At 43.0% G+C, this 72,089-nt stretch overlaps 2 long non-coding RNA genes across 4 annotated transcripts; both read right to left on the minus strand.

Annotated features, from left to right (window-relative positions):
• Positions 1-3,134: 3,134 nt before the first annotated feature.
• Positions 3,135-16,242, minus strand: LOC135329708 (uncharacterized). Its single transcript, XR_010391290.1, has 4 exons — positions 16,112-16,242; positions 7,823-7,953; positions 7,109-7,196; positions 3,135-6,634 (listed from the first exon to the last, which is right to left on the minus strand). It is a non-coding gene; the product is annotated as an uncharacterized LOC135329708 (long non-coding RNA).
• An 8,143-nt stretch (positions 16,243-24,385) lies between these two features.
• LOC135329709 (uncharacterized) lies at positions 24,386-33,751 on the minus strand. Of its 3 annotated transcripts, none has more exons than XR_010391293.1 (5): positions 32,973-33,751; positions 29,254-30,681; positions 28,392-28,542; positions 27,186-27,470; positions 24,386-26,920 (listed from the first exon to the last, which is right to left on the minus strand). It is a non-coding gene; the product is annotated as an uncharacterized LOC135329709 (long non-coding RNA). The 3 variants fall into 3 exon arrangements; XR_010391292.1 differs by having other exon boundaries at positions 27,182-27,470; XR_010391291.1 differs by having other exon boundaries at positions 24,386-27,470.
• Between the last annotated feature and the right edge of the window lie 38,338 nt (positions 33,752-72,089).

Raw genomic sequence — 72,089 nt, forward strand, 5'->3', positions numbered from 1 at the left:
CTCATAATCAGTATGGGTCATTTCTTGAGCTGATTGTGAAATTTAATTAAAATAGTTCAAAACCTTTTTTCTTTCATTTTACAGCTTTATTTTCTGCCTTTTTGGACTTCTGGGGTTTGTTTTTTTCCCCCTATTTTTTGGAAAATGATATATTTCTATCCTTTTCCATCAACTGTCATAATTTTTTATGACTCAGTAAAGCTGAAAGTGGGCTTCAACCCATATATTTTACGCCTTTGTTAGCAAAATAAAACTGGAAAAGCAACTTGCAAGAAATTGTGTAAAGGGCTGCTGTATGTATAGTACTAATTTTCTTTAATCCATAGCTGGGCACATTTTCAAGGCAGAGAAAAGGTGGTGGAGACTTAGTACTATTTACCTAATCCTCCAACATCACGTAAATCACAGAAGGAAAAGCCAGCACCCACAAAATGCCAAACCGAAAACGTTCACAGGTAAATCTGATGGTTCTACAAATCCAATGGGATTTTGCTGAGCAAGCTGAAATATGCGGGTTCAAGGTTGGCTGAGCAGCAGTATTATGTTCTAGTCTAGCCCAACTGTCATATATTTAATCTCCAGTAATTAAACTTCTAAATGAATCCATTTCACAAAAGCTACAGTGCATAGAGTGAATCAGTGGGTAAATTTTCATAACCTCCTGTCCGAGCCCAGATCTAGGTGGAGCTGCATTTTGTGCAATGGCCTGTGGAAGAGATAGAGATGTAACTGTCAAAATAAAGGCAAAACCAAAAGAAAAAAGAAAAAGAACTCCCTTGGCTCAGGGTTTTCAAGTTCTTTCCTGTTACTAAAAAAAAATATTTTCTAAGAACACAGTGCACATTGTTTTGCAACAACCTCTGATTCAAATGATTAGGAAATTGATTAAAAACTTCTGATTAGAGGTAAAAAATACTACTGATAACATCTGTGCACAAAACAAGAATTCACAACATCAGGAGCAGTCCGTCACCCAGGTTGCTTGGTGCATCAGTTTTAGTGAAACAAAATGAATTTTAACATGGCCAAATCAAACTTGAACATCCAGGAACAGGGGATGGATATCATGCACCTTCCAAATGGAGCCTGGGGCAAAGGCATGATATGATGCTATGGCAAAAAGGCTTGTGTGAGCCCCAAATACTGGCTTTCCTGGGTATGCAGCCTGGGAAGGCCAGTGCTGCAACATCGCTGATAACTGCAGTTTAACTTCCAATGGTGCAGAAGAGCAGGAGAGGCTTTACTGTACAGGAGGGCACAGTGACCTGAGTGCTAGGGAAATGCTTGCTTGGCCATGCTTGCAGAGTTTGTTTTTTAAAAGAAGATTAAGAAATGCCTTGCGTGTTGGGCATAAGCAACTTTGAGGAGAAAAAGCCAGGCGCTGAAAGGCTATTCAACCCGTGGGGGAAGGCAGAGCAAGAATGACTGCGTAGGGCCTGAAGCCAGACAAATTCAGATGAGAAATAAGGCATCACATTCTCAGAGTGAGGAGGATTAACCTTTGAAACAAACCCTGTGAAGTGATAGATCATCCATCTCTTGGTATCTTTAAATCCAGACTGGATGCCTTCCTGCAAGATGTGTGCAAGCCAAATACAGGTTATACAGGTTATTTGCTTCGCATGGGGATGGATGGGTGAAATTTAACAGCCTGAGATACCAGGGGGATAGTACGGATGATCTAACTGCCCCCTCGGGTCTTAAACTCTCTGAACGTGTGACTCAATGAAACACGATACAACACTGAAATGTCCTCAGGTCTCCGCATCACTGCTGGTTGCAGGTCATTTTGAATCCTCCCTTGCACAACAAGCAGCAGGTCCCTCCAAAATGCATGGGATTGCTGCAGGAGACACTGCTGTGCAGCGTGGAAACCCACGACTCCGTCTGGGCATAAAAGACTGGCTTAAATTGCTTCTCTGCGTGACAAAAACAGCTAAGGCAGCACACTGCTCATCCCTGTATGAGCCCAGAGGTCCAAACGTTACACTGCCACCAGGCTCAGGAACCCACAGAGAAGAACAGGAGTCATTAATATTTTTTACAGGGAGAAGTTTCTTCCCCCACCCCACACAGAGCATGCCCTGAACCCCCCAGACACCTCTGCCCGGCTGATCCCAGGGTGGTACGTCCCTACCAGGCCCCTGCAGACAGCTCTCTGCTGCATAGGCACTAACCACCTCTTCCAAGTCACCCAGTCAACTAACAGAGTAAGGTTAAAGCAAGACCAGCGGTCCCAGCCCACTGATACCTGTTTCTACATTACAAAACCGGGTGAAGGGACCCATAAGAAAATAATTATTAAGAAAAGAATTCATCCAAAACAAAACCAGTAAGACCTTCCAGTAAATTCAAGCAAAACTTAAATTTCCGTAGGAGAGCAATGAACGAGGCTTGCAAATACTATGTCTCATCCACGATACGTTTACAGAGCCCAGCCTGTGCACTCCCAAAAGGCCTGACCCACCTCAGGCGAGGCTGGCAGTGTACTCAGAAAGTCAGGCTCTGGCCTGAGCAGAAAGGATACTTTCATTGTGATGCAGAATGGCAAACTCGAAAATTCTCCCTCAAATGTCCAGAAAATCAGGTTCCTTTTGGTGTAGTGATCCAACCAACACATGGCAAGCAAGGCCACACAGTCCTATTCCCCTTTACTTTTTCTCCTTAGTTTTTATCTGTCCCATGTGCTGCTTTCTCCCCATTTAGAAACATATTTCTCATTTATCAGTATTTTCACATTTGACTCCTGGACACAGCTATCCATGCATTATCTGCCCTTTTATCTTACTGTTTGAACTGTGTTCTGCAGCTCTGTTTCAGCTTTACCATTCATTCATCAGCATGAAGTTAAACAATTACTAAACAACTCAGGGAGCTGGCAAGCAGTGAGAAAACAAGATCCATTTCTGCCCAGAGGGAAGAAAGATTTTATACAATAGCACGGCCTTTGTTTTGCATCATTTGCATGGGTGATGCGATTGATGTGAAGGTTATATCACATTATGTGCCAAACCACTTGAGCTTGTTTCAGATTGCAGTTCCCCTTGGGGTGTTTCCGCTTGATACGTAAGAAGATAACCAGATCTGCTCCCTGTCCACCCCTCGCCTGGACACTGCTTAGTCAGCTCCCCAAATCTTGGCATGCTGAAGCGAGAAAGCGGAGCTGCACTCCCCCTGGTTATTACCATTTTATCAGTGATCATTCCTCCTCGTGCTATGGAGCACATCACAGAACAACGAGCAAATTGCATGTTTTCCTGTGGTGAGCAGAAAGCGATTAAATGACTGCAAAACACGGTGCCCTGTACGTGTCAATATATTCTGCTTGCATCTGTGAAACAGTAGTACTTTGCTTTAGCTTTTTGTTTATGTCCACAAAAGTGTTGATTGTCTCACTGCAAAGAAATGGGCTTTGGGTGCATGACATGGATGCAATTCTGCTTCCCAAACATCAGGAGCATCAAGACTCAGGGACCTGACCTGTGCCACTTTTAGTTATTTTACCTTTAGAATTAACTCAATTCACTAGTAATTCCCAGCACTAGGAGATATAGTGCAGATGACAATGATCTTGGCTTTGCTTTTTAGACCTTGGTATCTTTTTCCTGAAGTTTTATTTTACCTTGCAATAGTAATAGTAATCTGTATTTCATGGTCTGACCTTCCAGTTTTCTTTCACCATGCTAAAGTGAAATATCTAACAAGTCTTTTTTTTTTTGCAGGGCTTGATACCTAGTGGACAGACTATTCCTACATACACCAGAGCAGTTAAAAGTTTGGGTTTCATTGTGGACTGAGTCATAACACCAGAAACAAAGTGTGAAAGAGGGCCAAGCTGCTAACAGCCGCTCCACTGGCATGTCCAAGAAGTCACAGCCGAGGAAACAGGATGTGCTACCCGGCCTGGGGACGTCGTCCAGACCTTGTGCTTCCAAGAAGATGTGAATGGGATCCATGGGGAGGAGCTTAGGATTTTGTTGATTTAACCCTCTCAAGCTGTTTAAAAATAACATTTCCTGTGCTTAAAACTTATCTCTGCTAAGCCAGCGTTTCTTGTTTTTCTATCACATTTTTTCTTATTGGGTTAATGAGCTGTCACAAAACAGCTGGAGGTCTATAACTACTCCAACATGAAGTTTTGGGTTTAAAGGGCTGTACTTTGGGGCCAACTGCCCAGGAAAGGTGCCAGATACAGGATTTCACTTGGAAGCATACCCAAGAGATCCAGAGCTGGTTACAGGATCAATATCCACCAAGAGGGTTGGGCCAAGTTTAAGAACAACTGGAGATGGCCAGCAGATCAGATGAGGAGCTGGTCACAGGATATTGATATAAAGTACGTGTCACGTGCCCTAGGGCAACAAAGTCTGTAAAGATTTTCTTCTATTGCCCTGATTCTGGAAATATAAGAGGTCTTCTAGAGAACACAAAGGAAAATGCCTTAAAATCTGAGGCCATCACTGTCAGGCTAAATTAAAATCCTCCCTAAACAGCCTGCAAGCTCTGGGAAATCCATTGTCTACTCTCTATGGGCTGGGCTAATGAATGGTCAAAATCAGAAGTGTCTTTTACATTTTAAAAATACATTTGCAAGCACTCATCTAAATGCAAGAGGCTCAAGTTCAAGTCCTTTTTCTGCTCATTACAGTCTTTTTTGCTCCCTCTTGCTGGAAGTCCTTAATTCGTATAAACAGTGAAGTATTCACCGGATTAGAGAGCCTGTCAGCATAATCTAGTAGTCAGGACGCTCAGCTGGGACATGGAAATCCTGGTTCAGATCTCCAAACCAAGCAGAACGAGGCCTCCTATATTTCAGAGAAGTGTTGCAACTTCTGGACGCCTGCCTCTCCATCTCCCCGCTTGCCACTCACTTTGTCTTCTTGAGCAGAAAGTCGGTCGTGAGGAATCTCCTCCGTTCATAATGGCGTTACTGAAAGTGGCACGTTTCCATTAATCAACGTTGCACAATGAAACTTTGCTATCGTGGAACATTTCTGACCAGCTCTAATCAAAATCAGCAGAAAGTAGGTGGTGACTTTGTCTCATTTCACACGTAAGTTTGAGACATCTTTGACTTAGTGTATCTGCTAAAAGCAGGTGTATCCAACGTTTGTTAGTAGTTAAGCAGTTTTGCATTTCTTATCAGAAAAGGCAACAGAATACACTTATTTTGTTTTCCTCCCTCATCCAAAATCTTTCTATTGTTTGTTTTGATTTTAGAAAAGAAACACAATAGAGGAAAGTTCATCAAACAAAAAGTTTGCCAATGTTTTTCATAGAAATATTTGCCACTGGAGGTCAACTCCACATTTCCAGCAGTAATTTAATAACCCAAGTCTATCATATTGAAAATCCCTCCAGACCCTTAACAAACTAGAGAGACGTTCATAGGTCATTTTTAAAACATCAGCATACACTTTGAAGATGACCCCAGAATCCCCTCTGTGCTCTAGATCCTTGTTGGACAAATTGTCCCCAAATCTATTTATTTATATTTTTGCAGCATTATGAGAAAGCATTGGTTTATCATGCTAAAAATGTCTAGTTGTTGTCACACAACTACTCTGATTTTCAGCAGAACATAGCAACCTGCTGATTCAGGAGAGAAAACAAAGGAAGATATCTATAAGGAAGCTATCTAGGAAAGATTTTTTTTTTTTACTCCAAATTGTTTAATATAAATATACAATTTAAAATCAATTAAAAAGCAAAACTGATACTCTCAGTGATTGAATTCAGTCACACTGCTCAGTCTGCCTGAAACCATGATATGTGCATTGCTTGAACATCTTTTGCATCTCTCAATATGCACATTTTTCCAGTGAATTTCCTTTTTTTTTTTAAAATGCAAAAAGCAGACTTCACCCAGGTTTTCTCAGAAATGAACATATTTAAACCAAGAGGAAAGCCTGCTCAGTGTGATGCAAGCCTGATTTGTCACTCTGCAGATTATACTGGCAAGCAGGCAGAAGCTGAGCAGCTGAGTGCATACAGAGTCCTCCCTGGAAATGCTCAAGACCAAGCAAGCGGGTTTGGGGCCAATCCATGCTCCATCTGCTCGTTGAGACGCAGTGCAGATGCTGGAGCTGGGTAGCATCGTGATGCCCTCTGCTGCCACCACCACCACGCGCATTGCTGCTGTGGGACACTGCCACTGGGCTCGGTGCTCAGGGTGGCTTAACACCTACGTCTACTTCAGCATCACCCAACCCACCTAATGTGGAGAACTGGAGCCTTTCAGGCCAAGCTGGAAGCACCGCGTTTATGGAGCACCAAGTGGAAGTGAGAGCACTGCGCATGGAGCAAATAAAGGCTTTCGCCAGCCAAAGGTCCATTCTGCCTCGCAGGGATCTGCTACAGGCTGGAAGACGTGGACAATCCGCCCAATGGACACATTTCTATGAAATGATAGAACCAAAAAATTCAAGCAAGCAGTTGAGTCCTATCTTTCTAAGCAGGACTCGGGATTGGCTTCACTACGAGGCTTTTAGCAAACAGCATCTGTGGCATGAGAACTCTTGTTTTGCTGCTGGATGGGCAGGCTGTCCCAGGGCTTGCACTGCAAAATCTCTGCTTCCATCCTTGGTTCTGCAACAGGGGGATCGGAGCTGCAGGGGGGCTCTCACTGAGTGACCTGGAAAGAGCACAAGTGAGGAAAACCCTGACCTAACCCATTTTGTTATACAATCAGAGTATCTGGGCAGGAACTGGCTGCTGTCCAGAAAGGAGAAGAGCTGTTTTCATTCTCCCTCATATCTGCAACATGAGTAAGAGTCCCAGCTCATTTTCTTGTCTGTTCCTAGAGCAACATAAACACACACCCCTCTATATAATATTCCTAGGTCAGAGGAGGCTAACATTTTACTCTTGCCTTAGGAAACACACCCTGTAATAAAGCTACTTGCATCGCTCCAGATACACTCAGCTTGTTTGGGACATGAGGGCTGCAGACTCCAGCTGCAATATCAGCAATAACTCAGGGAGCCTGGGAATCCTTCAGCCGCCTCTGGAAATCTGTCCTCCAGCCAGAAGGAAACCACTACCTTCAGATGCCCCCCGACCGGTGTGCAATGGTCAGTTCTTCCCACACGAAGATGACTATGCGTACCGTATCGTGTCCTCGCCAAAATCCAGACCGAGTTCCCTTCTCCGCTGAGGCTGCGTTTCTCAGCTGAATGAAGACCGAGCGGGTTGCTCTAGAGGAAGCAATGAAAGTGTTAGTGTCCCTGGACAGTCTCTGGAAACACGTGGGTGTTTCTGCATGCTTTGAGGGCCCAGCTCTGCAAAATACTTAGGCACACGTGTAACTAGAAATGACGTCCAATATAATAATACAGAAACAGACACTTCCAGTGCTCCAATTCCAGCAGGATCCAAACCATTTTCCATGAAGTTTCAAGAAATAGTTTTTGTTCAGGTGGTAGAAGAGCTTCATGTTTGACAAATATGTCCCGCTATGTAGCAACTGAATTGAGCTCACCTTTTCAGTCTAGCAGATCCTACCCTTCATACAAATACCAATAATACCGGCTGTTATCTTGCACTGCTGAATATTACCCACTCATTAATCGAAAAAAAAGAAAAAGAAATACAGCTATAAAAATATTGTGGGAATTTGAGCAAAAGCATCATTAATTATAGATACTTTCTTATACCATAGCTATTTCACAACAATTCCACTTTACATTCCTTGTTTTATTAAAAAATTAAATATGTAGATGATACACTATCAGGTTAAAAAGCCTTGAATGTGAATGAATATTAGTTTTCCAATTCTTAAAGGAATTTAATTGTGGAAACTTCCACCTACTGTCCAGTTTACCATGTTTTAGAGAGAGCTGAAAAGCAGAGATGTCCATGAGATCATCTTCATGGAGCTTTTTCCAATACAGAAGAAAACCTGAGCTATTGGGTTGCTGAGGAACTTGATCCCAGGACACAGCTCCAGAAGATCTGCAAGAAAAAAAACACCCTCTTCTCATCTCTGCGTAAAGTGGCTTTTTCTGACTGGGATTCACACGTCATTAAAACAGATGCATCATTAAAACAGACACTTCATTAAAATCCAAAACACATTTAAAGCTGTGAGTATGGGATAACTTGTTAGAACTTAACAGAGAAGAAATCAATTACAATCTCATTAAAGAAATATTTTTACACCCAAGAGTATCCAATACGTACTGCAGTGTAAACAGTACTTTGTGTTATATAAAGACACGGTGTTGCTCAGCATGTAAACCAGTCGATTGCAATAATGACTCACTGTTTTAGCTGCAAAGCTAGACATGTATGTTTTCCAAATTTGCCAAATAGGCAAGACCTCAACTAGCCTTGGTCTGTAGTCAGAAGGAAAACAGGCTTAAACCAAGCGTCAAAGTAAACAGGGAAGCTGAGCTATTGTTTTTTTCAAGTATCCTGATACTTGCTTGGAGCACCAATATGTGTTAAAATGAAAGTGCATGAAAAATAATGTTAATGATTAATCCATAGTATGAATTCATCTACTGTCTAAAAAGGTGCTGGAAATCTTAAAAAGTGTCAAACCGTACCTTTGCTCACATGTATTTTCCTCCTCCTATTTTCAAAGACAGAATATGTCCACACACATGACAGATTCAATCAGACAAGTTTTAAAGTGAAACCACAAAAGATCCCCTATTTTGTACTGACAGCCATCAAACAGAGGAACTATACAGAAGACACTTATGTTCTGCATTAATGTAACCTTTGTGTCAAGTGATTTCCATGCAAATGAATGGGGATTAAGTCCATACAATATTTGGAGGAACTTCACTTCCAGCCAAGACTGTAATCACTATTTGCAAAATTATTGAACTAGGTAAACTGAAACTTTCCCTGCTAAATTTTCATTTTCTGCACGTAGAGGATCATTCACATTATGTAGCTATAACACTTAATTCATTTAGCTGTATCACATCTGATAAACATACTTTCTCATAAGAGGGGTCATCGTTAAAGAAACAATAACATTAAAGCCCAGACCCGTGAAATCTAGGGCCAGTGTGAGGCAGATGGTGGGAGAAGGGCAGTGGGAAGAGGATCATTCCTGTACAACAGCCCAGCCTTGTGCCAGATTAGCGACTGCATTACCATGGCCTGATGTAAACAAAAAAGATATTTCCTGTCTTGGATTACATGGCAGGGGATGGGGGATTTGACTTGTAAATGAGGGGAGGATAAAAGGGTAAAGCCCCTAAGTACACATAACAGCGAGCCCGTGAGGAAAGTGCCCGAGCTAGAAATGCCTGTAGCAACCCATGCTTCCAGTCGGTTGCTTTAAAAAGACTGAGACATTTGCACATTTGTCAGGAAATACACACCAGGATTGCACTATGAAACAGAAATACCTTGCCTGCCAAAACAGAAATATCTTGTCTTCTGAAAGAGAAATATCTTGCCTTCCAGCCCTTCTCAGGAATAAATACCTTGGGCCTCAGATGACATAGATGGGTGTTAGCTGAGGATGGATCTGCACCCCTCCACCAGCTGTGCTGGTTCATGGGGGGATCTGCTCTGGGTAAGCGCAGCACGGGGACATGGCCAGCGATGGGGCAAATAAAAGCAGAATTAGAGAGCAGTGAGGGAAAAGGAACAGGAGGAGTTTGGCTCCATTGGTCCCCTGCCTGGAGAGGCCAAGGCATGGTGCGGTGGCAGGATCGAGCACCTCGGGACCCGGTGGGAAGAGAGAGATTTTTAGGCCAGCACCGATGCACGAAAAGCCCTCATGGAACAGCAGGACCCTGAGTTTTTTCCTCATTTCTTCCCAGTTCAATGAACTGAATTACACTCCAGCCTTTCTCCAGCAGACCATGGGGCCAAGAGAGGTTTGCATCAGAAGACCGAGACTTATTTGTTAGTCTGGTAGCCTACTGCCCCCAGTGCAGGGGCACTGGTGCAATCTGCAGGTTAATACTTGCGGGACATCTTAACGTGCTTTCACAAGGGCCATTACAACCACGGGAATGATGTGTGCCGTACAAAACATCCCAGCAGAAGGTCCATTGGACAATGTCTGGGCTTTCAGGTTGGAGATGGGCTCCTAGAGAGTGGCTAAGGAAGAAGAGGGTGATCAAGACCTCTCCCGCAGCATTTCCGTATCACTCGGCCAAAGGACATAGGAGTGCCAGACAACCTGTTTAGACCACAGCTGCGTTAGGAAATTAAGGATCATCAGTGCAAACGGCACTGAAATGCACTGGCCTAAACTATTCAGTGAGGATCTTCATTACTGGAATCCTGTCTGAAGTCTGCTCTTCGCCTTCTGGCTGTCAGATTCCACTTAAAAACCGTGTTTCATTCTCACTTTGTAGATAGAGCATCTGTCTTGCTTGTTATACTGGGGGGTGGGAGGGAGATGTGTAATTAAGTGCAAATAGGGTTCTCATGATGCAATACAGACTCATATAATACTTCCCAGGTGCCACTGTCTCAAACTACTTGGCAGGAGTTTCCTAGTTGCTAGGCTAGGATTTAAGAATAGCAGTAAACTTGTGTGGTCCTGCAGAAGTGCTCTTTACGTGCGGTGCTCTAATACTGCATTTGGGAACAGCTGTGCAAGTCCACACTTATGGCTGGGTTGGTATTTTGAAGGGAAGTTTGTTTTGGTTTTGTGTGTGTGTGTTTTTTTTTTCTCCTCCCCCTCTTCCCTGAAGAGGGCCTTAACTTTAAAACCAAATTCCCCAAGTTTATCACAGGGTGATAGTGCTGTCAAGCCACTGGAAGCGGCTGGTTTGCGTTGCGTTCAAGAAACAGCATAGGACACACACACACACACACACACACACACACACACACACACACAAAGAAAAGAAAAAAAAAAGCCCTTAAGCAACCTCTAGAGAAAACAAAGTTTGGAAGAGTACAGTAAGTTGCATCAAAATTTAGGATGGCCGTTTAAAAGGAATTGAGCAGTTTGCCCGTTGCAGCTGTATTAGGGGACAGGGAAACAACTTCCACCACCAATGCTGCGAGATGAAGGATGTAGCTCTTGAGCCTCCAAAGAGACCAAGAATGGGCAACATTGCCATCTCCACCTCTCACAGCCCTAACATATCCTCTCTGCCATGACCATATTGGGTAGAACAGGCTTGTTTTCCCAGCAATTTCTCAGCTGAAAAGTTTCAGCTGCTTATCACAATCTTTGCCTTTTGGCTGGACTCCAAAAGCATTTTAGCTTTTGGCAAGGGGAATTGGGATAGGTGCTATTTTATTTATTTTTTAATAAATAAAAGTACAAGACTGTCATTTCCCTCCAAAATAATTGCTCGTCCCAGACTAAGTTCTTGATTCCACTGCTGCTGCCTTGGGCTTGGCAGCTGGCTTGATAAATTGATAACATGCTGCACAATCTGACAAGGAGCTTTATCAATCAAAACAAGCCCTGCTGTTCAGCTCAACAGGAAAACTCAATCACTTTCCCCAGTGTAATCAGTCTACTCATAATGCTTTCAGCCTAAGATAACGTTAGACTAAAGATCTGGATCCACTCTCACTGCTCCAGGGCTATTTATAACTTTGTACCTTGAGGGTTTGCTAATCAGCAGCGTTCTTCTACACCCTTTGATATCATTAAAATAACCTCAGTGTAAGTTACTACTTTCTGATGATATCTCTGAGGGAGTGGAGAACAGATGAAATAATTTGCAATATCACAATTCGAGCAGCTCTCCGAGAGCAGTGATTGAAAGATTGCAATAATTTTGCCCATGCAAGCAAAGCTAGAGCAGCCTTGCTTGTTCAGAATGGATATGGAATATGCAAAAGGCATTTAGTCTCAACTGGGTCCAGAGGGGAGGGATAACAGGTGGTTAGCATAGTCCTTTTCTCCTGATTACAAACTTCACATTATCAGGTAATCACCTTTCAATTCCATTACTTTTATTTTGTTCCCCTTCTCAAACCCCCCCCCCTTTTTTTTTTTTTTTTTTTTTTGCTTTGTCTTGTTTAATAAATGGAGTCTTCTACAGTCAAAATGCCCTCAGCATATTAGGGGCAAAGTAACATCGAAACCAGAACATGAAAACAAGGACTTTGTGTGGACTCCGGGAAAGCAGCTGGGAGCTCAGTACTCCTGCCTGGAAATAGTGCTTCCCCCACTTTGCAAAACCTCTGGTTCTCAGTTACTCGCAAAGAAATGCTGGAATAAGTCCTTTGGAAGGCAAAAAATCGAATAGTGCTGAAATCTCATCTCAGATAGTTTCTAATAACTCTGTGGGTGAGGGTTATTTAAGCCATAATTGCTTGCATTTTTTTCCCCAAGTTGCTTGGTTTGTTGCTCCACAATGTGAGTTAAATACCTGTCAATAACTTAGCAGCTGATTCTACAGAGTATAAAACAGGAGATGGGAAAAGAGTTGACTACATGTTAAAAACACACTTGAAACCAGACCGGTTCTGATGCATTCCGATAGCAGCTCTTATTCAAGAAATGAGCCCTTGTGGAAAAACATGCGGTTTCCAATAGCCACTTTGATATTTGCCATTAATTCCCTGCTCTTGGCTGCATGGTCTCTTAGCAACTTCCTGCCCTTTGCTCCTTTCTATTCTTGATCCTGCACGAGCAACTTCCTTTTGTTGCCGGTCCCTCGCTCCCCTTCAGGACTGCTTTAGAGAAAGCTAATAAAATCCTTGTGCAGATAGAAAGCACCAGATACAAATGGCCATGCAAGCATATTTATGTTTATAGCACGAAGCAAGAGAACAGGCTGTCCTGGGTTCTGGTTTCCAACTGCAGCATAAATCCGTCAGTGAATGCGTTACAATCCCAAAGAAGCAAACAGACATGTAGGAGCAGACACTGCGGGACATCCTCCAGAGCTGCAGCTCAGAGGGCTCCCTATCTCCTAATTCTCCAGAAGTGTGAAAGATGGAGGCTTTCACCCCAAATTAAAACAGCTGTCATTTCATTTCTTTGGGGGCAGAGGGGGACTGGTTAAGCGTGTGATAGGCTGGGACTGCAAAAAAGGAAGCAGCAAGCCGATATCAGATAAGGGGAAGCATTAAGTACCTGGTGACATGCTGGAGGTCTTCCACAGCTGGGAAGCGATGTAAGAGCCAGGGCCACGTGCCGAGTCTCGCTGTCCCCAGTCAGCCGCGTGGCCAGCACAACTAGGAATCTGGCCTCAGGACTCTCCATCCATAAAGCGATCGTCGATTAACTAATACCAGCCCTGCTTGCTCAGTCAGGGACGAACATCTAATTAGCATACACAGAACAAGCCTTCCTTTAACAGGCTTAAGCACATTGCATCTACTGAGCTCCTACTGCCCTATCTCAGGATGATAACAATTTCACTTTGGCAAATACCACGGTCTCCTAAGGCAAAACTGATAAAGGTGGCTTCTCAAGACACATGAAAGACATCTTAGTGTTTTGTTTTTTTTTTTTTTAAACTACATTTTGCATGCAGGGCCATGCTAAGTACAAACCAGATGTTGAGATAAGAAGATCACTTAGGCTGATTCAGCAGTCTATCCCTGTTCTGGTGAAAAGGGATGATATCAGCATGTGCCAGAAAGCTCGGCTGAACTGGAGCTTTAGTGAGAGATGTTCACATCTTAATAGGCTTTGAGATAAATGGCCTTTTTTGTCTTCCATATGGTTTTGCTTTTTGTATAGTAAATGAATCATAACATCGGATGAAGGAGAGGAGCTGTCCGACTGCACTTACAGTGAGAGAGGAGAAGCTGGAAGTGGAGATGAAAGAAAAGCAAAACTTGGAGGGGAGATGGAGAATATGGACCATGTCTGGAGAAGCCATTGCACTGATGGAGAGTGACAAGATAAAAGAGATGCAAGAAGTAACAAGCAGCACAGGAGACTGAACAGAGCCTGACCAGCTGTTTGGGCAAAAGACAGGTGATCTGGGTGAAAAGGGACCATCTCCCTCAAGTTCTTCATTCTCTTCACCTGCATTTGCACAAGCACTCTCACCTTGAGGACAGGGAGAATTTGCTGGTTTGGGGTCTCCAAGGGATGGTGTGAGGGGAGCCTATCCCATTGCCACTCACATCAGCAGGGGTTTTGCTGGGGATGTCAATGGTACCATGATCTCGCTGATGCTCTTTAAAAAGAGGTGGAGCAAAGCATGGCCATACCCTAGCATTATGCTTACACTGCTGACACCGTGTGCACACAGCAAGTCAGGAGCTCCAAACACAGTCTTTCACCCTAGCAATGTCTTATACTTTTTTTAAACATATATTAACTGTCAAGGTTAAACAGAATTAAACATTTAAAATATGTATATTAAAAGGCAAAGCAAATACACTCAATGAGAGGGCAGATGCATGCTTCAAGAAGTCTTCAGTTTTACAAACTAATTTAGCCCAGGTCTATTAAGAGCTTTTCCTAGTGAAAGAGTGAGAGTATTTTCTCTGCTCTAATCATATCAGACTGCATTCTAGGTTAATGGAGATGAATATTACTGCCAGATTTTGTTCTTTCCCTGCATGTAATCTAATGCCAGATGGTTCTGTAGGGGTATTAAAGCCCCCCTGTGCATGACCTCCCTGAGGTTTTCTAGCATTAGAACTTTAAAATAATTCAAGGAAGGCTTTACCAAAGCCTGATCATAAACCTCCTAATGAGGAACTGAAGTCACAAAGAAAATCCTCTTGTTAATTCCTGTTTTGTGTTTTCCCCCCTTTATGACAAATAGGCAAGAATTCCCAGTAACAAAGATGCTGTTAAACAGTTTCAGTGGAAAAATATAAAAATTGAGCATTCGGGTTAACAGTTCAGGTTCCCAGCAAGGTCTGCAGATGCTATGACTGATCAAATATCTTCAGCTCCTACTACAGGGCCCAGTAGTGTCACCATCCCTTGTGGCAAGGAGAATTCACTCTGTCAGTAAGTGACTGGCTTATTCACATATTATCTAGTGTCAGAAAAAAAAAAATACTAGCTTGTGTCAGAAAAGTGGCTAAAATAGAACCTTCACTATGCAAAAATAGAGATCTACATAAATAACATTTTTCACCAACTTTAGTTCAGCAACAAAATTCTCAGAGATAAGTTTGCATTTATTTTTAAGCTAATGCATGAAAAAATAGTTATATGAGTGCATGAAACCAGTAAACTAAGGGAGGTTTTAGATATTATTAACAGAATAAAATCTTCAGGGGAGACTCATACATATAATAAAGATCATAGACATAATATTAAACAAATACCAAGCCCCTTTCTGAGGGGTCAGACACCCCAAGATAAACAATATGGGATTTTAGATCTCCTATGCAACTCTAATGTTTTTGCTTTGGATCTTGGCATTATGACTCAGCTTTTGATTATAGGATTGCTTTTTTTTTTTTTTTTCCTTAAGGATTTTCTGTCCCCTTTTTTGCACAGAGTGGAGGGTACTTTTTAATGATCCTATGTTTGGTTTTCTCCTTATTGCTTACTGCATGGCACCATGCCTTATTTGCTGACTGCTACTCAAGCACAGAGGACAAAATCATTAATAGCCCCATGGGATTTCTGTACTTTTCATTAACAGGTCTGCTAAATGCAATATAAATATTCCTGCAGTTAAATCAATGTTGTGAGAAGAGGGAGACTGAGGAAATAGTCAGATTACAGTCAAGTTTTACTAATTTGGGGGTGTCCCAACTGGCCAGAAACCTTGTTTTTCACAGGTCTTAGCACTGTATGTGCAAAACCCAACTCCCATTAATTCCTATTGCAACTAGGAGAACTCAATACCTCCAAAAATCAGCCCTTAGCCAGAAACATATAGTAGATAGGCTTCTTGAAAGAGTTTGGTTTGGGGAACAGAGGCGACTGAACAGAATCCGGCACCACACAAATGAATGAGACCTTAAGCATGAGACCATTCTGCCTTGCTGTGAAGTCCCAGCTCATGTCTCCTCTTTTAGGAAGCAGGGGCTGACAGACAACAGCCTTCTCCCACAGTTCAGTGTGGGAGTGGAGCCTTCCAGGGTGGCAGGAGCCCCATAGGAAGGAAAGAACAAAAACAACCAAACCAGCCCCCACCACAACCTCAAAAAACAGCAGTCGCTGCTCATGTCACCGAGGATCATAGCATTATGCACTGCATAAATTCCTCAGACCAGAGACATCCCATCATACCTGGCATCACACCTGCATGCACAGTGTCTGCACAGGGATGCTGATGGTCTCCGGATAGGTCGGGGGAGGCAGGGACACTCCAGCAGTCGGAGGGGGACTCCGAGCCGGGAGCACTGGGCTCCAGCCAGGCACTGGAGAAGGACACACACATCCTGGTAGGCAACAAGCCAGCTCGCTACACTTGCAAGCACAAGCCTGTCCCTCATACCTCTGTCCTGCCTCAAAACCCTACCTTCACACCAAACCCACCCCTTGCCCAGCCCTGCATTTTTTTACCCTAATTCCACCCCCCACCTATCCCCACCTCATTTCCATGAGGTTCAGGTTCAGCTGTGCTTCCCCTCCCTACCTCCCCCTTCTCTCCCACTTACGCTCACCTTGTTTGTCCCCACAGGTTCCTCACCAGCCCCGTGAAGCAGCCCGTTAGATCCAAGAGTTGCCCCCGACGTCCCTACGCCAGCCCCGTGCTCCCATCGCTGCCCTCCCACTCCTGGTTCCCCCCCCCCCCCGCCCCACTGCCTGCCCCTCGGTCGGAATCGCCAGCACCCTGTAGCCAGTCAAGCCCACCCAGAGCCATCACCCAGCCTGCAGAAGGTGTGTACAAACAAATTAGAGGTTATATGGTTGAACCCTGGCAAAGACCCAGGGCCAAAGCCTCTTCTCAAACCGGGAGACGTCAGGACTGAGAAAGGAGCACGACCAAACTCAGCAACAGATGGTGGCTTTGGCATCCCATCACCACTTATGTGTCATTTTTCTTCTTAGCGCCCTGACCATGCCCAAGTTGGAGCAGAGCGGGTTGCTCAGGAATAGCCCAAAAGAGGCAAAACCGAGTACCCGAAGAAACCATGTGCAGAGCTTTCGTCCTGCAGCCACTGAAATCCTGCCCAGTGCATGGTGTTTTACAGCCACATGCAAGTTATTTGTTATCTCAGGCCAAAAAAAGAGCTGATGGTTTCTGTCTGCTCCTCAGATGCCACATTAAAAATGAACAAAGGAGTAACGCAGACGGGGGCTGACGGAGCAGGGAGGACAAGCCGCTGCAGGGGCAGGTTTGGGGCTCCAGCCCGGCGTCTTGGCCGCAGAGCGCCAGAGCTGCTCCTTCTCCGGGGATGAGGAATATTTCTGGCATGTTGGCCTGGCACCTTTCCTGCGTGGAGCAGTGGGAAGGGGGGGTGGCGGGGACGGGTAGGCTTTTCTTTACAGCGCTTTCGAGACAAAGCGGTTTTACTAAAAAAGGAACTTGGAGCACTGCAGCGCTCGGGCTGCTTGCAGAGGCTGCACTGGGTGAATCTGCACCGCCACTGCGGTCCTCAAAACGCGGAAAGAGGAGGAAGCAGGGGGGAAATGCAAGCAGGCACGCGGCTCTGCGGAGCAGCCCCAGGCGGGTCCAGGTCGAGCACCGAGCCCCAGCGCGCAGCGGGGACGGGGGAACGCGAGGCTGGTCCCAGGGTCCAGCTCCCCGTCCCGCTGCGGAGCAGCGGCCAAATCACCCCCCTTCCCCCTCCAGCTGCCTATTGCCACTGTGAATTTGTGGGGTATGAACCATCTCTTGCTACGCAATCCACCAGCATGACGGGACCCCGAGCTTGCCGGGGACCCCCCGCCGCTTGGGTACAATCTCACAAATAAAGTTCTTTCTTCATGGAAAATATTAGCAAATTAGAACATTGCCCTTTATAGTGATGCTTCAAACTGTATTTCCAGTTTGCCATAAAGTGTACTTTCTTTTTCTCTTAGTCCCTCTGTGCAATTTGACAATTTTTTTTATTAATGTGTAGGTTTACTTTATGTCACTGAGCGCTGGCAAAGGTGGAGAGGCTTTAAATTGCGGTAATCTGAATTCTAGAAATAACAAGCTACAAAGGTCTGTGATTAAATGCGGTGTGCGCGATATCTGGAAAAATGAGTACGCTGTGTTCTTTTAAAGATCATTTGGATAATAGTGACATAACCTGAGTATGCGGTCACGGTCCAGTTCAATCAGTAAATATGCCCCTGGAACAGAACCGTCTAACTTAGGAAAAGAAACAGAAGGAAAGTCACCACCAGTAGGAGAAATTAATGCATTCCACTTAGACAGAGATTAATTATTATGAATCAGGCCAAAAATACATTTGCTCCGAGTGGGAGTACACTCTCTTCTATTCATCAAGTTGCTTTCAAATAATCGTTAAACTTCTTAAGACAGAAGACAATTTTGTTCATTCAAAATAAACACTGCTAAAAGTTACAAAATGAGGACTATCTTTTTCAATGTCTGCAGCATTTTGACCAAGAACAGTTGCTTGAGACCAGGAGAGACAGAATGTCCACTAGAATAAATGTGTGGAGGACTCTGCTATTTCCAGCATAATTTTTCATACTAGAGTTTTCCTGCCAATGTTGATCTTTCCATATCATTATTATTCTAAGTTCACTGAATTAAATTTATATTTACTAGTAATTTTGTCCTGTAAAAGGCCTCAGCTGTAGTCTGAATGGCATCTCAAACGGTCATAAAACAGATTGAGAGGCCAAAAGTCAAATTAGTTGCATATTTTAGGGAAAAAAATAAGCTTGGTGATTTCAGGAAGGGCCTGACTAGCTGTCTTTGATAAGGTCTCCCTTTGCACAGCGGTTCTCCTGTTAAAAACGCAGCAGAAGGAAGAGGACTTCTTTGTTTTGGTGGGATAAGCACTTACTGAGAGAGACTGATTTACTAGCAGCCGGCTGGCTTGCCTGCATCACCAGTCATTTATGCTCGTTCTTCTGTTTGCCTCTGCTTAGTCCCTGGTAGATGCATCCCGGTGGCAGCGCTCTGGAAGAGCATTCCTTGGGGACAAGGAATGTACAAGACCAAGAACTGAGACAAAATAAAATGCCTTTCTCATGCATGAGGAAAGAAAAGGATGCAAAACCCAAAGGACAGCAGGAATCAACTATGTTACCAACCAGTGAATATATATATATATATTTTTTTATTAAATTCATGTATATGGAAAGTTTCTTCCTTGAAATGTTCCCCAAACCATCGCTCTGTATTCATGGTTTGACGGTCCTGATGGAATAGGAATGAGCAACTTCTTTCCACCTGCTTTGCAGGGCTGGGGTGAGATGCAAAGCAAGCAAATAGCATCTCTGTACGTAACCAGCAGATCTCCAGACATTGTCCAGCTTGATTTTAGCTGCCTTAATCTGCCAGAGTAAGAGCTGCATTTCTAGTTACAAAATTTACAGCAGTCTTCATTTCCCCCTGTTATTTAAGACTCTTACAATTTAAGTCACAGTATTCACCCTATCCAAGCAGTGCTTCCAATGAAGGTTTTTCCATTATAAAATAATGTTCCTCCAAAACATACTCTCTTTGACACCAGTAAATCAGTCCAACTGAGATGAACTAGACCAGAATTTTCCTTTTTTTAAAAAAGCTTATAAAATTTGGTGATTTTTCAAAAAAAAAAAAAAAAAACTTTCTTCTTCTTCTTTTTTTTTTTTTTTTTTTTTTTTAGTGGCACAGCCCAGCACTTTCTGTTCCTGGCAGGAGCTCAGAAGTGCTCTGAGAAATGCACCTCTCATGGCATTTCTGACCCAAACAAAATCAAGAAATGTTGGAAGTCTTGCAGGAGATGGATTTTTGTGAGATTTCCAATTTAAACAGGTAGAGATAAACTCAGATAAATGCCTAAGTCGGATCTCCAGCATGTGCAAGATTCATGTACAACTAGAAATGTCTGTCTGTATTTTTATGGCCCTATCCTTTCCTTGAGATATGCCCACAGACACTTGATTAATGGTGGAGGGAGTAAATGAATGAATGGGGAAAATAGGCATAGTAGAAAGAAGATTTCCTTATTAACCCTGACACATGCTGGCTTTCCAAAGGAAAGATTATTTTAATTGGCCAGCTAATGCCTCAGCATGGGTTAGAAATGACAGGGAGAGGATCTGCAAAAGCCTAGGAATTCTGATGTTTTCCCCAGGCAGCAACAATAATAAAAAATAACATGATACTTGCCTCTGTTACTTAGACATTTAGAATGTGTTGCTTCAAAGCAGCTCTTAAGTTCTTCTACCATATTCTCTATGACAAAAAAAGAAAAAGACATCTTTATTTTCAAACAGCTTTCTCGAGTCATACCACAGTTTATTTTATGACTTTAATATACTGTGTATTTCTTTTACTCCGTTTCTTCATTACCGACTCAACATTAGCAAGTGTTGCTAAGTAACGTGCTACAAGGCCCTAAAATTTTGCTGCATGTCTGTGCTATAACTGTGCGTTGATACTTCGCGAAGGCAGTAACTATCAGCAACAAGCACTATATTACTTTAAGGGAAACCGTGGCATATTCCCCTTATATGCAAGCATATTTATGGAGAAAGAGAGAGTGCACGCGTGTGCATGCTCCTGCACACATGCACGGATGTACCTGACTGCAAAGGTCAATAATCAAGGTTTATCAATATCAAGGTTTAATTCTCTGCCTAGTGTTTTCCCTACTTTGTTTGGTTGAAGGCCCTAGTATTTACATGTTTCATTATATAATTCAGGTTTCCTTCCTCTCAGAGAACGGACTGCTTTGCCATGTTCAATAAAGCAATGAAACATTAAATAAATCTTTGCTAGTGCAACAACGACATGTTACTAAACTAATGTTTTATCTTACCTCTCACTGTGCGCTCTGGTTTCTTTAAATGTATCTTCGTAGCAAGCAAGCTAACCATAAATTAGTCACGATGATATTACAGCTGAATTTAATTTTAAAGTCTCTCAGCAAGTTGTTAAGGGTTTCTTGCCTAGGTCACTCCTGAGGAAATTTGAAAACTCTGTTATGATTTATGAATATTGCTATGTTGCTAGAATATAAAGGGCTATGGGGAATACAAGCACATAAACCTCTGTTTAATTCCGTTCCAATAAAAATTTCATTCCTTATAGCAAAATAAACATTTAAATCAATGTTTAATGATTCTGTTGTTTTATTATGTAACTTATTATTTGCCTTGAAACATCCAAGCCAAGTAAAATCTGGGACCCTGCTCATTTCTGTTGAAGCATAATTAGTTAGCAGTCAGACCTATTCTGCAGAGGTTGCTTCCTGTAACGGCTTTCGTACTGCAAATTAAGAGAAGAAAGGCGCAGGAACAAAAGGCCTGGCTTCTCCTTTCCCCTCCATGTACAAACACGTTAGTCCTATTTTTAGCCCATTTTTCAGTGCAAATGTTTTTTGTTCAGAAATTTACTCAGCTGTCTGAGGGTTATTTAGTTTCCTAAAATTATTGAACCTTCAGTACCCACTTTCAGAGGTGCTGTCCCCTTGTGACCTGTTGCGTGAGTCACACAGCATCGTTTTGGCTTTGAGCAGATGGACATACAACTTCTGCTGCTTTAACGTGGAGGCTACCTGTGTGTTTGGGACATAGTGCCATTGGTGCTAACTCCCTCCAGTTAATGGAACGGCAAATACCCCAAAATGAGGAGAAAGGGCTAACTTTTTGTGAGCAGGGTTAAAATTCTGTCTGTTCTAGCCAAGTTTAAAGAGATACTTAATGACAGAGTTTCTTCCAAAATAAACAGAAATCTCAGACCAGCTCATCACAACTCTAGACTCGCATTAATTGCCTGCTGAAGGCCCAGCTCTCCTTTAAGAAAACGCAGCCCACGGGAGCTGCACAAGTGGGAACGTGGGGACATCTTGCAGGATGTGGCCATCACCGTCCGCATGCACAGTGGCCTGCCGACTTCTGCGATATGCAATCCAAGCGTCTCTTCTAAGTAACCAAATAAGTAACCTCCCAAGCTAGTACCATTCCTAACTTTCTGTAGGGGCACATACGACTGTGTTACTCTCGCTTTTCTCCAAAATATCGCCCACATTTCTTGAGCAGAGCACTGGGAGGCAGTCATCCCCAAGCTTAACCAGGTTTTCTCTCCGGCATACTGCTTGACCTTAAGAGAGTCACTCAGCCCCCCTTTCTCTCGCCAGCACTGGCTCCCCTCACCTGCTGCATATGGTGATATTCCACGCAAATTGTCCATGTAACATTAGTATTTCTAAAGTACTTTGCAGCTGAAAAATGCTGCCAGGAGAAACTGTATGCCACTGTAATCATTGTATGCAACACGAAATAAGTATCTAGGAAGATCTCACTGTGTCAGTCTTTATCCCTGCTCCTGGACTGCGCACATGTCCACTGCAAAAGGGACTTGAAAATTAAAGTGCCATTGAAACTAGACCAGAAACTTTCTACCAAGGGCTGGGGAATCTCCATCAGCACCAGTCTCGGGCTGCTACCACTTCATACCAGCGGGCTCTGTCTGCCTTCGTGGCTTCTCCAGCCAAAATCCACTATTGCCACTGCTTGAGGATGACGGGGGTGCGGAGAAAAGGGACGAGGCAGAGCAGGGTGCAGGGGAGATGGATGAGACCCTTACAGGGCTTCACCTCCCGGCGTCAGGAAACACTGTACACCGCAACGGCAGAGCGGGAGGTGACTGTAGTCCTGCACAACCCTCCTCCCCTGCCCATGCAGGGGACTGAACGAGACACCTCCCTAACCCGTTTGGCTGAAACGTCCCAGAAAAAGGGTCACCGTCCTGTCTTTATTCCATACCCAGAGAAAATCCTAATCTAATTTTCTGAGGTTAGCTGTTAATAGCACTGCCTGCCCGATGCCATAGTCTTTTCAGCATCCTAATCCAGTGAATTCTGCCGCGGGACGGACACAGGAAGAAGCTTTTCAGCGCTGAGAAGAAAGCAGATATTTTTTCCTTTTAAATTACTATTTTTTAATTACTTCCTACTGCTGCTGGTGGAGTGGACCATAAAGTCATCGTAAAGTGCTGGAGCTCTGGAGCGAAGGAGAGAGGGCCACCGCAGGACTCGCTGCATGCAGAGAGCCACCCACGACCGCTACGGTGGAGCACCAAGTTGCATGACCGAACGTCTGTCCCGCTGCCCTCCAAGCTTCTGCACCTCCAGGTAAAGGACAGCACGACACCACTGCTTTGACAGAAGCGTGGGTCAAGACAAATACATACTCCAAGACAAGAAGACGTGGGCTGCTAGCTCACTAAAAAATGAATGAGAAAAAGGCTTGAAGGCAGAAAGCCCCAAAGCCACAGAAAAACGTCAACTGCAAGAAATGCAGTGGGTGTAAAAACCACAAATTAAGCCTTACATCCAAACACAGTGTCCACAGCCGTTCCTCATCGTGTCTGGTGGTGGGACCGGGAAGCCCTGTGAGCGCGGGCTCCCATCACTGCCGTGCTGCGTGTCCCCGGTCTGCCTTCACCCCGGCCGTCCCTGCACAGCGATGAGGAGGGGTTTCCCTTCAGCCTTGCAAACGCCTTTCCAGCGGGGCGGAGGGACACACTGCTGCAATAGCTAAGGATACTTCTAGGGCCCAGGATCCGGACCGGGCAGCTGGGTCTGGTCCTGCCTTTTGCGCTGCTGGAACTGCTGGGTGGCTGCAGAAGCTGCTGCCTTGCTGCAGACCCAGCCACGCGTCGGGGGGCTCATGCCTTTCGGCCAGAGCGTACAGGCAATATCGAAAGATTCGCCACGAAGCCGGCAGCACAAGAGGGGAGATTTAATTAATTCTTATTTCCCATAATAAGTCAGAAGAAGGGGAAAATATCAGGTATATTGCTAATATTTGCATAATATCATTCATTAAAAAAAATTGAAAATGACTTAATTTGCAGGGTAAAAAAGAGATTTGCCAGCAAGCCCTTCTACAAAAATCTCACCAACATTGATTTTTAATATGCAAAAAGACTTTTGGGGGGCAAACTTAAGGAAAAATGAAACAGTCTTTTTAGCAGGAATATTCTCTGCTCTGCAAGGCCTCTCAGCTGGACACAGTACAGATAATGCACATACATATGTTATACTATAATACTATAGTAGAAGAAAATACTTTTGAACAGGCTGTGTTTTAAAACATAAAGTCAAGGCTTTTGAAACTGTTTTAAATGAGAGAGGCTTTATAAATATTTGTTTCAGTGCAATCGGCATAAGACCTCACCGAATCAGTGAGTGAAAAACAATAGTTTTATATAAAGCCATTTTTCTATGCCCTGTGCTATTTTGGAAGTTAATCTAGATGCTGTCATGTCTTATAGAGAAGGCGAGTATGCAGTGGGACTTAAAATCTTCAAACCTTGGAGAAGATATCATAGCACTAACTTGTGCAAAACAGGCTTGTGAAAAATAAAGGGTTTCCCACGTTCAAGACTTGCTCAAAGAGGCCGCCTGGTAGGTTCATTTAAATCTTTCGACTGAGGTTCAGGCCATTTGAAGGAGCTCCTGAACTGCTGGCAACGTGAGCTAATGCTGAACTAATATGAACTTCATGCAAATTTCTGAGTTTGCCAGAATTGCTGGTTGGGCGGACTTGTAGCAGCAGGCTGGTCGGAAAGCTGCCAGAGGAGGCTCTCGGGCAGGCTGCGAGCCGCGGCTGTAGCTGCCGCTCCACGGTTTGCTCTGAAGCCATGACACGCTTGCAGCAGCTCAGCAATAAACTTTTTGGGTGGAGAGGAGCCTGTGAGGAGCCCAACCAGCCCCAAAGCAGCTGAAGGTTGAAATAAACCCAAAGCAAAGTCGAAGCTCTAGTGAAACCACAGGCAGCTAATGTGCAGAGTTTACCAAGGCCCGGACTGGGTCAAAACTCATCTCGTGTGTGGCCGGGGAGCCTGCAGGCTCAGGAGGGACTGAAACAGGCAGCTTGCTCGTTTTAGGGCTAAGGTGGATCCCGACCTGCCAGGTTGCCTGTAGCCAAAGAGAGAGCGTCTCCACACCGGGGCAAGAGGACCGCGGGACTGCACAGAGTGGAGCTCAGGAGCTCTGCGCGTCCCTCCAGCACTTCCCGCTACCTCCTCCAACCCCAGCATGTAACTTCTTAAGCACACCCCGCAAAAACAAAGCAAACGCCAAAGCAGACAAGTTTCACCAGTTACACAGCTGAGTCTAATAAAGCACATTACCAGTCCTCACAACCTCAGCGAGACCTTAATATTTGGGCTCATCTCATTTTTCAGCTCTCCCAAATAACGGAGCCATCATTATTCCCTTAAGAAAGCTCTTCCCGGTTCACCGTCAAGGACAGTTCCCTGATGTTTAGCCAAAATGTGGATAACAAATGGCTGATGAAACAAATAACATGACCAGAACGGAAAGGAAAAGATGGGAGGAACTATTTAAAAGGAGGAAAGGGACAAATAGGTCTTGAGAGAATAGGAGTTACAGAGAGTGCACTGGATTTGTTTCTGGCACATTTTGCTCCATTTCCAGTAACGTTGCACTGCATGAGCTCTAGAAATAGATAGATCAAACAGATTTACAAAAAACACACCAGCTGAGCCACTGCAACCAATGAAAAAGTGGATCCAAGATAAGTGGTGGGAAAAAAAAGAAGGAAAAGATAGAATTACCAAAAAAACTACACTGTCAAATTTGCATTTAAATATTAATAATACAATAACACTTATTTACAGCAGCAATATGAAACAGCAGTAGCTGCTTGTGGCCAACATCTTCCTAGCAACATTTCCCCCATCTCTGTTTTTTTCCGCTATGATATGGCAACAGTCTCTAGCGCAGGTGCCAGTGTGCATATACCCAATTATTGTGAAAATCAAAACTGTACCTGTTACACAAATGCTGAGAAATGACTCTCTAAACAAGCCATGCAAGTATTCTCAAGTAAAATATGCAGTCATACCAGCTAGAAAATTGCATTTGACCTCCGATTTTCCATTTCTCTCTTCAGATTTTGTTCTCCCTTAAATTTAAAGACATTTTCAAAAGCAAAATTATTTCCTTTCTTTGGCAGGGCTAAATCAAGGGCCACTAAAATCAGAGAAAGACTTTTCTATTAGTTTAATTAGGCTTTATATTAGACTTTCAATTAGAAATAGAAGGTGTAGATGTATAAAGAAAACTAAAGATAAAGGGGGCAGGAGCAGGAGGTGGAAATGTTTCATGACCATTTACAAACCTCTAAGGTTTCATTTAGCTTTACATAAAGATTAGCTCAAAGGTTTGCATCAGCTTTGATTCTGCTCAGTCCCCACTTGCTCTGATCTCTTTTTCCGGAGGAGAAATCTCAGCGGATGCACTGCGAAAAGGTAAAAATGGAGCTGAAAAGCTGGACCCGAGTCCATAGGAACAAAAGGATGAGGCAGCCGCTTTGTGGTTTGTTTTCACCTCACAGTGCCTGCAATTCCCTTGGCCAAAATAGCACATCGTTTGCCATATTTCAGCAAAATTTAAGTAGAGGTCCATTTTACAATTAACGTCGTTGCTTGGCAATTCCTGCACGCATCAGCTCAGTTGCAACAAGCAGCAAAGCCAAGTTTCAGACAGTGCCTTTTCCCCCAAACGGGCGCGTTTGGTGAGGTTGCCATCACAAAACTGCTCACGGGTGTTTGAGGGCAGTGTTTGGTAGACCACTGGCAAAACGCAGAGTCTCCTGGACAGATGGACCAGTCATCTGCCAAAATTTGTGGGGCTCCGGCTTGGCAAAACCCACATCCCTGCCTCTGCTCCGCCTGGATGGGAGCAGGGTGAAGCGGTGAGAAGAGCATTTGGCATTCGAGGCAAAGAGAGTCGAGGCAAATGAGGCAAGTCCGTAAGGAGCGATAGGATCTTCGGTTTAATTTATTATTATTATTATTTTCTAATTTCCAGCTGGAAAAGTGGGGCAGCTTGCTGGCGTGTCTTCTAGCTAACTTCAAAGTAAGCACAAGTTGAAAACAGTTGCTGAGTTTAACTTAACTATGTTAATCAGTTGGACAATTTGAGAAAAAAGGGTAGTTGGTACCTGGGGAGGAAAGAAGGACGTTAGCAAGCAGAGCTGATGAAATCGTTAGCCCGTGGGGCACAGAGGCGGGAGCAGGTAGCAGCTATGTGCCCTAGTGACCCATATCACCGTGTTTCGGCCCCCGGGCGCTGGTCCTGCCATGTGCCCCGCTCGCCACCACCGAGGCTGAACCCTACAAGTGTCACAGCTTCCCCGTCCCCGCGAGGGCGTAGGGACTGTAATCCGGCCGCGGAAGAATAGAGACAAAAATAGGTTTCTGACCTACTTCTTGGCAGTAGGCAGCAGAGAGAGCTGCCACCGGAGTCAAGGAGGAACAGATCATAACCACGGACGGCACAGATGGGTTAGCGGGCTGTGAATGAAATTGCATCTTAAAGCTGATTTTTCCAGCTCTCCTGTTTAGCCTTTTCTCTCTCTTTTTTCTGTTCTCGACAGGCAGACCTGGAGGATTTTTTTGTTGATGTCACACTGTGGTCCATGTTTATGGGAAACAACATTATTTGCCATGGTTCCGAAACCGTCTCAGGACACAGTGGCTGTCTCCCGACATCTATTAGGGAAACAGCATTTAGGAAACTTTCTCAGCCATGAATATTTGAAGATTATTATATTCAAATCACTTTCAAACACAAAACAATTTGCATCTCAAAGGAATCACACTGTAATACTGTAATCCTTTATATTAACCATTTCCCTTTCTGATTTAAATTCAGGTATACCGTGGATTTGTATTATTACTTTTCATCAGTAGAAAGCACACTCCATGTTAGCAGGCAATCAGTGATGTTTGTACAGAAGAACAGAAAATCCACATACTTTCTATGTCAGGCCTTGAAAGAGCACAGGTCTCCTCTAGATAGATATTTTTTACTCCTGGACTATTTTTTTAAACTATCAATATTCTTTCGTGTTCCACCTACCACAGATATTCCTACTATTTTTGTGACACATTCTTTTTGGACACCAAAGTTATTTCCTGACAGAGGCCAAGGTGGCTCAGTGGGACAGTCAGCTTTAAATACCTAATGACTTTTAGTTGTTTGCTCTCTTGGGAGGGTTTATACCAGCTTGGCTGAAGCCCTGCTCCGAGCAGAAGGACCAGATGCTGTTCACCGCACACATGCAAGCAGTCCCATTGTAATCAATTAGTAAGATGAGATAACTTAAAAGAAAATATTTCCTTTGTCCCATATAAATAACATTTTCATTACTCATGTTCAAGTGGTTAACAGCAAAAAAGAACCTTTTTTTAATAAAAAGTGTATGCTCTTAAAGTGAACGACACCAAAACTGAAGCTGCTGGAAATTTTCTTGCTGGTAAGCAGAACGGATGGGGAATTTTAGCTTTATATCAGGAACACTTAGAGCCAACTAGAGAACTGTCTATGAGAAAGTTAAAACCTCTCCTGAAAAGAACAGAGTGTTATCATCGCTGATTGACTCCAAAGAAGAAAAACAAAGGCAATTTTACCCAAGATGTTCCGTTTGTTCCCTCTTCATGCCTGGGAAGGTGTGTTTGCCTCAGAGTGAGCCTGCTGCAGCCGCCTTCTCCCACCGTCGTGTGCTGAACCCCGGAGGTTTCTGTCCCTTGTGTCACCAGGATGCTCCTCACACCCCTTCTCCTGCAAACAAACAGGACGGGTCTCAGCAAAATCTGGAAGATGACTTTAAATCCCGTCTGCATGGCCCGAGTGAGATCTTTCTTCTATCAGAGAAAATCAGGAGAAGGGGCCTCGGTTCTTCAGGTGAAAACCACAGTTCCTGTGCAACCTATAGACATTTTTAGGGTGCACTTGCAAGACCCCATTACGTGCCCAGCACAGTTCCTGAGCTTGCTTAGCTTTAAAAAAAAACAAACGTTGCCACTACTGCCGATGCCATTTGGGTTCTGAACAGTGAGACAATTTTTTTTTCCTCCTTTCAATTAAATAAGCCCGTACCTGCATAGATAGGCACACTTCTTCAGGGGGTTGGGGGAATTACATGCGAGTGGCTGTTGATGAAGCTCAAACACTACGTGCTAGTGCTGGAATTCAGAGCCAGCTTTCCGGGATTAGTTGTCCCCAGCTAACCTCAGCTGTTAGGAATTATTTCGGAGCTTGGCCGTGGCAGGTGAGGGGGAGCCATGAGGAGGAGAACAAAGGGGTTTCTCTTTTGCCCACCCCCTGCCTCCTCCCTTCCCTGCTTTTGACAAATGTGGTTTTAATTCAGAAATACAAATGCCATCTCTAAAGTCACTCAGAGCAAGGACGGGAGAAAGAGTAGAAAAAAATATCACTTAGATTGTAATTTATCAAGCTTTTTTACTGTGATATTGAACAGTGAAGTCTTACCCTCTCAGTGATGAGCAAGCAGGGCAGCTGGAGAGGGGTTTGTGGAGAGTCTGGAGCAAGTCTCAAACATCTGATGGTGCAAAGCAGGTAAAAGACTTCCCAGTCATCCCAAACAGCCTTGAATTTTTGGGTTTGCTTCACGGACAGTGGTTTTCTGATATAAATAATCCTGAGATCCCATGTAGCCAGGAGTCTAAGGGGAACTGAGCTCCATTTAAATGCTGTTCTCAGAGAGCTTGCAGCAAGGCAAAGGGCATCACTGGGACTGTCAAGTGGTGAAGAACCATTTTTTTTTACATGCTAACCCCTGTCATGCTTTTGGAGATCTTCAAGCTGGAAGCTATTTTGGTTTCCTCCAGGTACGGCAGCCGCCGCCCAGGCTGTGTACGTGCTGCAGCTCTGGCAGTGGCAGTGATGGAGCAGGGCTGCAGGCACAGCAGGTCGCTCCGAGTGCACGCTGTACTCCTCTGACATATGTGACGTGGACAAAATATGCCCCAGGGCGTTTTGGTTCAGACAGCGTTTTCCTGTGCCACGCGGTGGTTTTCTGCACAGCAGCTGGCCCCTGAGACATGTTGGTGTGCGGTGGGTGGGTGGGTGGCTTTCCTGCCCATTCTCGCAGCCGGAGGCACAGCACAGCTCTGCATGATGATGCACCTACTAGAAGAAAACCTTTTTTGCATATGAAGAGGGCTCAGGCTCATGGGCAGGGCTGCTGAGGTGCTTCTGCAGAACAGTAACATTACTGTCATTTTCTTTGGCTGTATAACGTACATACATATGGCATTTAGGAGCAGCAGCACTGGTGCTTCCAAGGTGCAAAACAGGTCAGTCTGGTACAAGCCCAGAGAACCGGTCTGCGAGCTGCCTTTGCTCCTCGCCACCATGAGAAGTTAGAGCCTTATTTCCAAGCGCACACACCAGGACAGGAGTGTCACAGCCCAGCAGACAGCTCCACCCTCTCCTTCAGGGTACGAAACAGCTATCCGTCAATCGGATGCGCGGTCTGGGCGCTGCATGCGTGAATCTCAGCAGAGCGTGACTCCCTTCCCACACCGTCCGTCTTCCAGAATGGAAAGTCCCTTTCCAAAGGGGCAGGGTGCAGGATTAATCCTGATGCGATTTCCTGCTCTGACTCCTTCTCTCCAACACCCCATTCCAGCTTTCATCCTCCTATCTAGGCTATTTAGTCTAGAGCGGGGAAGACGGAGAGGAGACATGATAACGCTCTTCAATTATGTAAAAGCCTTCTGCGACAAGGAAGGCAATAAATTGTTATCCGCATCCACAGGGATAACGCAAAAAGTAATAGGCTTAAACACGGCAAGGGAGAGTTAAGTCAGGCATTAGGAAAACTTCCTCGCTGCAAGGACCATTAGGCACAAGAAGGGATCGCCTGGGAGGCGGTGGGGTCTCCATCACCTGCAGCTTTAAAGAAACACATTAGACAAACACATGTCAGGAATGGTTTGTGGAGGGGCAGATGAGGTGACCTCCTCCGATCCCTTCCAGCCCTGTTTTCTTTTATTCCATGAACTCACCTACCCCCCATCCCACCCTCCTTCCATGGCAGTAAGCCAAAGCGGAGCGATTCAGGCGTCTGTCACGGAGGAAAGTGCGAGTAACGCACAGCGCTCGGTGCAGAGCGGAGCGAGGGGCAGAGCCGGCGTGCCCGCGGGAAGGGCTCGCTTCCCCTCGCGGCCTCCGCTTAACCTGTACTTTTCCCTATAGCACGGCAATCCTGCCGCAGCAGCGGCCTTGGCTCAAAGGATTTGTGAAGCCAGAAGACATGGTCTCTCTGGCCATCGCACAGTGAGCGTAACCATCGTGGTCTTTAGCTACTTACCTCTAATAAAAAGGAAGCAAAATTTTTTTATGTGATGCACAAAGAAATCAGCAAAACCAGGCTCAGCTTAGCAATTGATATCAAAGTGCTCACAGCGTATTTCCTGGAGATAAGAACATACCCAAGCTCAAATCAAGCAGCAGCTAGTCCTTTCAGATGCTGCAGGCAAGCATCTCCCCAAAGAGCTTGGCTTATGTTTTCCTTACCCTTTTTCTTCTCTTACTGCCCTCCCCTACCACTCTCCTCCCAAATAAAATAACTTCATGAACTCATGGCTTATTTTTCAACTAATTCTTTCACCAACTTCTTCCAGACATGTTTTTGCCCTTTCAGACAAGCTTTAGCTATATCAAAATCCTCCTAAAATCCATCATCGGAGTTTCTGGTTTTAGCAAGTGACCTGTCCCCCAAAAGTTAGCTAGAAAATGCATTTACTATTTTAATACTTTACTCACTACATCTTATGGCCATGTTTCAGGGGCCAGTTTGAGCCCTGAACAGATCTGACCAACCTTTGAGCCCTGAATGGAAAAAAAAACAAAAAAACAAAAACAAAATAATAAAAAAAACAACACACCACAACACCCAAACCACTCAGTCACCCTGCACTCCTGTTGCCAGGGCCCAGGTGTAATCCCAGGAAGGCAGTACATGCCATGGTACCTCTTTCTGTCCCATTTTACCCCAATTACACCATTCAGACCACAGAGAGACTAGTAAGAAATTGCACTTCCATCCCACAGGAAGATTACTCTGCCTGCTTCCAAATCATTTCACCATCTCTTAAATAGTCGATGCAAGAAACTCAAGCATCCTAAGAGCCCCTGGGTCTGCAGAGGTCCTAAGGGACAATGGCTGATGCCCACCAACACCTGCTGGTACTCTAAAGAGACCGTGAACCAGGGTCCTTCCCCGAAGCATGGGGTTGTCCCTGTGAGTGATGTACTCGAGGAGAGTTAGTGGTCCCAGTGCACAGCCACTGGGGCCTTGAATGGTGTTTTCACCTGCAGCCAGAGCGGCCAGGCCTTGCACAGTACTTGCAAGAAGCAGAATCCTTTGAGATGCTCTACTTCAAAATGCACTTACCACCGAATCATGCTGAAAATGGGGCTGTTCACATGTTTACATGAGGATATACTTAAGTGCTTTGCTGGATTGGGGCCTTATCCTACGCTGCAGGCTCTTGAAGGTCACTAGGGATTGATTAACTTCTCTGGATGGCCTGGGGGTGGAAAGTCTAAGTGCGACAAAATGGGGATGTTTAACTGGAAATAAACTATCTCCCTGACATCCAGGGCAGAAGAGATGGCCAATAACATCAAAACTGGAAAACAGTTCCTCCTTTCTAACCAGCAAGAAGGTGCAAGTGAACCTTAACAGATGTAATTGATATCATTGCCGCTGATGAAATTAGTAACCTTTAGCAAGGAGACATGGATCAATAGCTATTTGAGAAGACGCAGCTGCATATATCTAAATGGGCATGGACTAGGAAGTGAGGTGTAAAAGGTAATAGCAGAATATTTAAACCAGATGAAAGCTATAAGGTACGTTAGTGACCTTGAAAGAACTGGATAAGTAAAAAAGTACAGAAGGGCAACAATGATTTATATACTTGCCCTGCACAAATATTACAATGCTTATTGAAGGGTGTAACAAATTATGAACAAAGTAGAGCTTTATTAGATTAATGAAAGGAGAATTTATACAGGAAGGTTGGCTTCTTTAGAAAGCCGGTAAGAGAAATGAGTTTTAACTCTTTTGTTTCCAGGCTTGAACACTTCTTTTTCCACTATAGAAGTTGCTCAATATTTACACATCTGTTTCTAGATCCCTTGTGACATAGGTAGAGCTCAATATGCCAAACTCTTACCATGCTCATTGTGGCGATGCCCTGAGCCCTTGGTCTTGGATCACACCATGCTAGTACCTGTAAGAAGACAACAGAAGACAACCACCCCCCGTAAGTTTTAAATGGAGCAAGGCAAGGAAGAGCTTAGTTGGAGAGCAAAGAGCCACAGCACGAAGTGATTCACCCATGGTCACGCAGAAACACAGGCCTGGGTCCCTGAATCCCATTTCCCACTCCCATGCCAAATCTAGACAAAAGGAATGGCCACTTTTGTCTGCAGTAACAAACTTCTTGAACTGGCTTTAAGGATTGTATTATGGAAAAAAAGAAAAAATAAAGTTAACAGTTATTTAAACAGTTTTCAGTATATGTAGTTCAACTTACAAAATACGTATCAGTGAGAGCAGAGAGGGACAAATCAGCCATCATATTACTCAAGTAATTGTGTATACAAATATATTTGTAATCATACCAAGTCACAACAGTGACTCTGACAACTTCTTGGAAATAATAATATTGTCATCTAAAAAAGAGCTAACCTTTACGTTTTGGGGCACAGTTTGCACCAGGTTATCAGGGCGTGTTCAGCTGCATTACTGGTGCACCAGTCTGCCGAGCGTTAAGGTCTATGTTTTTTGCTGCACAAGGAATTACGGGAAATGCTCTCCTACAGCCTTAAGACTACATTTAGTGAAAGCAGTGGCCAGATTCTTACGCCGTCATGAGGGTAAGGCCTGAGCAGTTTGCACCGCGTGCCGTGCTGCTCGTTATTCAGCACTCACCATGTGCAGATGACCCGAGAACCTGACCCAGAGCCCAGCGATCCCACTTCGGGTTTCACTGCGCTCTGGATCAAGCCTCGGGAGAACAATTAGAATGAATGAACTCAAATAAAAATGAATTATTGTGAGCATATATCTGATCATTTTTTGTGTGCTCCTCTTCGCTCTCTGTGAGTGTCTTTGCCCAGGTGTAATGAAGCCAGAGAAGTTTTAGCTGAGAGAAGACTGCAGGTTAACATTCGTACTCAAAGACCTGCTTACAGAGGAAAAATAGGATAGCTAAGAAATCAAAAAATTCAACAGAATTGCCACCCACAGAGAATAATTTTGCAGGTAGGATAATGCTGAAACAGCTATTATAGAAACATAAATCTTCAGGTCCTTTATATTACCCTATTTTTTCTTCCTTGTAAAATTTGTTTAAAAAGTGGAATATGCTAATAACCTACTCTAATTCATCTCCTCTGAAGTTTTGTGTACATCAAGAGCTTAGTACAAGTAGAGAAACATGTTCTGTTTGAACTCCATAATTCCTATATAATTATTTTTAGTTATGCTCTCTTTAATTCTCTGTGGGCTTCTAATGAATTTAAGAAAATGTATGGTTGCCTTGAATTACCTGCTGTAATTTCCCACAGGTGTTAAATTGAATCTAGTTGGTGGCTACACTCTTTTTAAAAATAATTATTACAACTCTTCCCAGCCTGTTTGTGCGGTCTGGACAAGGAGTTCTCCCCCATGCCCTTCTACCCCTGCGTTGTTCAACTTCTCATCCTGTACCACTCAAGGCTGTATTATCTAAAGACAGAAATATTTCAGCTCCATTTTCTGCTGAAGAAGCAAAGGATAAATACATATTTATTGGTCCACGACAGCCACAGGCTCCACCAAAAACTAGGTCCCATGATGCACTAACTATACGTATGTACAGGAAGATAATCCAACATCTCTAAGGGCTGGACAACTTGAATTAGGCTGGGAAAGGGAAAAGTTAGGATGGAGTCTGCCATTTTTTCTGCCATTTTTTGCTGCTCTAAGCATGAGAGAAGGAGGACAAGTCCTTTCCTCCTGCCCTCCCCACTACACCTTTGCATGAAACCAAGACCCAAGGCTGCCCAGCTTGGCCTCCAGGCCAAGTGGAAGACCATCACACCTGGAAAATCTTCTTGTTGCCTCACTTGCTCCTGCAGAAATGCATTTGTTGAAACCAGTGAGGTGAACAGCAAGTCGGAAGGGATTGATTTCGTGCACGTCTGAACATCTTTGCACCGGGGCGTAGGGGCCGGCAGAGCAACACCACTACTGGGGCTCAGCACACTCCGACTTTGCTGTTAGCCCACTGAGCTAAAAGGAAAAAGCAATTTAACTTCTCTGTGCCTCAGTTTCTCTATCTGTAAAACAAATAATGACACTGAGTTTTTTTAATGCAACATTTCAAAGCAGACTGCATCTGTGTGTGACAACCTGGGATTCATTTTTCTTAAAGAATCTGCATTTTTTTTTTTTTTGGAAGATTAGAGAAAACTCTCTTTAAATGAAAACCGTAATTCCTTCAGGGAAATTTTTTCTTCTTATACTCTATTTCTTTCAGGCACGCCTCATCCAGATTTATTCATTGGAAATTCAACATTTACATTTATATTCTGATTTTCAAAAAAAAAAAAAAAAGTTGAGAGACTAAGGCTTTTTGTCCTGATGATGGGAAAATAAAAGTCTAGATGGTGAAATGGTAAAAAGGGATAAATATGAAATTATAAAAACACTGCTATAGCAAAAATGTTGTGCTTTGAATTCATCAAAATGAAATAAAACAGTCAATACCACTTTAACACAAAACATCACAAATGCTGTTAAAGTAACACCTGCCTGTGAAATGCTTGATTTCTCCAAAATTGTTTCCTACAGAAAATGGTCCCATAGAACTTTTTAACTACTTAATCAGTGCAAAATTCAAAGAAGAAGATTCTCATTTCCTTTTCTAAATGAAAAATGTCCATTTCGTGAGGGAAAGGTCAGCTGCTAGGCAGAACACTGGTGCACTTTAAAGAACTTAAAATCTGCACCTGGACTTCCTGACAACCTAAATATTCCCTTCCCTCAGCCCTGCAGAGAATTAATATTTTAAACAACGTTTTTTCCCTAACTTGAGTTTGTTCTTTGTCCCTCCCTTACTATGATGGTTGTCTGTCTTAGAATTTATTCTTCCTGTGCAGTTGCTGAATTATATACGATAAATTGTTTAAAGTCCTAATCCCAGCTAAACAGCTATAGAACTGTTAAATAGCTACTGCAACACATCGAATAAATAGCCAGCTAACCACATTATAAATAATCTTAGATTCAGTCCAATAAATATTGCAATAAATTTGTCATTGCCAGTACATCTGTATAAATATCAGTAATAAGAGAGACCAGAAAGGCTAACCATACTAAAGAGATTTGATTTTGGCAAAAGATCCATGTGCAATACCTCATTCCACTTAGGAAAAACAAAGTTAGGAATATAGCATGGGGAAAGGGAGAGGTTCCTGCACGGACTGCAATTTATTTGGATGAGAGAAATGAAGTATGTGAAGAGGGACACACTTAACTAAACAACTAGGGAAGTTGCACAATCTTTGAACGCATTCAAATAGCAATAGCTTAGTGTCTACTAGCTCCTATTTCCCAAACCATTACTAGCAGCCGGAGGGACCTACTGAGCAAGACAGACACACAGCCACTTTTTTCTGGATTGCAACCCTGCATTGCGCACCAAAGCTGTCAGAAAATATCCCAAGTATTCAACTGACTATTCAATATTCCTTGCTGATACCTATCACCCCTGATTTACCGCCCTTAGAACAACAACGAGCAAGAGCAGCTCAGCAGAAAGGCAGCTCGCGCGTCCCCAGCAGGGAGGAGACATCATCCCCCGCGTCCCCGGCTGGACCTGGCTACCCCGTACAGTGCTCTGCCTCAATGAGTGACACTGGGACCCCGCAGCAGTTTCAGCTGCATCACTGTGCAGGAACTAGGTTGTTCATCTTCGCTTCTCCATGCAGAAATTTTGTATTTCCACCGCTCAAGTCTGGGCGGTTTAAAAGAACCTCCTTGACTTTCCTTTCCTATTAATCAAAATGCCATTCATCCACCGTTAGCTGCAACGACAATAGTTGCTGTCATTTTGTGTTTATGCCGGTCTGTTTAGCTTAGCTTGTTTTAGCTTTGTTTAGAAGCTTAAAAAAATAAAAAAAGGACTTGGTTAAGAGGAAGCTTTTAATACCCCCATTGGTTCCCTAATTTATATTCTCCTGGAGCCCTGGGATCAAGAGATAACACTACCAGTTTTCTCCCCTGGGTCAGTCCACTCTCAGAAAAAAGACAAGTTACACAATAGCTCTGCTGTTACCACAAGGGATGTGCATAAGCTTCTGCATAATCCAAAATTTGCCTTAGGGTCAGGCTAAAGGATCATTTAGTCCACATCCAGTTTGTAACTCTTCAGTTCTGGTAAGGACTATAGGGGCACACAGATTGAAATAAAGTAGGAAGTATTTCTTCCACACCATCAGTGATGTATATTGGAAAAGAAAACAGCAGTTCTCCAGGCAGGGTTATAGACTGCGACAGTAGGAGAGCAACATACCTGCGCTGACAAAGCAGCTACCTCATTTTCCATTTCTTGGGAAAGCACCACACAGCCAGTTCGGAGTCCTCGTCAGCCGCATCATTTGGCAAGAGCTTTCCAAGAGCTGATGTACCAGCAAGTAGAAAGGCCAAAGCCGTTGGCTCAGGTGGGCACTTCCCTTGTCCTTGCTTCTTTCTATGGTTGGCCTGCCTTAGGCTGCCCCACATATCCATCCATGAGGGACCACAACATTTACTCGTGTTTACTGGTGTCCACCTGCTCTGTGGATGTCCGCTCTTGGAAGGAGTAGTCTGGGTCCTCCTCGGATTTTATGTATTGCCATCAAAATAAATCTCACCTCCTGAAGTTACACACTTTTCAGCATGAGAAGAAGCATAGCACATACATAGATGCCTATCACGCATGGTTGTATTCTCCAGCATAGATCTAGCTCTTAATTTTATACATATATACTACACAGACTGCAGGTACGATCTGTCCTGCCCTATGCACATGCTGTGTCCCAAAGGGGGACAGCTCTCAGCTGAGCATGGAAAGGCTCCCAGCAAAGGGAGGGTCTGTCAGATTTTAAGTAGCAAAATATGTGAGGGCAGAAGACCTTTTTCAATCAATTCTTTTTCTTTAGTTAAAAAAAAAAAACCACAAAACAATATAGAGCAAAGTCTCTTTACACATGGAGAAAAGATATAGGGCAGCATGAGCCTTAATTAGCAGGTCAGAGTCTGCACATATTTAATTATAAGCCCATTTGATCCTAGCCTAAACATTCTAGTCTCAGTCTCAAAATACATGAGTCTGCCTGAAGAGACAAAACCACAACAGCCCATACGGTGACTTGCCAGCCTCAAACCATCCATGTTGTTCTTTCACTTATCAGAGTTTATTTTTTGCACATTCAGACTCCAGAGGCCGCTTGTTGAAGAGCAATAAAGAGCTCTAGAGGATATGCTGATTTGTGGAAAATTACTTTAAGGACAAGGGAAACCTTTTCAATGATTTTTACTGTCTGTCTGTCTCTGCATGACATGCTGCAAAGGTTAATTTGTTTTGAAATTTCCATTTTTAATTTGCATTACTGATCAATGTAGCAATTATAAATGTTAATCTATTCTTCAGTGGCCTTAAAATCAGAGATTGAGACTGGTATGCTAAATAAAAATACCATCCCTTGCTGTGATTTATCAAGGCTTGAGTGATACCAAGAACCCACTGAGTCAGAACATTGAAACACACATGCTTTCAAGTTATATCCTTAATTAGTTCTAAAGCAGGATGAACCAATTTGTAACCTTTTAACTTAAATCAGTTTTATTAATTGTGATTTAAATCAGAACCAAGAAATCACCATCTAAGTAAGTTCATTTGCATGACATTTGCACCTTCTAACAGATCTTCATGAGACAAAATTACTCTCAAAAACTGACAACCAATAGAAATACGTAATTGCAAGTAAAGGTAGCTTTGAGATTGCATTTAATATTTTTGTTAGCTAGGAGAATACGCTAAAACTGTGTTTAAGTCACTACACAGCTTAGCATTTATTTGGGTTCTCAACTGTTACATTTGATTTTGTGAGAAAGCAAGAGATGGCATTTTTAGTCATTTCATTAATTTTAATGTGTTCTTTGTGTCATGCTGCTTCTGAAAAAATATGCAGAAAAACACATTCTTATTTTTTAGATAGAACTACATTGCATACAGAATATATTAGAAAATGTTATCAAAATACACATTGTGTTTAAAGGCAATTGATGTACCTAACAGTGGAAATATTATCAGCAGTTAACCAACTGAACTTTTTTCTTTGCCAGCATGTTCAAGATTAGAGTTAGTAGGTCTGAGACTCCTACACACACCTTCAACTCATAAAATGGGAGAGGATAAACAAGTTTTCCTGTTCCTCCAACTCCCAGTTGTTTCCTCAACTTGGAATATTCTAGTCATTAAGTAAAGTAGAAGTAGAAGTAAAACAGATAAAATAAAAAGAAGAAAATGTTCTTTTTGCACCTGCAAAAGAGGCTACGGCTGTCAAAAGCTAGTTTATTACTCAAGAAACTCCAGTTCCAGGTGTCTAGCTAGTAATTTCTCCAGTTTAGTGATCCGACATTCTTCAGAATTTTGGCAGCAAATATATACTCTCAACTGTTATTTTTATGTAAGGGTCTATTAATGATAAAATATAATTTTATTTTAGATATTTATAATGAATTTAGGTCCTCAGATTAGCTGTAATCATTCAAGAACACATTCAAGTTCAATTTTAAGGAGAAAAAAATATTTTAAAATTAAAAGATGCATTGATGTATGTTTTTAAAAAAAATACATGTGAGGTTCATCACTGAGGAACAACTGCTGAAAGGACAAGATCCTGAGTAAATTAATTCACATCTGTTTTAGTGATAAACCCAACGGAAACATTACAGGTTCCAACTTAGATTTTTTTTTTTGTCTAGAGGATTTTCTTCCCACCCTCAGCTGAGCACCGAGCCCATTCAGTTCTCAGACATCATCTCCTTCATGGGAGGCGCTTTGCTGGCAACTGTGACTCCTTCCCTCACAAGCTGAATTTTGAAGAAACACTGTGCACAGGACACCACTTGTCTTGCCCAATAGAAAGGAGAAGCAGAGAGCTTTAGGCATCTGTTGCGTGATAAACCACGATTTGTATCAGTTGCATCTGATAGAGCTCTTTCCCTCGTGTCTATTTGTACCGACCTGGCGATGAACTCCCTTCCCAGCACATCATCTTTCTCAGACAACATGCGGTAGAAAAGGCACAGCTTTAAGTTTTCTAAATTAATCCCAATATTTATTCTAAATACTACCTAAAACTTTTCCTGATTAGAAATTACTTAGCTAGGAATTAGTTAATTAGAAGTTAAGTAAGAGAGTGGCCTGCCTCAATTGCTCAGTTTGATTCTAGCGGGTAGTTTCATACTGAAACAACTTGTTTCTGCTGTTGCTTGCCCTTGCTGACAGCAGAGGCAATAGGCGATTAGCACAGACTACGCAGAAAGGCAGAACTATTCAGGGCGGTGTGTGCTTTGGGCACATGTGCACACACCTCTACCGTATCTGGGGAACATCACCACGAGAGGTCAAAGGGGGCTTTGGAGCCATATACTAATTATATCCACGCTACTCGCAACATTTGGCACGAAGATATCCTGTTCAACAGGCCAAAGTGTGTGATGTGACAGAGGAGGAAGTCAGGCACGGTAACTCAACATTGCAGTCTTTCACTGAGGGTCACAACTAGAGGGAGGTCCTTCGTGTTTTGGTCAGCCCTGGAGCTCATAGTGTGGCACTAATTTTCAAGCTGTTTTCTATTACAAGAGACATTTGTTCTAATTTCTGTGTATAAGTGTTGAAAATGGTGTTGAAGATGCCACCGGGTACTTAGCTGGCAGTGCAAACTGATACAAAAAAAAAAAAATGTATGTTGGTCCTTAGCTCATGGAAAAGGACTCATTCCCCACTAGAAAAAGAATTGAGACTATTTTTAACACAGCTAGCTTTTGACAAGTTTTGAGTTTGCAGCACAGGAATATCCAAAGCAAAGAGTGGGACCAGGGAGGCGTGCCCCAGGAGGCAACATTACTGTTATATCCATAAGGCACTGCAGTGGTACTTCCCAACCAAATCTTTTAGTTTTTGAATAAAGACTTGATAAATAAATGAATAAAAATCTTACGAAGGATGAAAACTTTTGGTGGAACAAAATTTCTTCCTATTCCAACCGTTAGCACAGGAGCAGACATGAAGAGCAGACATAATCGAGGTGCTGTCACCGCGCTGCAGCTAAGGACATTCACCTACAAGTTCCTCTTAGCAACACCTTCTCTTCTCACAAAAACAGCAGAGAGTTCACAGTCCTGCTACACAAGTCTCAGGCTACCTGGAAATGACAACTTATTAACTGGGCAGAACAGACAGAAGTGATCAGTATCTCTGGTCTATATTTGAAAAGATGCTGGATAAGGGATTCATGCGAGAGCAATGAAATATTTTATAATCTTAGAGAGCGCCTACAAGAGTTATCCCTGTTTAAGTCACCAGGTCTGCAAAAACCTGCATAGAAGAATCGGAGGAATTCTGCAAAGGAGAGTCTCAACACAGTGTCATTTTTAGTGTTTTGCAAAACATAGGAAATTCCAGCAATCTTTAAGTCAAATTTGAATGCCATTCTGAAGGATGTGCTTTAGTCAAATATAAACCATTAAGTAAATACATGGAAAATGTAATGCCACGGAAGAAATAAACAAGTGATATATACCACATCAGACTAAACAAGCTAGCTGTTCATGCTGTCCTTGCACTATCTTTTAAATCATTGGAAAATAATCATAAAGCAAAATTTTAAAAATAAAATGGAATAAATAGTTCTCTCTCCCTACCATCTATATCTGCTCTGCACTAAACCTTCTCCTTCTAGGCACAGCAGCCTGGAGCCTAACATCATCTTCCTTTAATCCCCTCATGCTGACAGTGAAAAAGCCTGCAAAAAAGCCCAATATATCTGGTCATCAGGAAATTACCTCTCTGTACTAGTACTCCTCATTTGTACAAAACCAGTGAAATTAGCCTGCCCCAGACAGCACACAATGAGGAACGGCCAGACAAATAGCGGTGTCTGAAGACCCACCGTGCTCCTGTTGCTCCTGGTAGTTAGGTGAATCCCTGCTTTTGCAGAGGCTCATCTGACACTGAAAATTGTACGTTTCATCCCACCCTGATCTGAAATTCAGGTCAGCTCTCCTGACAACTGCATTGTTAAGAAATCAGCTAGGTGGTGGTGCTAATCAAGATGCCTACGCTAGCTGGATACTTCGCCTCCTGTGTGGGGAGGGAGAACGAAGAAAAGAAAAACTAGCTGACAGAAGGAAAATTGAGAAGCTGTAACTCATACAGATCTGGCCCAGAAATAATCAGATTCCTGACTCCTTCCTTTGTTCCTGGACCGGTTCCCACTGCAGGCAGATAAACTCCTCCTCAGTACGAAACACAGCTTTGCATATTGATGTAATGAAGTGATGGGTCACGCTGGTGCTATTATGTCCAGGATTTACGAGGAGACATCACTGCCTGAAATCGTGGAATGGAGGGGCAGGGATGTTTGTTTGACTATGCAAACAACTTTGCAAGGCATGTTTAAATGGACAGGATGAAATCAATCATTTGGAAGTCTCTTCCAACTTTGGGCTTGACATTAAGGTGCTCCGGGTGGGTGTAGCTCCACTGAACTCAGGGAGGTTACAGCTTACATCTGTAAAGGATCTGGCCAGTTGGGGGATTAATGCATGGACCAGGTACATCTAATAGCAAAAGCAGGCACACCTCCTACAGGTAATTCAGCATATTTCCTCTTCTGTAAGTGGGAAGAAAACATTCAGGGCAGACAAAAGCTCCCTTCCCTGTTGATCACCTCTCCTCTCTCTATTTGGCATGTTATTAGCATTCTTCATTCAGCAACAGCTGTGCATAGTTGGTCAAACACTCCAAGTTGTTTGTCAAAGTTTTCCTAGGGCTTTTCATCTCCTTGTTTTCCTGTGAGGTGCCCAAACATAAGTCATCTCCATTGGCTTTTGGAGCAGATTAATTCAGAGCACAGCTTCAGAACTGGCAGGTAATCAGTTAGCTGGAGCTTAAAGTGGAGCATTTTCCCCTAACAAGGGTAACCAAAGGGTGGGAAAGGTATTTCTGAATTAGCATGTTATAATCCAGGCAATATGTTTCCTAGACATACACCTCTAATGCCAATTCATGGGCATTTGTTTTATTGGACACGATCCGAAAAGCCAGTGGAGGAAAGCTAATCAGAACTGAGGGTATGTCTTATAACTTGTCAAAGGCATAGGGGGATATTGAATTGTAGCCTCAAACTTTTGGGCCCCAGAGCACACTCCATCCCCTGTGCCCCATGATGACGAAAGGAAAAAAGCTTCCACTATCATCACTGCCACTTGTCCCCAACCCGCTGGCCGTGTCTCCTGCATGGAGTTGGCACTGAGGAGGAACTATGGACCAGCGAGAGTCAAGGCTGCGGTTACAGGGTGCTCTGCAACATCAAAACTCTTCTGCGTGCAAAAAGACATACAAGCCCAAATGGGAGTGATATTCGGAAGGACACCAGTGATGAGAACACGGGGCGAACAGCTGCCTTGGAGCTGTCTGAGCTTGTGAGTGCCTCGCTACCGACATCCAGCCTGAAATAAGCTTGTCTGGAAAAAATGACACTAGGATAATTATAAGCACTCACATCATAGACATAGTGAGAGCTGGATTTCAAACCCAAAAGCTTGACAAGCAAAATCCCATTATAGGCAGCAAGAAGGCAGATTCTGTCTCCAATTCAGGACAGTCTAACCAATACGTTTATGTGGACCAGCTGTAATGGTCCAAAAACAGCACTCTTCAGGTAGCTGGTGGCATAACACAGGTGAAGGGGTTTTGGTGGCAGCTGTTTTTCTGCTTAGACTCTACTTTTTGCCACACAGTGAAGTGGCAATTGGTCATATCTGCAACATCTTGGAGCCCTGACCCAAAGACAGCTGATTGCTAATAGGAGTCTTTCATAAAGATAAATTCTGCAGAATTTTCCAACATGAATCTCTCTCAAATAAATACATATTGTTTTTATTGGAGCTATCTCCTAGGAAACACTCTCTCCACCTCAGCATAAAGGAGTAGGATGTCATTAGCAGGAACTCCTGTTAACCTCCACCCCCAAAGTACTCATCCACATCAGATGGAAGGAGAGGAGGCAGCACAGGACCTCAGCGCTGCTGAGGGTCAGCGGGAGCAGAGTCCTAATTTTGCTTCAAGAGTTCTCGTACCAAATTTGTGCCCAAGTTGTGTTACATAATATCAGGCCAAGTAGATGCAGGGATGGTTGAGTGAGGTCAGGGTTAATTTGACATATCATGGCCCCAAACCCCCAAATGATTTATGCATGTGAAAAACTTTCTTACCTTAATCAATGGGAATATTCATGTGCACGAATTAGATGAGTAAGATCAGGAACTGTCTCTAGAGAAGCAAAATTACTAAAGGGCAGTTATTTATCATGACTGCTTTGTTCTTCTGGGAGAAAAAATAAGAAGGAAAGTTTGCATTATAACCATTTGATAGATAACATTGCATAAGACAGGTTAATCCTTGTAATCTACTGGCACCATATCAGCAGAGGACTAAATCAAATATGTTTTTATTCATCTTGTATATCTTAATACAATCCATTGCAGTGGTTATTCAATATTTATATTGTCTGTGTGAATTACTGCATATTTCATTCTCTTCTGAAAACTAGGATAGCTGAAATAATACATTTCTTTTTTTCTGACAGAGCTTTAATCTTTTGCTCATCATGGTTTTACCTGAACCATGGTTTGAAAAAAAATATACATAAATGAGTTTTTTGCAAGATAAGGAGTTTCCAAATTAGAATTCTACAGTTGTGGTACTTAGTCATGATGTAGCTGCCAATCCTTATAAGTGTGTGAAGATTTTTTTTTTATTGCCTCTTTTATTTAGAAGAAATAACATTCACACTGAACAACATTTAAAAGTGTTCACACTGCAGCCAAAGTGGTCAAATTCTACCCTTTAGGAAGTAAGATCATCGCCTGCAGATCAGAAGAGATTTTCTACCCTACTTACAGGAATAAACATGGTTTGTGGCTCTCTCTTCCTAGCTGGGCACACATACGCAGCCTGGCATTCTGGTTTTGGTGCAAAATATCTCAGAGAAAGGTGGATCAGATGTCTCTAAATCCTTAGAATATTCCTAACTGCTCCAGCTCTGGCCTTTCCTCATCTGATTCACAAGAAGGTTTGCAACCCAGTAGCTTATTTAACTTGGCAATAACCAACCAGCTACAAGTTAGATAGAAGGAGGAAGTCTGCAAACATAGACCTCAGAAGAAAAGCTGAAAGATCACCCACCTTCCTCCAGTCACCTACCAAAGTTTGCAACTATTGTGACTGCAAAATAATTGATTCACCTGGCTTCTGAAGGAACGTAGTCACATTTGTTGAAGACTGGTTCCACATCCAGGAAGACACCAAGCATCACCCACAATACAGGCTGCAGAATCAGTTGGCATTTTACATCACTCTGGTTATATCTTATGGGAGGATTCAAATGAACAAGTCCTTATCAAGACCTTAAAAAACAAAATCAGAAACAGGAGACGGCTTTTAGTGCTGCTGTGTCATAATCCATGCTACCCCAAACCAGCCTCCAAGGCAAGAAGGTGAAAAGCCCCATCAAGAAAACAGCCCCATAAAACAGAAAAATAAAGTATAAACAGAAAAATAAAACCAGGCACCAATGTGTACCCAAAGGAACTATTAAAAGTAAAATGTTTGTCAGTACAGGATGCTCCACTGCACACATCTGGTGCTCTCAGCAATACAGAACGTTTCTTTAATTGCTACACCTGAGACCAAGAGCAAGAAATAAATCTCAGGGCTGATCTCAATGTATTTTGAGACAGGTAGAGACGACTAGCAGCACGAGGATTTCATTATCAATAATCAAGTAGTTATACATCAATACATTATGCAGGTACTTCCAGGATACAGCTACGTGTCTATAATTTGATGTCTTTTTTCAATTCCTTCTGGTGCCAGACTTTCCACAGATAATCCTGATAAGCATCTCATTTGGTATATATGATTCAATACTTTTTTCCTTCCTTATCCAAGATGTCAGTACTGCAAGACCCAATGGAAAAAGGCAATGGGCTGAAAGCCAGAGCAGCCGGGCTGATTCCAGGCTGTCGCCTCCTCTCACCGGGTCGTTGCGTGCCACTGAACTTTTGTGTTCCTGTTTTATTTACTTAGACTGTAAGCACTGGCTGCATGTTTAGACGGCACCTTGCATAATGGATCCTCAGTCTCTGCTGGGCCCTTAGAAACATGCTCTAAGTTAGTATCATCCAGTCAAATTCAGGACTTTCCAAATAACAAACAAAATGAGGTCAATGTGATCTATTGAGACAAAAGGACACAAAATTGGGCACAAAACAACACAGCTGATAACTACCACTATCCTGAGGAGCTGTTTGGTATCTCTAAAGCAGACGATGAGCTACCGATCTTCTTGCTCAGCATTTCTGTTGCCTTCACACCACAGTGGGATGATAAGAGGTTCCCTTGACATCTTTGTAAGTGGTGTGAGTCCACACAAATGATACTTTAAATATTGATGTTAAAATGTCCAAATCCCCATTAGAAGTAATATATTTTGCTCTGAGACCAAGCTGAATATTCTCAAATGGATTTTAATCATTTCTTTCAGGGGAACACTGAGGTTCCCCTTTTCTTAATGCCTCAATTTACTATAGCTTGTCCTCTTGTGAACAATGGCATGATGTCTCTCATTACCAGGTGCTACTACAGATACATTTTCCAGGAGTATGCCATGCAGACCTGGCACTCCATCTACCCACATTTTGTGTTCCATCCCTGTCACTACCTAATTCAAAAGAGGCACCTCCTGAATTATGATGGCTGCCTTGCAATAGTCTCTCCTTTTGCAAACAGAAAAATTAGTCATTGCTTTACAGCAGATGTAGGGCTGGAAAAGATATTAGGTTCCCAAGTATTCTTCAGGATGGCACTCAGGTATGTGCTCAAAAGCTAAGAGCATTCTTAGAGCTTACCAAAATTACGCACATGATTAAGAGATGTCCTTTAAAAAGCAGCTGCTAGGTTTGAGCAAATGTGAGGCAGCTCGGATAGTGTCTTTCCCACCCAGTTTAGTCTGCTTTGACACAATTTATTAGAAAGAAGAAAATCATTGAACTGAAAAGCAGGCTGGACAAATTCCTATATTTTTTATGAAGGAAAATTTCCCAGGTGCAATGGCCAATTGCTCTGATTGATCATAGTGCAGCCAGAGCAGAAGACTGAGTGGAGTCTTCAGCAATCAAAGCCATTAGTCCTGCCTGCCGTGATCAGATTGCAATTTTTGGCAAGTGTAGGCATCAGTTGCCTGATTTGATCTTCTATAAAGCACAGGCAGAACAGGAGATCAACAACTCCATTCCCGAGCACCAGTTGCTCATTTTATCCAGTAGCTGTAGATATATACCCTTTTGGAGCACTGCTTTGCAGACCATACTGGGTTTGTATTGGCAATGGCAAAAAATGTTACTTTATCATCATCAAATCAGGACCAGTCCTGAGACTTGATGATCACTGCCTTTGGTGTTTAGGTGAGCTGAACACATCTTGAATGTCTGAGGGGATTTTTGCAAGGAACATAATGCTTTTTAACAAAGCTGGAATTTTATCCTGAAGAAAACATCAAGAGTCTTGAAATGTGCTCTTCTACTGATTCAGAAAAAAAAAATCAATACCAAAATTGAAAAAAAGTTGTGCTGGTGCTTCTTGCAATATAGTCATTATGTAACAGCTCATGCTATACTATAGACATTTAAATAAAATATTGAACAACTAAGCATACACTATACAATTAAAATCAAAATTAGTAAGGAATGTATATACATTGATGCAACCAAAACAATATCAGAATGAACCATTTCTATTTCCCCTCTCTTTCTAAAACTTCTGATTTAATGCACTTCCAGGCTATGTTTTTCTCTCTGATGAAAGATTACACTAACCAAAGTTTTGTGGCTAGCTCAATGACATGCTAATTATTTCTTCCTGTTTAGAAATATATTGAATAGAATGAGGTTCATTTTTAGTCTCCAAACACCTCTTCATAATTATTGTGTAACTTCTCTTTCTATAGAGTTATATTATTTTACTTTCATTCAAAATAATTTTCCTGAAGGTAAAAACAAAAAAAAAAACAAAAAACCTTTTCATTCTCTTTTGGCCTTCCTTCCATTACTGCTTCCCATCTAATGATACAATAGCGATTCACCATTTGATGTTCTCCAGCTTCAGACTTATCGTAATTGCCTACTTTCTTAGGAGACAGGCAGATACAGAAATATTTCAAGAGGATTGTAAATAACAGACAAGAACCACAAGACCTCAGTTTTTCTTAATATCTAAACTGTTTTGCTGTGCTAGCTGAAATGCTGTGTATATATAATTTTTCCAAGCAGATTCAATGTCATCTATCACTCAGTAATGGGTATAAACCATGTATCCCCTTCTAAAACCCCCAGGCATCATTCTGGTTACCATTACTGCAGTACATTACGTTCTTCCAGAGAAGATGCAATGGAGCAGTAAGGTGTTGACTTTGTAGAAAAGACTCTCATTTTGATTTAACTCCTCCAGTTTTGCTGTCCAGAAGAAAATAGTTCTAGTTCTGCAAGGCTGCTTGGTTTCTTGGTTCCCTAGGGAAGATGAGCCAGAGTTCAGTCTCCTCTAGGTTTCATCCCCCTTAGAAGTCTCTCTTAAGAGCTTTTGTTAATCCTTCTATTTTATTTTTTTATTGCACTCCTGAGAAATATTTAAGGAAAAATACCTGCCCTGAAACATGACCTTGTAATATTTTTCCCGTGCTGCCACAAAGCTCTAAGAGTGAATACGGGTTAGCTAATAAATGCAGCTCCCAACCCCATACTGCTAACGTGATTGATGTTACGAGTGGCAGTGTTTATGATAATAAGGATGTTAATGAGAAAAGCCAGGCTGGTTTGTGTTTTGTAAGAAATGGAATAAAAAACAGCATTTGTCAAGTGGGAAAAGACAAACACTGGAAAGGAAAAAAAAGGTTACAGTCCAAAAAATGGTATTCAGAAAAGGAGAATGAAGCTACACATATCAATAAAAAGTATTGTACATTGGCCTTGTATAATGACGCCTTGTTTAAATTGTTTATATTATTAATTACTTCTTGAACAAAGACTAAGAATTTCCTCAGGTAGCCTTGTTTTTGTGAGGATATTTAAAAAAATAGGATGAGGAGGTTGTGAGAGGAAAGATTAGGAGTCCAGAATGAGTTCTGTTGAGTTTAGATGGAGGACTGCAGTCTAACTTGTTTATAGGCCAAGAAACTTCAAAGGTACTTCAGATCTTATAAAGGAATTAAATGTCAAAAAAGCACCAAGATTTTGGTCATGGAAGAGGGATAAGACGTGGAATTTTTAATTCAGTCTAGTCTGTCTTTGTGTCTGCATCTGCAGAGCTTTTCTTTGCATCAATAACCACACACAGGCAAGGGAAAAGCCAAAAAGACTAGTCTCTCCACTTACACGTGCGCTCAGCTTTGCAAGGGTGCTGTGAAGAAGCGTGTACTTCTTCCAGGAGCAGTTACAGAACCCAACTGGAAACATGGCTCTGTGATCACCCCCTCGCCCTCTCATTCCCTGCAGAAAGAGAGAGAATATATATGTTCTTTAATGGGAACTATGGTTAAAATCCACCCTAGTACCACAAAGACAGGTTTTGTTCTGATAAATGCAGTGATGTGCTATGATTAACACTAAATTTTGTTAAACACAGCATTTCCCTTTGTAGGAGAACCACTGGATTGGCAAAAGTTCACTGGAACTAAAGAAGCACCTCTCAAACTACTCTAACCTGAAAGCAGAGAATGGGTGAACAGGCTGAAACATGCAGACTGATAGGAGCTGAAATGAATTCATATGTCTGTATAGAAGAGGAAAATAAAAAGGATTTGTAAACATGCATAGGCCTTGGACTGCTCTAAGGAAGGATACGTGCCTGCATTCTGTTATTTTCTACTTGACCATTATTTACCATGTAGGTCCTGCAAATACAGACATACCTACAGCACGTAATGCACAGCAATACTAAAGATACCCAAGCTAGAGATACGAAGCAGCTAGCACGTCTACACAGCACAATGTTGCACCATGCACACAAACAAATTCATGGTCCCAGAAACAGCTTCACCTTGTAGGAATGCTTCATCTGGGTACAGCTCCATATACGAATCCACAGCGCCTAGCTAAGAGTTAGCGCAGGTATTTTCGCAAGGAGCAACGTGGCATGGGATGGATCCATAATGACGACTGAATGGAAGAGCGCAAGCACAACACCTTTCTTCAAAATGCAGAAAAGAAACATGTTCTCTCGCATTAAGCCACACAGATGTTTCCAGAGCTGATTTACAAAACAGACCTCTCTGAAATCAGGATTGTACTCTCTGGGACAGCCTATTCTGTGCTGATTCACAGTCTAGGAGGATCTCAAATCCTAGAGCTGATAAGAGGAATAAGTTCATGAAGGAAGTACCACCAGTCCAGAGACAGACTTTGATTCACCTTTCTATCCTACTGCACATTCTGCATAAGAAATGTCAGAGTGCTTGGTACAAAATGGGCAGCAAGACCAGCTTACAGCAAATATTGCTGTAGATGATGTCAGCAGAAGTCCAGATCAAATTAACAGCAATATTGCTGCCGGAAAGCCTCATGACCACTAGGACTGCATGAGTAACGGTTACTAGATGCAAGTAAGAACAACACAGCCCCAGCGCAGAACCAGGACATGAGTTCTTGTTCAATAAGACACCTTCCGTTGTCTCCTTGGGAACATGGTTGAACGAAGCTCAGGCAAAAATCAGACTGCCAGTTTCTACCATGCTGCCTAGTATTTTTACTGAAGATCTCAATAATACAATTGACATTAATGCCTTGCACTGAGTGAAGATATCAGAATATGACTCCAAGTGAGAGCCTCTGGGACTGGCTTATCCTACCATAGCTTTTAGGACTCTCTAAAGGATGTGCAATCCCTGAGAAAAAGGAACAAAGCTCATAGCCTTTTGCACTTAAAAATAAGTCACTTAAATGAGAGGAAACGGTGCAGGTGGCTTGCTTCCCGAAGGCCCACGTGGCTCTAATTGCAGGCGAAGCTGGGCAGAGTGATTCAGCAGGCCAGTGTCCGGCCCCATTGTCCTCGTCCGCCCACGTGCGGGAAGGAGAGCCGTTTCCCGGCCACCCCCAGCACCCACAGACTCAGCCCTGGCACAGGACAACACCTCTGGCACGAAGCAAGGCACCCAAACACCAGCGGTACTGAAAAATGGGATTAGAGATTCCAGCTCACAGCAAAATAGATTTTCCCCATCTTGCTCTCCACGCCAAAGTTTGACCACCTGCACACTACACAAGCGCAGCACTGTGCTACCACGTTAAGTGGACCCCAAACTCTTCCAAGAAAGAAAATGTAAACAGTCACAACTCGTGCATTTCATGCACACGAGACATCCCTTGTATCTCCTCCTTCCTTGGTTCTGGTTAAAAGAGCAACTCTCCAGCCTGAGAGACAAATCACTTCCCATTCCTGCTACTGTGTTTAAAGCTGTGCTCATCTAGAAAACTACTCTGGAGACAGTTTCTGTGAAAGTCTCTTGCTAAAATACGAGCAGGAGACGCTTGATTTACAAGTAAGTCCCTCCCCCCAATGTAAAAGACTCCTTACAGCCTCCTGTGTGCGTCTTTAAAAGATCCTTCCCCTTCCATCAGTCTTGCTCTCTGCAGCAGTGGCTGATAAATCAAGCAGATAGGGGTGAGCTAGACTGAGCCCCTTCGCAGCCTGGCTTGCTTCTCTGCTTGACACTGCAACGAAGCTACTGTCCCACTTCTGGCACCGCAGCAGGAGGCCAAGGAGCAGTCGGCGCTGCCATAAATCCAGCCTTTCCCAGCAACATCAAGGAGGAGGGCGGCTGTGGGAGGCCCCCGTGGAGGCAGGGGAAGCTGTAACAAACGTGTGAAAATTAACTGGATTCATGTTTGCATTTGATACGTCTGCACATATGGGCACAGCCAGCCACGCACTCATTCAGCCCTGCCCTCCTTGGATCCCACCAGATGTAGCTGGGAAGTCCCTTTTTTCGTGCGTCACCGAGTTAAGCTGCCTTAGGGTGCAAAACAGGGCTGCGCAGCCCACAGCCTGGGCTGCTTCGCATCCAGGCAGAGATAATAACGCAACTGCTTGCACTTGTTCTTGTGGACATGCACACAGATTTTGCTGACCACATCAAAATAAAACCTCTAACACACAGATTTGGTGGAAAAAGAGGGTGGTCAGAACTCTGCTCCCCAGGCGCTGGTACAGCGCAGTAGGAATCACGGGGGCCTCACCCTGCCAGTTCGGGATGTCATGCATTTCATTCTAGTATCTGGTCCAAATACGGGATGAATCTTCCTCCTACTCGATAGCGTTTCTCCATAGCTCGTTGGGCAGAGGCTTATCCTTTCAACGCTGAACACTGTGCAACAAACCTCAGGGGAGAGAGGCTCACCTCGATTGCACCATTACTCCTGCTTCTGAGGGGAGACATTAGCAGCAGTTTAATTCCTTTTTTCCACTGCCAGAAAAATGCACATAGTTTCGGAATGAATCTTTCATTGAAATAGCAACATTTTTCAAATTTGCTTGTAATCTGTGGCCAAGGATTGTGCTTGCTTTCATCTTAGCTTCCTCATGTTCAGCTCTGGCTATGCCAACTTATGACATGAGCAGAATATGACTCCTTCCCACTTGCTGAGGATTGAGCCTAGATTAATTTAAGTGACTACTCTAGATTTGGAGCTTATGAAAGAAAAGCGAGCATAGGAAAATATGGAAATACACTTTTTTCCCCATTAATATTTTTTGTATTATTTCCCAGGAAAACGTCTAAGCTGATGACAGCACAACCTACTTTCTTTGTTAACTATGGCCTGGCATTTGCTGTTTTCTGTAAATCAAACAGGGGAGGGAAAGGTTCAGATTTATTTAATACCTTTCAAAATTAAATGCATCACTGTGCAGCCATGCATACAAACAGACCCAAGCTTTCATCAAGTTTTCTCTTCCCTTTCAGAGGATTAATAATCTCTCATGCAAGAGCTATTGTCTTGTTACCACTAGTCTGTTAGAAACCAATTCAGACTCATTGCAGAAGTCTGAAGTTGGAGTTGGGGGGGTGGGGGGAGGAGGGCTTTTTAAAACAGTGGATATTCACGCTATATTCAGGTAAAACATTCCCTTACCTGAGGATCACCTTCTGCACAGCTACCCGAAAGGATAAGTAGTCAAATGAAGCCAAGGCTCATTTACTTCTCTTCATAGCTATCTGCAGAAGATTTTCATTTGAAAATAGCCCTCCTTGCAGGGGTTGGCAACTCCATTACTAATAGCTATTCCCTGACATTCTTTTAAATATTGCACAATTATTTCTCCAGCAGAGCAGGTCTTTACCAAATGAGTAGAGCTGGTGGATTCAAGACGGTGGACAGGGTAGCTCCAGGAGTAATGGTCCATTACCTACAAGAACTATCTAGGAACAATAAAGGCCAAACTCGCAGAGAGCAATCAAGTACATTCTTCTGGGTTATTAAAGAAATATTCAGCTTGATGCAGCTGAGGTACAATAGCTCTCTGTATCCTTCTTCTGCCAAGCATGGAAGAATGCCTTGCTTTAAATGATTTACAGAAACTCCCATATGCCAAAGAGCTATCATTTACATGGAATTCAGGCAGCTCCATGCAATCATTGCTTACAGATAATTATACCAAAAAAGTAGCGGGGGGAAAAAGTCTAAATGAAGTAAGGCAGCTTACCAGTAATCAACATTTATTTTACTTCTCCCAAAGGAAACCTATGGACATCATAGGATCACTTTTCTACTGATGGGACAAATATGAACAATGACAAATATTCCTTCATTCTGATTTCATAGCTGCACCTGGTTTTACATCTGGAAAAAAACCTGATATAAAGCCACTTTTAATAAAATAAGACAAGGTACAAGTGGCAATGAGTAAAAAATTCAAGCAAGCTGTGAATGTTTTCCTTTCTTTGTTTCTCTCAAGCTTCTGTCCCAAAGAAGTCTCCAGCAATGGTATAAATCACATCTCTTTCTACAAATATTTTTAAATGCCCAACAGAAGTTAACTAATCTTACACTGTACATCACTTAACAGCAGTTGTGTCCTAACATATTCAAAAAAAATTCTGAATCACATCATGCAGTCTCAACTTTTAGAAAATATTTATGGTGTTAATTTGAGTTGTCCTGGCTAATTAGAGGATCTATAGCTCCATCATTATAAACAAATTACTTGTGCTAGGATTTGCTCAGGGGTACTAACGACATTACGTTCACAGGTATTTTAAAAAAGGCCAGATTGTGCCTAGCTCTAATACTCCAAATCTTTAATAAGTTTATTCCACAATATCCATAGAAGATGATTAAGTGCGTTTATCCCCATTTGTTGTCAGTGGGGAGCTGAAACTTGGAAGTGGAGTGGTTTAGATCCCCAGAGAAACGTAACACCATGTTCACATGGTCAATGGTCTGGTCTGTGGCCAAGGCCACGCAACGGTGCTCACAACAGGACTGGCCTAGGCGTCTCCCAGGCTTCCTCCTCTCCGCTGCTGTGCTCCCCTTCCCAAAGCTACTGTGGGGGAGAAAGGGCCAGTACTCCTCTCAGCAAGCTTTTCTCCTTTTCTGTCTCACAGGACGGCCCTCTGCTCTGTCACCAGGTTTGCAGGGTGCCCAGGCAGCCTAACTTTATCATGAAGGAATCATAGGCACAAGCCCTAAAGAGCTGTAATGCATGGGGATGGGGAAAAACAGAAAGTAAAGGACTACTGGAGTTTTGCCTGCAAGAGGGGAAGGAACTCGCCTATGGGGAGTTAGTGTTTCAGAGCTATTTGATGAAATAATAAACAAAATACTCCACTGTTAATAATTTCTGTAGACAACGATGCTTTGCAGTGCGGAGGAGTAGGATGTACTCCCTGCCCAGAAGAGACTTCCTACATAGTTTCAATCTGAAGAAACACAAATTCATTTATCAACGACAAAAAGACAGAAGGCAATTTCTTAACCTTCGTGCTTTCTCTCCAGCAGAAATAGTCCCACCGACAATTTAGGTGTGTGAGGAGGAGATGCAAATAGTTTTAACACTCAGGCTTTCTTTTGCAAATTGAATTAAAACTGCCCTGAACCAATACTGCAAAGGACAAAGGTCAAGGCTTCATTTATATAATACAAGGATGTAATGCAATAACCGGCTGTTTGAGACACGCAAGTAGAAGATCAGGGACAAAGCTAGAGACAGGATGTCAGCACTGCACAGGGAATTAGCCATGCAGCTCCCTCCCATTACAGATACGCACATCCGAATCACTACACATCATTATGAAAATGTACCAAGCAAAAAGTATGAATCATACTTTACCATTAACAATGCAGCGAAAGGTGGAAGACGACCGTGCTCTTCCAGCACCATTAGGTAACCGTAGCTGCATGTTCTTCCTACGTCCAATTTGAAATGCAATAGCAGCCATGGAACAGCATGGTAGGAAAGTAATGTTCCTAACATCCTAAAAGGGCCATTTTTTATAACGTCACTGTAAAAGGAGTAAGTATTCCCATACCAGTTGTTAGGCACCAACATAATATTTATAGACAAAACCTTAACATGAAGTAAAAATTGTTACCCCATGCAAAGTCTTCCAAAACACAGTGCATATTTTCATGTTTGTCAGAAACAGCAAAGGATTTAAGCTCAAAAAAACTTGGAAGTTCAAATTCTAAATCCTAGTTTTGTGCAGAGTAGCTTATTTGCTTAATACAAGGCATATCCTACAGCTATACTCATAATAAAGCACATTTGCAACTACTTCTTGGAGCCCACCATATATGTGTTCAGAACAAGAGCACGTTTTAATTAAGGGCCAGTCATTCTCCTTGCATTGTTATTGTCCGGAAAAGAAACATGTAGTTTTACCAACAAAAATGCAGAGAAGAAAAAAATATTTTATTTTCGCAATATATTAGCAATGCATATAAAGGACAAATTACCCTATGTATCAGGATTAATTACACATATATTCTTGTGTAATTCTCATTGACATCGGTAAAGAATGTGCACGCACGAGAGGCTAAATTGGGCCACTGAAGACCTGAGTGGATTCAGTAGGCTCTTCAAAAAGCAGAGTACTGTTTCCAAGAGTTGGCCTCTCTTGCAACAAGCTCTTTGTACCCGAGGTCTGCACGATACTGGTTCTCATAGGAAAGTGATAGTTTGGGAGGCAACAAAAAATTAATCAAAACATGGAAAAGGAAAATACAATACACCGTTAAAGTTATGCGCAATTATTTCCTGCAAATATTTAATTGAAATCTCTCTGACAGCATAGAAATACAATTGGTTTGTTTGGGTCTGCTACGAATATTTTGTTTCAATTTTTTAATGGAAGTATTGCATTAGATTCAAAAGCCAGCTTTTGGGTTTGTATGAGACCACTACAAAAACAAAAGCCATCTTATAATAATAAAAGAAAGTAATAGCCTCAGATACATTAAGAGATTATTGACATTTGGCTCTGTCTTCATGACTTTAAAAAATGCAAAACTAGAGCTCTGATCAAGAGCTTTAAAATAATGGCTATCACCATTAACTGCCAGGTAGCCTCCTGCAGATGTTTTCCAAACAATTTCGATGCCTCTTAGTGTAATACATGACTAATGAAAAAAGATCCATCAAGCTCTTCCAGTAACCAGGTGTAGCCTACTTTCCCAGGAGCAATGCCCCACAGGCAGTGAATGATAACTAATACTCTTTACTTCATGTGAGCTGTACCCCTTAGGCCAGGAGGAAACAGCCAAGAATCTGCTCTTCAGCAGAGCTGTTTTACAGATGAAATCAGTCATGACTCTTGCTCACCCAAGGATTCTTGCAGGAAGTTGTACTTGGAACTAAAAACCCTTTGACTACTCCTGGTCATTGAAGGCCTCCAGGAAGACTGAGGTCCAACATACACTAATACACTAATTATAGGCTTTGCCCAAATCTCAGGGCCAAAATGTCCGCCCCTTCCACAGGGCTCTTCTGCTGATAGCTAAAAGCACTTCAACACCTGTAGTCACCCCTTGTTGTAACTGATGCTTCACAACTAACAATGATGAAAACCAGGATTAGCTTTCCAATTTGTAAGAAATCCTGGCCAGCTAGAGAGTTCTGGGTACAGCTGAAACTGCACTGCAGCAACAGGAAGAGCTACAGCTAATGCACTTGATCTTGACCACAGTGAAGAAAACTGACCCCTACTGCATGTCACCAAGAATGTTTTCTTTCCTAAGCATGCACATTGCCCCTATACCTAAAGGTCAGACAACATCCTTCTTAAGGATGTCTTTCACTGATGTTTCTGTAGCAAGTTATTCAACATATAGATTTGGATAGAGTACTTAATCCTGAAACTCTTAAAAAAAAGCAGCTGATATCTTCAGAAATGGAAGATGTTTTACCTTTTATGCTTTATCAGTCATTGCTAAGTTGACAACACATCTCCAAATTATCAACTGCTAGTGTTCAGTCACTGCCACTATTTCATTAGAATCACATCAGTGCAGCTCTGGGATGCAAAGGTCTTAAATTATTACACAGGAGATGATGGTAAGAACTGTGAAATTTCCATTTTAAGAATAGTGGTTTTTCAGTGTTACAATTAAGTTCCTCAGGGTGGGAATATGTCCAGCTTCCTGGGCTTTTGGTAGCTGAGGATGAGGAGCTGCCCCGAGTTCTGCAGCGTATTAACCAGCACGCAAGAAAAGTGCCCCACAGTCTAGATCAATGTAAACAGCAAAATCTTTCCAAAGGAAAGGGAAAAGGAGATGATCTCTACATTTACTTCCTCTAAACAAAATGGAAAGGTAAATCACAGGTTTCTGACCACAGATTGAAAGCCCTTTTGGCCGGTTTTCCCACTGTTCATCTAAACACAAATGGAGCAATCGCACGAGTTCTAGATAATTTCTAATGAGCTTGGTGACATTGCCACACATGCAAGTAAGTGATCACTTACGGAAAACAAAGTATAATAGCTGGACTGGGCTGCTGAACTCACCATAGGCTTGCGTTTAAACAAAAAAGGGAGGCGAGAAGAAAGTGAATGAAGGGAATAATGTGACCTCAGAAAGAAGGGGATATGAAAAGTAAAAAGAAAGGTTCTTTATCATTGCCCATCACCAAAATATTTGACCTTTTCACATATGATAAAGATTTAAACTCAACATTGACAGAGGAAATTATTATTCCAGCTCTACAAAGAGAAACCAACTCAAAATATAGCTAAGAAGTGGGAAACCCCCTGTGACTAGGCATTCCCTAGCTCAATGCCTGTCCTGTGTATTTCGATGCTTTGGGAACAGGACTTCTGCCCGCACGATGGCAAGTACAAAGGGCCTTGTGTTTGCTTTGGGCCTCCGGCTGCTATTGTAACACACAATAACACATTCTCACATTCTTTCTGCAGCATGCAGCAAATCTAGAAAATGAGCTCCAACAATCTGGTCCAAGGTCCAGTGTGTACTAACCAACAAGTCATCTGTCCTCCTTGAAGAGCCTTTACAAAGGAAGAAGAAACAGAAGTGGAAGCAGAAGGCAATGACAGAAAGAAACAGGGAGCAGACAACTTCACACAGATCTATCTCCATAGAAGCCTTCTGCTGTCTTAGGCACCAAACTGTTGGAATGGAAGAAAGGTCATAAAAAACAAACCACCAACACCACAAACTTAAATCAAACTTCACCAAGCAGCTCATTCCTGGAGAATATAGATGGATGCAGCACAAGAGAGTAGGAAAGAAGTGACATGAACATCTTGCTTAAATGAACACATCATCTGAACTTTAATTACAATAAAAGAAAACCTAATTGACTCCAAAGTGTGAAGTAATTGAAGACATTATTGGAAGGAGAGCACAAGACTACTACATTCTAAGAGCGTGTTTTATTACTTCCTTCTTTTGAACTGAAAACCAGTGAGTTTGAGGGTATTTGAAATAAGACCATTTTAAGAGATGTCCATTCTATTAACTACTTAAGAAGAATACAGAAGACTTGAAATATCTGCACAACTATTTCTTGGGGAGTTGCTCCAAGTAGGCACATGATTTGCTCAGAAACTATCAGACAGTGGGACAACATTTCCACACTGACACACACAGCACATAGCCAGGTATCCCCAAAGCTGAATTTGCCTCTTGCAACTTTTAATTGACAAGGACATGTGAATTAAAAACTTCTCTTGCAAGTGTGAGTTGTGTAATCACACCCTAAGTACTATTTATGAATGAACAGTCTGCTCTCGGGGAGGGCAAAATCCTGTCCTTTTTGAAATCAGCTGCATAAACCCTATTGACTTTGGGAGGTCTCTGATTTCAGTGAGTGAAATATAGTCCTGCAGCACCAAAATCAGCAGTATAGATATGCTGCATGAAGGGAGAGAACCATTTGGGTACTGCCATTACCTGTGGGACTAATTAATCCTTCTAGAACTGGAGATTTTTGCAGCTGTGGCAGTTTACACATTTCTGGCTTCTGCTCCCTCCTGCCTGCTTCCAGCTCCTCCAGCAGCTACCCAGTTGTGATTTTTCATTGGAGTTATCCTCAGTACTGGAGTGCTGTTCTTCCTAGCAGGGATGGGAGGTCATCCCAGCTCTCCTCCATGCAATATGATTTTACACTTACCCCTGCTTCCAGCTATACACCTTTGCGTTCCTCCTGGGGGCTTTTTTGTTTGTGTGTCTATCTGTCCCTCTGCCACTTCACCAACCTTCAAGTTTCTTGTAGCTAGAATAAACCCAAGCTGTACTATAGCATTCGCAAGCTTTTTGGGCAGGTAAAGTATAAAGCAAATGAGATTGTTACATGGGATTGTTACATCCATGCTACATTTACATCAGAGATTACAAGTCTTGCCTGGTTTGGACGTGTCAATGGACTGGGTCTATCCTGGACAGCTCAACTATACCCAATGTTGCTCCTGTAAACTGAAAGCTCGTATCAGGGCAGAGAAGCACCAGCATGCCAGCGGGACTATGAAAAGCCCTGCTGGCATTTTTCCTGCCTTAGGCCTCCGTTTGGGAAGACTGCCTTGCACACACACAGCCTGTGGTCCAGAGATGCAGAGCCTCCTGCCTCTCGGGCACTAGGCAAAGCCCAGCCAGGTCAGTGGGACAGAGAGCAGCCACCATCCAACAGGCATTTGGCAGCTTAATGAGGCGGCAGGCTCGTTCCCATTCTTCGCAGACAGGTGTCTAACCTCGCACAAAACCGTCACCACAATTGGAACTAATTGGAGCCTTTTTCGCTAAGCTCAGCAGGGAAAGCAAAGAGCGAAAGGGCACAAATGAACGGCAGCCTGAGCCCGGACGTGGTCCCCTCCGCATCCGACCTGGGACACGCTGGTGGGAGGGTGTGGAGAAGTGCAACACCGCTGCCCACTCTGCGCTACCCATAAAGGCAGGACACAAGTCCCTCAACTGTCAATCAGCTGTAAGAGCTATTAAAATTTATAATAAATGCATGCAAAAGTACAGCTGACATCTCAGATTATAAAAAGGGCTTTTTTTTTTTTTTTCTAGACAGCAGCATTGCCTCTGTGTTGTTATAGACTCCCTTCCACCTTTCTTACTCCATTCCTCATCAGCTGCTGTGACTCAGGTCTCATAATAGAAAGTCCCATGCTTGTCTTGGTCTCCTCACCACACACAGAGCAGGAATTTGGAGCAGCATTATTGTTCAGGGCACTTCAGGACTCAATGTTCCGCTGAAGTGGTTTTTTCTTTTTAAAAGCATTATTATTTAATGCTTTGATTAAAAATAATGCTAAAGTCTGGAAAGAGGCACTTGTGACACACTGGCCTGGCCTATTACATTAAATTCCCAAATGCTCCAGCACAGAGCCCATGAAATAGAGGATACTTAATTGTATTTGCTGAGGATGTGTGGAGGGGTCTTCACCTCTGGCCAAATCCTATACTTTTTATTACAGCTGAGACTCACCAGTACACCCGCTATTCCCAGGCTGTGGCATGGCTAAGGTGCAATTCCCATCAGCTCATGGAGGAAACAGGTTTGGACTGCTCTGAGTTAGTGCAGACACTAGACCTGCAATCCCAGGATGTGGATGTGTGCGAATTCCCAAGGTGCTTCTTGGACACAGGTGAGCTACCGCTTCCCCCTGCGACTGAGGGAAGAAAGCGCCAGACTGAGCAAGGCTGCTCGCACCAGCATGGGGACACCTGAAGCTTTTGGCCAGGGCTGTGGTCTGCAGAGAAATGACAAAACAACCAATGCAGCTTTGCCCAGGCTCAAGCCATCTAAAAAGCTCCAAAATCAGCATTTGCTCTGAGGACATACCATTTTTTCCTACCATGACTGTTTAACACCACAACGTCAAACCAAAAATCGCCCTTTCTTACCTTTCTATAACTGAAGATTACTTAATAATGCTGATTATTTCTGCACAAAAACATTGTGGCACAGCCACTTTCTTAAATGTATGTGCATTTCACCTGCTGAATAGAACAGCTTTTCCTTTGGGGGACAGTCTGACCTTATCAAGAAGATTTTAGCTCAGAAGTCAATGTGAGAACAGGCCACAGTTGCCCATATAGAGCCCAATTCCTTCAGCTAACTATTACTGTATCTGGGGCTTTGAGACATTTAAGTTACCTGGATCAGTTTGCTCCCTGACACAAAGCGTGGTGGAAAGCCATGCCAGCAAGGATTTTAAGCACTAGATTTAAGAAGCTTATTATGGACAGCAACACAGGAAGGGGAGCATGCACTTTAACATGGGTAGAGACCAAGAAGAGAGCACAGATTGCTCCCTCTGTGTCCCAAGGTTATTTAAAGGACAGAGACAATTAACAAAGAGGAAATAGCATGTAAATTGGTGTTTAGGAAAAGTCACAGCAAGAAAGTTTCTCTAACCACTGAACAAAGAGACAAAGCAACCACTTTACAGCATACGCGTGGTCAAGGCAAATGAACTCTGACGACAAAAGGACTAGCACTAAGAGCAGAGGTTGAAGTCTGAATAAAGGACACATGACACAGGATATCTGATGAGCCCTGAAGGGTAGGGCTGACTGAAACGCTGTCAGTAGGAGTTTGGAGAAAACTTATCATTCCATTTTGGGGAAAGACAACTAAAATTGTAACGTTCTTTACAGATGGGAAATAATTAAAACCTTGAAATACTATTACAGTTTTTCTAAAGTAGAAAAAGGATGAGATTTCTTGGTCCCTAGAGCTGCCAGGTACTCAGCTTGCTTTCAGCTCCAATAACCCAACAGGGAGCCAGGTGCCCCCAGACCCATTGCCAAGCACATCAGAGGTGGCCAGACCACTGGCTCCTCTGCAAGGAAGCCACAGAGCCACAGGCAGTTGCCGGGACACATCTATGCTAAACCTGCAGACGCTGGACCACTGGAGCCAGGAACAGCCTGAACCGCAGCGTGGCTCTGAGCCAGCAGACCCGAGAAGCCCAAACTCCCCGGGAGCCTGCCAAGTGGCTTGTCAGCAGCCAGGCAAAAGGCCAGTGCTGCAGCACAGTAGTAACTTTTTCTATGCTTTGGTGTCAGCTAATCAGTCTTCTTCTGAAGATACTCCTTCCCATTCCTGCCATGAAGCTGCGCACGTGGCAGCCACAGCTTTATCTAGTCCCACACCTTGCTTTCCATCAGTTTGCAGCTGGGTGCAGCAGATCCCTGTCCGGATACGACCTCAGTCCAGCCACATACATATTGCCAATGATGTGCATAAGCTTCCCAAGGGATGCAAGGCTGATCAAATAGTCCTACTTAGTGATACTCGATACACTTTCCCCCCAGGACCTGGATTTAATCCAGATTGCAGCAACTGTAGTTTATTCTTCCTGCACTATGTATTTGGTTTGCAATTGCTTTGCCTCCATCCCCAGACAATATGCACAATTTTATTAGGGACATTTTATAATAGATAACTTTCCAACTATTATATGACCATTTACTGCCATAGGATATAGTTGAGCTCAGTGCTTCATGCCCACACAACATCCTCAGGCAAAATGTTAAGGTGAAACTTAATATTCTGGAAGGTTTTATAGGATCTATGATCCCAAGTGAGTCATTGGGTATGCTTTATTGATTTGTTTTGCCTGTATGCGAACAAAGAATGGAGGCTCTATCCTGCAGCTTTAGCTTCAGTAGATACCACACTGAAGAAAGGGGGACTTCTGCCCTGCTCAGAATTAGGCCTCCAGTCTTAAAGCCAACAACAACAAAAGCCTCAATACAACCTTTACCTGAAAGAATCATATGAAGGATGAGCTATGCTAAAATCCCCCCTCGCAAGCCACGTGCACTCCCAGCCCCTTTCGGAGGTTCTGCTCCTACCTTGTTCCTGGAAACTCGAGAAAAGAAAGAAAAAGAACAGGAGAACTTTGATTTTTCATGAGACACTTTTTTGTCACAATGAATTTTCCTTTTCCAAAGGAAAGCCCTTTCTCTCCAGATTTCATGAATCCGTTTCCCTCCTGTGTGTCCAGTTCGGCTGAGCTCCACTCTTCCCTCTGCTGCCTGACGCTGTTCTCCGTGCTAGGAAAGGGGCGCGGAGTTCAGATTTTCCCCTATCCATTTCTCTTTGGACCTGACACCGCTGCTGACCCCAGCTCAGCTTTTGCTTTGATGTACTTTTTCTGCCCCCTGCTTTCCCACTGGGTCATGTTAACCCTCCTCCTTTCCCCACTCCATTGGTTGGCTTAAAGGAGCGACTGGAACTCACTGGAGCCTCTTCTTTCATCTTACCTTATTCACTTCTCAAAATCCTCCTCACCTCACATGAAATGCAGCACCCAAAAGCAAGAAACCACTCGCTCCCTGCGAGCCCTTTGTCACGTGCCCGGCACTGCCCCAGTGGGGTCCCGTTGGCCTAAGTCTGGATGGCAGATTTAAGCCAGTCTTCTTGGTGCTACAGCTCCTGACTGACGGACGTCCAGGTCAAAACAAGAAATGGCGTCAGCACAGAGAGAACAGTTTGGCTCTCACTTAAAGACTCCTGAAAGCTTTCCAGATCTATAAATACTCACATTAGGCCCACAGAGGGGCAGAAGGAGAATGATTTGTATCCTAGCTTGTTCTGTTAACACATTCCAGTTCTCCAGTGTTTTCCAGTTGGATAAATAGCATGACAAACAGGAAACCCCTGCGAGAGAAAATATATTTTAAAGTAAATCGCAGTGATGTACAGTTTATAAATATTTGCATTGGTATGATGAGAATATCTCTATTCATCACATTAATATATGCTGAATACAAAGATCACCACTATCTCCATTGATGCTACTTTTTTTCCAATATATGAATAGAACTTGCAGCATAGGAAAAACTGAAGACTTGTTTATGTATGCACTTTTGTATAGCATACACATGTACATAAAAAAGGTTTTTTTAAAGAAAATGTTACTTTAATTACAAAGGCAGTTTGCTCTGTTTTCCACAGTTCTTTTCCAGAAAGTTAAAAATTTCACAAAATCTGATTCAGGTTGCTTAGGTATCAAGAACGAAGAAAAATCAAGACTCAGTAAACATTATAACCTCTTAACTGCATTAGTGAGAGCGCACCATATTGTTTAAACAAAAATGCACAAGCTATTATTTGGCTCAAAAATTATATCGTAAGGATCAATTGTAGGAGCTTGGGAATAGCCTGGTTAATGCAGCAGGCAGAAGGACTCGTACTGCTCTCCCCTGCATTCTCCTAGGAGCTTTTCTTTATTGCTTACCAGATTACTTGCTATTTTAAAGGATTATCATAGCCACAAATTCCAGCTCCGAGTTCTTCAATTGCCACCTGGGAACACTGCAGCTGGGCGTTATTTCCAGAGAATGAGCACACTTCCACACACGTGTGGATGCATGTGCGCACACAGCTTCACAGCCCACAGACCTAGAGCCACAGCTCCAGGTACGGTGAGGCTGTGAGAGTAAGGCTGGTTTTAAGGAACCCAGAGGGTTCCTCAACAGCTGTAGCTCCTACAGCAAACTAAATCCTCAAATAAGCTCCACTTACTGCCCAGAAAGTTAAGATAAAGATTAACCTTCCTGGCAATTCACTTGCTGTTTTTCCATCTCCAGAAACAACCCTCAAGGGTGAGAGAGTTCTGCACATCAGGACTGGCCTGACTGAGAGCTGCCAAGTAATTCTTGCATGACCCTGGAGAAGTCATTTAATTCCTCTGTGCCACACTTACTGCACCTGTGCAAAGGCAATAACCTTTCCCTGCTCCCACCTTCTCACCACCTTGGGCATTTCAAGCATAAGCTCTTTAAGGCAAACACTGCCTCATACCTTGCAAATGTACCACCTAATACAAAAACAGATGTTTCCAGCAGTTGCTCATTTTCAAGTGCCTGTCATCCTGCAGTTAAAGAACATCCGACATGATTCAAGAAAAATTTGGAGGAGTTGGGTCCAAGAACCAAAGCAGTCAGAAAGAGGCACTGGGAAAAGCGTGCGTGGTACACGCAGCACCCTGCTTCACCGCTCGCAGTGGTTTGCCTCCCTTTGAAAGCCGCCCCCAGCACCCATTCAGCTGTCTTGCTGGCAAATGCCTCAACCAAACAGGAAAAAAGTCAGGGATGATCTAATATTATCCCGCAGCAGTGCTTGTGGAAACCAAGGTGGCCAACGCAGGTGACAAGGCTTCCAGGCGTTCCCCCGGCGCTGCTCCTTGCCTCCAGGGCCAGCAGAGGTGCTTGCTCCAGGACGGAGCCTCCCCCCCCCCCCCCCCGGGTACTGCCAGGATTTTAGCAAGGTGAACGCTCGCGGTTATGGAGCTGGCCAACAGCCATGGCTCATTTTAGACTCACCGTTAAGCAGCCTGCAGGCAACTATCACCAGCACGGACCTGTAGCTGCGCCGTAAGTTTATTTTGCTGGGGGAAAAAACAAGGTAGGGGAAGGAAGTGCTGTCAGCACCCGCTCAGCATACACAAATAACCTCTTACACCCTCCCAGTTTGGCTTATTGTATTCATTGCACTATGTCTTAGAGCCCTCAGCCGAGACCCATGCCTTGTGGCGCTAGACAGCGTAGAGAGAGAAGATGGGATGGCATCGTCCCAGACAGCTCACCCTCCAAATACCCCCAAGAGAAGCAGCCACTTAAGGGTAAGTTCAGGGCACAAGATGAAGTTACTTGCCCAAAAGGACCACAGAAAACCTGTTGTGATGGGCCGTACCCTAAGCCCTTCCACCACAGCAAGGGGGAAACAGCTTTCAAGAACTACAAAATAACACAGCACAAAATGCTCATGGAAGAGAGAAATAGCAACAAGAGCAAGAAAAACTTGGTCATGAAGGATGTTCCAGCAGGGGTGATTAATGATGAAGAAACCCCAATTGTTGTTTCAAATTTCTTTCCAATTAGCCACAAAGTTACTCCCTCTTTTTTCTTTTGCTTTTTTTCTTTTACCTGTGTTTGATTTAGAATCAAGGTTCCTGATTTGTGTTATGACAGCAAAAACAAAGGATCTGTGTACTGTATACATGTGGATTTAAAACATTGCCTTTGATGGCTCATTAGCTGCATGTGGCTACATGTAACACTGCTTGACTTAGATGTATTGCCCAGGATTTAATTCCAGAATTATTTCAAAGGCATTAAATCGAATGCTTGCCCTTTTCACCATGGTATTTAAATGGTACTTTGTTTGCCAAGCCTAAAGAAAAAAAAAAAGAAAAAGGCAGAGAAAATGCAGATGCTGTATTGTTGAAGCATGTGCTGAACTCTGTTAAAATGTTAAACATTTATTAGATTTTTTTTTTTTTTAAACCAGATAGTGGTACACCACTTGTTACTTCAATTAAATTTCTTTGCTACAGGGAAAGAAAAAGGAGAGGTTCTTTACTAACAAATAACGCTCAGAGAACTAGTGAACAATATCTCATTTGTTCAGCAAGGCTTAAAGATGAGAGCAGTTTTAGGCTACAAAAAGTGCTTGTTTTGTGCTGACTCAGCAAAATAGCCTAGGCAAAGATCCTCCCCCAGGAGAGAGAAGATCAAACCCCCAGGCTGAACCAGAGGCCACAAGACTCCCAGCTGTGCAGGCTCAGGCCTCCTCCCTTGTCCCTTCACCTTCCCACCTTCAGCCTTCAGCAGCATTTCAGCATTCAGAGGGGAAATATCCATACAGAATTTTACAAAATGATTAGTTACTTGCAACATTTTATTTTACAAGTGGTTACAATAGAGCCCAAAGGCTGGAGCTGTTGGCCTGTAGCTCTGCCAAAGCCCGTGAAGAACAGTGGGCATTACTAGAATTTCTGTCCAGATTTGAAATTTAACATTGTTTGGGCAATGCATGCAATTCCCAAGAACAGCATTTCCATACTGCAAAAGCCACATCTTACTACCTCAGATGTGGGGCTTCGAGCCGCCACTATCAAAAAAAGATACAAGAGGCAGAAAAATGTGTTTGCATTTTGGAGCCCGTTTCAGAGCTCAGCCGCCAGGAGCAGGGTAAAGCTGCCACAGACTCACAGCTTGTTCTGCACAGACGAGGCAGCCAGGGTGGACCATTCCCCCAAAATGGGGAGTTTATGCTTTATTAGAAATTTGTCTTTGAAACCTCCCTTCTCTTTCAAGTTTGAGATGGTCAATAGACCAAGTTTTGAAAGACAAACAGGCAGATAAGTGTCCAGTAGCACTGCTGTCGGTCCTTCCCTAGAGCTTCACTCAGAGCCACCCCATCCACATTTCCATCTCTTCATCCCATTACCCCAACATGGCTCTCTTAAGGGCCTGAATGACCTCCTATACTATTTTTCCCCCTCTAGAGCCCCAGTACCATGCTTGGAGTGATATTGTCTCTTGGCTTCCTACTTACTAAGTTATCCAGGCAGCATTACGGCTAGGTGGCATGCAGGGATTTCTATAATCCCAGTTTAAAAACATCACACCTTCTTTAGGCCTTAAGTCTACCTGTGCTGCGATGCCTGACTAGGAAAAAGAGAATTACTTTTGTTTTAATTGCATTTTTTTCTAGATGTAACAAGATCCTGGTCTTGGATGTTATTGCAATACAAGCAGTAAATAAAGCAATATCAGAGGTACATGAAAGACCAAAATCCATCTTGCAGAGAATTACTTTGAGGCATTTTAGTCCAAAGGAAAAAAAATTATCAAAAAATAAAAGCCACTTTAACTCGGATTCCCAGAGGCTACCTTTTTTTCAGTCTGCTAACAGAACAGCATTGACAAAGCTGCAAGTTTCATTTGTCTGAAAATGCCCACGTGCACGCACAGAGATCCTTTCAGTTTCTGCCCTGCCTGCGGAAAGGAATTGCAAAGGAGCAAATATATCTGAACACATGTGCTGCATCTGGATTTGGCCCTCTGCTGTACTGAGCAGTGGGGGGGGGAGCATAGGAGGTCAAAAGAAAGGTTGCCCAAAGTGCTCTTTCTGGCTGAATTCCAGTGTATATATAATTTAATTGGGAATGTTGCATTACCTGTAAGCACTGAATAGCAATAGTTATCTCAGTTATTTAGCAGCTAATGAGCTTTTTACAATTAAACCATTTTATCATGTATAAAGGTTTAAAAAGAAACCTCACATTGCAAAAGGCAGCCACAGTCTTGTCATGAGTGTTCAGAATTAGGCTGGAGCTGGATTTGGTTTTCCACCTGAGACGCGAGTTAAGCATAATATATGTCAAACCTTTGGTGTACACCCCAAATGCCATGTCAAAGGTATTTCCTCCTTTCACCCAAACCATGGGGTGTTTTAACAGGAACATCACATGCAGGCAAAACCTGTAGCAAGTAATGGCCCTGCACAGTTTTACCAAGGTCTGGTATTTTTATGCACTCAAGAAAAGCTTCAGCATCAAATAAGCAGAATGGAAAGTTTTGCTTTTACAGGATTTCATAGCATGTTGATGCACCAAGTTCTAGTGTTTGGGGCAAATGATTTATTGACATGGGGTTATCCGGAGGTTTAACTTGTCATGCCTCTCATTCGCTCACTTTGTTTCACTCTTAATTTGTAGGAGACAGCATGCTACACATGACTGGCAGTGAATGCAATGAAAGAGCCTCCCTTTGCCCAGAATCAAGTCATTTTTTTCAGCTTCCTTCAGCTAGATATCAATGATTCCCCAGGATGTGCAAAGCCTGTATAAGACCATGTCAAAAATACAGCAGCCTTCTTTTTCCCATTGCTCTGTTAGACACAGCCTCTGCATTTAGATTGCCCAGACTTGTTTGTTCAATCACATTCCTCCTCCATTTATAAAATATTGGGTGTTGGAGTGTTTTAATCCAATGATCTACCAGCCACAGTCTCATTCGTCTTCCCAGGTGGAGGACGTCTCATCCATTCACACCTTTGTTGTTAGAGGTTGGATCATCCTAGTGCCTAGAAAACAGGTCCTGTCCTATACTCCTGCTGGACAGAGCTGAGAGCAAAAGAAGACACCCCCACTATACTTGAAGCTAAAGCAAGACCTCTAAAGTGTTTTTTCTTCCACGGGGGAAAAAAAAAAAAACACAAGAAAACAAAAAAAACCCCAACTTTAGAGCACTGCATCAAACTCTGGATCCTTCTAGGATCCGTGCAAATACTTGACCACCATAAACTGGGTTTTATTGTAACAACATCTAGGACAGAGTTCTACATTTTCATGCTTCCTCCAATTGACCCACTCCCAAAGGTTGGGGACTCCACAGTGAATGGAGACACCGAGGTGCAAAATCCTAACACACCTTCTGCCTTAGCATATGTATAAAGCTTATGCCTACTCTCTCACAAATACTAGTCCTCAGATGGGGGTGTTTTTCAAGAGTTAAAGTTCCCCAAAAGCAGCATTTTCCTTAAGGACACTACTGGATCACATCCTGGAGTGACCAGCCACAGATCCAGTTACTGCTCTGGAGAGGGTTGTTGCTGATTACACAGAGCCTTGTCTCCCGCTGCAGCTACTCTGCATTTCGTTTAAGTCATTGAAAGACTGGAAATTCACAGAAAACAACTGTAGGCAGAAATGACTGCTTGCTTTTTTTTTTTTTCTTCCATCAAGGATATGCTACCAGTTAGGACAAGCTACCACAATACAAATATGCTCTTGCATGCAGTAATATGAACCATAAAAGAAATTAGTGATGCAAACCTAAAATAGATTAATTAAATACACTAAACCAGGCATCATTTCCTCTACAACCTGCTTGATTTTAAACTGACTCATTCCATAAAAGTGTTTTCCATTGAGTTTACAATTTGTCCCTGTGTCCTTCTCCAACAAACACCTTCAAAGGAAAGCCCAAGAAATACTATCTACACCAGCAAGATCTGTGACCTTTACAGCAATATTTATCTAAAGGGCAGTGAATAACTGCATAGTTACCGATTTCAAACTGGGCTTTCAAAACACACAAAGGGGATTAGTAGTCAGCTCATCTCAACACGTGAACTCACCTAGCTTCTTCAATTAACCTGCAGAAGTAATTTAACAATGTGTTCGATGAATCCCAGAAGTAAACAGTGGACACTTGCAAAGCACTCAAACAAGATTACAGCAATAGGACACGTGCAGAGGGGCTCCAGTGACCAAACCCAAGAGAGTACATCTACTAAGCCCCAAATCCTTTGCCTGCTCACCTGCAATGATTATGATAATATTACAGTAACACCTCGGAGTCTCAGATGAGATACAGACCTGACGTGTTAAGTACCATGAAGACACGGACAAAACAAAGCAGCCTGCATGCCAAAGTGTTTGTGCCCTAGGCAGACCAGAAGAATAAGCCGTCCCCTTTTCAAGTAGGTGGCTGATGTTTGGGGAGGTAAATGACCAAACCTGCTTTATGCTCAGCTTCAGGGTAGGTCTGAGCAAGGCCCAAGGTGAAGGAGGGAATCTGGATATGAGGGAGAAGCAAAACCTGCTCTCTGGAGTCTGAAAGTCTATGGATACACCACATCTCTCAGGCGATGGACATGACTACCTTATGACACTGCTATCACTTTTGGTGCTTTCAGCCTGTACCAAGTACCTTGGGATGCCCTTAGTTACGTGCCTTGTATGGAGGCCATCACATGGATAAAGATGCAATGAAATTTTTTCTGCTTGTTAGCGTAGAGGGACTTTTCTCTGCCTCCATCTGCGCTTCATAGCCTATGACTCTCACCCACCAATTTGAGATAAATGTAGAAGCAACCTTTCCTTACAGTCTAGTTTCCTTAATGTGAAATAGGGATACAAGTCCTTAAGTTCCAAATCCAGATAGAACATTTTTCTTTAAAAAGCAGTAAAGTAATTTTAAGATATTTCCTTGGGGCAGTGGAAATATGAAATAGAGCAGAGTCCAATTTTAAGGTAGACTTTGTTTTATTATTATTTTTTTTTTTTTACTGAGAGTGGTAATGACATACACTGGCCACCATTAGACACTAATAAAAGAGAAACTCAATTTTCTGTCACAATGAAGATGACCAGTGAAGTTTTTAACATGGACAACACCCATATTATTCCATAAAAATGGAGTGGATTCATAAAGCTGTCTTTAAAAGCACACAATCTCATAGAGAATGTTCTATAGGAGGCATAAACTATCTAGCTTTACTGTGGAAGGTGTAAACAGCACACATAAGCTCTTCAGCATTGCCCAAACTACCCCTCGCAGAAAGGTTTGGGATTGCTATTCAATACTGTAGGGCTGCTTTGCAACAGCAACCTGCCTAGCAACACTAAACACCTTCGGAGCAGAAGACAACATACCAAGGAACCACACTGGGATTTCAAGGGTATAGGAGCAGTTAAATCAGAGAAAATATTACTCCATGCTACACAGCAGCCTAAAGGCTCAATTGAAATCATGACAGTCTCTGGAAAAAGACGACAACTGCTGCCCTAAGGAGCCTGCTGTTTAAGGAGATAAGGCAGACAGAAGTGGGGCAAAACACATGGCTTTTTGGGTGGCAAGAGTGATGAAC

The sequence above is a fragment of the Dromaius novaehollandiae genome, chromosome 12 (assembly GCF_036370855.1).
Source record: "Dromaius novaehollandiae isolate bDroNov1 chromosome 12, bDroNov1.hap1, whole genome shotgun sequence".
In the NCBI taxonomy this organism is placed as follows: Eukaryota; Metazoa; Chordata; class Aves; order Casuariiformes; family Dromaiidae; genus Dromaius; species Dromaius novaehollandiae.